The sequence below is a fragment of the Protomyctophum parallelum genome (assembly GCF_964188405.1).
Source record: "Protomyctophum parallelum genome assembly, chromosome: 8".
NCBI classification, from domain to species: domain Eukaryota; kingdom Metazoa; phylum Chordata; class Actinopteri; order Myctophiformes; family Myctophidae; genus Protomyctophum; species Protomyctophum parallelum.
In genome coordinates this window covers 49,167,610-49,239,307 of record NC_139703.1, presented here as the reverse complement: position 1 = coordinate 49,239,307, position 71,698 = coordinate 49,167,610, and the positions used below count along the sequence as shown (strand labels likewise).

Below are 71,698 nucleotides of genomic sequence, written 5' to 3'. Positions count from 1 at the left end.
GAAAATGAATATCGGCAAACGGGTATGGACTAGTAGTAAATCTAGTAATATAGTCCATACCCGTTTGGGATATGACATATATCCAATGTATATGCCTCGGTCCCAGGCTTACTTATCTACTTATCTCTCCCCCATTCTCTCGCTCCCCTCTTTCCTCTCTCTCCCCAGATCTTCTCCATGTATGGTTATTGGTTATCCATGGTTAGATGAGGTCAGTGTCGTCTGTCGTGATCTTCACATATGGAGATGGTCACAGCCTATATGGTGGTGTGACGTGTCACGAGGCGTGATGTCACGAGGCGTGATGTCACGAGGCGTGACCATATGGAGGCGTGTTGTCACGAGGTATATGGAGGTGTGATGTCACAAGGCATGACCATATATGGAGGTGTGATGTCATGAGGCGTGACCATATATGGAGGCGTGACAACTGACGGACAGGAGATGCAGGTTTTCATAGTAAAAAATTAAAAGTAATAAAAAGTAATAATAATAATAATTCAAACAGTAAAATGTGTAATAATTTAATTATTTTTAATACCGCCCACAACGCTAAGCGTAGGCCTACTGAACAGCACTCTTGCTTTAGCATACTTGTTCCTGTGGAAAAGGAGCTCAGACCTTAAACAGGAGAAACAGGTCATGTGAGTGTAGGTTGTTTACTGGTCATTCTTCTTAAAGCCTGAGGCCTTCACGCGCGATGCCAGTCGTTGTAAATTGAGGAGTGGTTGTTGTTGGTAAGCGTAAGCGTACAATACATTACATCATCATTGTTTTGATGAATTAAACAATGTGGACCCTGTTGTAAACAAGTGTAATGCTTAATTGGGTCGTCCACTCACAGTTAACAGTCTTTGTATTGAGTTTGTGCTTAAAATGTACTGTAAATTCTACAAACTGTTAATAAATATTTCAATCAATCAATCAAAACAACATTTAGTTTAAGAAGTGACTGGATCCAGGAACATTCTCTCCCACCTATCGTCTGAGGAATTATGAAAAGAAAAATAACCTTTGGTCCCTAAAGTAAATATTTGAAGAAGTCAAAGGAATCTCAACAATGTTGAAGATTTGCTGCATGCAGAATTATGAGGGAAAGAAAGAGAGATCTGCCGTGTTGATTCATAAGATGCATAGGGCTATAGCAATAATAATTCATAAGTCATAAATTACCACAATTTTTTTCCAGTTTTCAGTTCAAGCCACCCGCACATTATGCACGCACACACGCACGCACACAGTGATAGTGCCAGTGTAATGGCAATGATACAGTCAGTTATTAAGGGGCCCTAGCCCCTTCTATAAACATATTTTGTCCCCACACGTCTCAAGATTTGCCATTGACAACGAAAGGGGAATTCAGATCAAATGTCTGCTAAATCTTGTCCCCTGCACACATCTCAATATTTGCCATTGACAATGAATGGAGAAATGACGTCAGAATTCCGCTAAATATGACGTAAATTAAACATCAAAACATTAAACACCATTGACATTGAAGGGAAAATGTACGTCATGTGTAAACGAGCAAATCAGCTAACCAATTACAGGCAACTATTCTGAGGCAAGGAAGCAACCGAGGTGCTCAGGAGGTGTGCAGGTATAAATATATTAAAAAGGTGCTCCTGGGATCAATCGGGATAACACATGGATATAGAACAAAGCGGAGATCCGGGCACACTTAATGTTAAAAGGAGGAAAACTTTATTGAACCACAACAACAGGCATTCTGATTGGCCAGTATGAGATGATGCATGATGATGCATCATGATAAGAGTTGATAATTCCGCTAAATATGATGTCAATTAAACATCAAAACATTGAACGCCATTGACATTGAAGGGAAAACTTAAGTCATATGTAAACGAGCAAGAGTACGATGACAAGTTGTCTGGAGACAGTAGCCATGACATCACAGGGGAAAGAAATGTCTTTTTGACCTGACTTCAGCTAGTGTGGTAGGTGCCGGTGGCCTTACTTCAATCATGCGTGTGGGAAAAAAAGTCAACTAAACCAAAACGTCATTCAGCAACTATTTAAAGACAAATCAATCTACTTGAAGTAACTTCAAGTAGATTGGCTGTCAGCGCTGCTGAACCGGACCGGTCTGCTGTGTAGAACAGGGGATTCCTCCTCAAGAAACCAACCCTTGACCCCTCAGATGTCAAGAACTACAGACCGGTATCACTCCTTTCATTTATTTCTAAAACCATTGAACGTGTTGTCTCCAACCAGCTCTCTCTCCATCTCTCACAGAACAACCTGCTGGATCCCAACCAGTCCGGATTCAAGAAAGCCCACTCCACAGAGACTGCCCTGCTGGCAGTCACAGAAGCACTACATGTTGCCCAAGCTGCTTCCCACTCTGCAGTACTGATTCTCCTAGACCTATCGGCAGCATTTGACACAGTGAACCACCAGCTGCTCCTAGACACCTTAGCGGATCTAGGCATCGGTGGAACGGCACTAAAGTGGTTCTCCTCCTACCTCACCGACCGGACCTACCAGGTTTCCTGGAAAGGTCTGTTATCATCCCCCCCAACCCTCCAAACTGGGGTTCCACAGGGATCTGTACTTGGTCCCCTCCTTTTCTCACTGTACACTAAATCCCTTGGCACTATCATCTCTGCTCACAATATATCCTATCACTGCTACGCCGATGACACACAACTGTTTCTATCCTTCCCCCCCTCTGCCACTCAGGTGGAAGAGCGCATCACTGCATGCCTGGCTGACATCTCACAGTGGATGTCCTCCAACCACCTCAAGCTGAACCCAGACAAGACTGAGCTTCTCTTCTTCCCAGCTAAGTCCTGCCCTATGCGGGAGCTAACTATTTCCGTAGACAACGCCCTGGTAACGTCTGTCCCAACAGCCAGGAATCTTGGTGTTGTCCTGGACAGTCAGCTCTCTTTCAAAACTCACATCACAGCTGTCACTCGATCCTGTAGGTTCACACTCTATAACATACGACGAATTAGACCGTTCCTCACCCAGGAATCAGCCCAGCTCCTAATCCAGACAACAGTCTTGTCAAAACTCAACTATTGTAACTCCCTCCTTACTGGCCTACCAGCATGCGCACTTAAGCCTCTCCAGCTGATCCAAAATGCCGCAGCTCGCTTGGTCTTTAACCAGCCAAAATTCTCACATGTCTCCCCCCTGCTCCGCTCCCTCCACTGGCTCCCGGTCGCTGCGCGCACAGAATATAAAACTCTGATGCTGGCATTCAAAGCAACCAAAGGTATGGCTCCCCCATATCTTGCAAGTATGATTGAACCCTACAAACCCTCCCGCGCACTCAGATCAGCCAACGCAGGGAAGCTGGAAGTACCCTCACTAAAAACGCCGGGACAACGCTCCACACGTCCCAGACTCTTCTCCCTTCTGGCTCCAAAACTGTGGAATGCACTTCCCATTGCAGTCAGAACCAATCTTCCGCCGTAGTCTGAAAACCCACCTTTTCAGACTCCATCATGGCCCATAGCACTTACCCTACCCCCTTAGATAGCATTTCCGTAGACTTAGATAGCATTTGATACAGACTTATAGCATGTTATGTAGACAGCACTATAATTGCATTGTATATAGTCATAGCACGCCATAGTACATATGTATAGCATAGTAGTATATATGTATGGTTTCATTATATAGATATTCCACTGTTACTTTCTTAGCTTACGCATGTTTCATGATAAATGCTTTTATGTGATGTATTCCCATGCTTTTGTTCTTGCTTAATGTAAGTCGCTCTGGATTAAGAGCGTCTGCTAAATGCCTAAATTGTAAATTGTAATTGGATTCCCAGAAGATACCTGGACTGAGACTGTGCTGTCGATCGATTCGCTAACAACGGCCATCATCTTCCTTGATTGGCCAAACCCAAGTCATCGGATTTGGCTTTGTGGATTTGTCAAACATTGCGAGTTATTTGTGGCACTGAACCAATAGAAGCAGTAGAACACACATTATTTTACAGAGCAAGAATTAAACGACAGCGTTAGAAATGTTCTGCTGGACGCTGCATCTGTGTGGACTGTGGAGGACCATGGATGACTAATGACATCTACAAGTTGGACACGAGCACAATGGTCTGGTATTTAATTAACACCAGAGGAACTAAAACACCTGGTTCAGATGATCACTCTGCCACCATCATCGGGACAAAGATGTTTGTATTTGGCGGCTATCGGGATCAGGATGAGTACTACGACACCATCAGTGTGTTTGACACAGAGATCAACCAATGGATGAACACGTCTTCTGTACAGCTTCTTCCAGAAGAACGCTGGGATCATTCAGCCTTGAACTACAATGGAGAGTTGTACATAGTTGGAGGCTACAACGGTAACCAGTACTTCAATGATGTGTGGAAATTCAGTCCAGAGACCTTCCCCTGGAAGAAGGACTGTCTAAGATGGATGAGCCGTCCTGTTGCGTTGGGGTGGGAGATCATGTCATTGCCTTTGGAACACGCAACACTAGCCTGGTTAATAAACCAGACCGGGCCCAGGCCGTAGCGTAACGGTCTGGGCACCGGACTGGTAATCCAGTCGCAGTGTGCCGCGGGTTCGACTCCCGGACCCGACACGGCCTTTACTGCATGTCTTCCCCCATCTCTCTCCCGTTTCCTGTCAGCCTACTGTCTCTCCCTTCAAAAAAATCAATAAAAGGCGTAAGCCGCAAAAAAAAATAATAAAAATAAAAATAAACCAGACCGAATCAGCCGTTGGCAAAAATAAATTGCCTGCCGGCGGATTTCGGTCTGGAGAGGCTCAATTGTACGCCCATTTCCTACACCAGAGAATGTGGGCGGCCAATCGGGACACACGGTATGCAATATGGGCGGGCTTTGGTACAGTGACTTTCAATGCTTGAGACCTTTGACTGACAGTAGCTCTGACCAATTGCGTCAAAGAGAAAATGTTTCCCTGGAAATGAAATCCAAGCTGAGCCTCCCCAGACTAATATCCCGCGGTCCGTGCGATATTAGTCTGTTTTTTTAACCAGGCTAACGCAACACAGCCGGTGAGCTGAACATCTTGGACTTAAATCCAAGTCTGAAGACGTTATTCAGCATGGTCTGAAAGCAGGCGGGACTCACACATGATGTGGTGGGAACTGGCAGCCATGACTACCGACAGCCAATAGGAACTGGCAGCCATGACTACCAACAGCCAATCGGTATAGTGGCAGCCATGACTGCCAACAGCAACAGAGAAGGAAAAGCAGGGTCGGCTAAATCAGGGGTTTTCTACTCTTGTTCATGAGTCAAGACACATGTGTAAATATGGTCCATGGCTTTTGGCCAAAAGAGGCATGAGTTATGCTTAAAGTTTTCATTTTCAAGGCTAGGCCTATAATGCCAATTGGAGTATTTCAGTGCTATTTTGGCATGATCCTCTGCATTTATGTATTAGGGGCAGAAGAAGATATTTCATAAAACTGCAATATCCATTGGCTCATAAAAGCTTAATTCTTTCTATACAGCTTTTCGTCCCGTCACATCTCACATTTGCCATTAATTGCCATTGACATCTAAGGTGTCCCCCAAGGCTCAATTCTTGGTCCTCCATATACATATTTTCCATATACATGCTCCCCTTAGGCCAAAGAATCCGTAAGCACAACATCCATTTCCACTGATACACAGATGATACTCAAATGTACATGCCACTCAACACCTCCACCCCAACTGTCTATCGTCCCTTAATGCCTGCCTAGCTGCAGCTTCAAAGCTGGATGTCTTCAAACTTCCTACAACTTAAACACTAACAAGTCCGAGATTCTCCTGTTTGGCCCTCCTCTCACCTCCAGAACCCACCTACAAAACTGTCTCGACTCCTTGTCAGCAAATGTCACACCAGCAGCCAAAGATCTGGGTGTACTACTGGACTCTGACCTCTGTCTTGAGGCCCAGATTAAATCCGTGGTTCGCACTTGTTTTTTCATTTACGCAACATCTATAGAATCCGACCAGTCCTTTCCACCCCTAACCTCCATAAAGTTGTCAATGCACTCATTTCAGGGATAGTGCTGCTAATGAGAGAGCGAGAGAGAGACAGAGAGAGACAGAGACAGAGAGAGGTGGGGGAGGGGGGATTGCACCACTCAGTTCACATGGGTGTGATTTTTATATTGTTAAAGCACTTTGTGACACTGTCAAAAAGGTGCTATATAAATAAAGTTTATTATTATTATAATAATGAAAGGAGAATTTACGTCATATGTGTCATATGTGGCAACACAAACATTAAATGCCATTGACAATGCTCGTCATCACATCAATCACATAAATGCAGTTGTCATCTTTCATGATTGTGAGAGTGTCGAGCGGCCAAGGCAACAAATGAACAGAGACCAGTCCAAGGCACCTTCAATAAGGCTTTATTTCTCCGTTGTTTCTCAATCACTTTGACAGTCATATACAAGACAACCTGTCATATCTCGGGTTAAAGACAACTGCCTGCCTTTTATAGGGCAGTCCATTAACTGGTTAGCACCTACCATTCCCCAGGTACCAATAACAATATTCCCCACTCAATGCCATTTTATATAAACTTACTCCATGTATATGCACCCTCAATACCTATTCAGTTAGTAGTTAGCATAGAAATATATACACAACACATACAGGATTACATTCATTATAGTCCATCTCAATCCCCCCTGCTGTCCATTTCCCACTTGGTCCCTCCCGGAACTATAAAAAGGGTGCCTATACCCGGAGGGAACTCATTTGCCCGAACACCACCCTGAGAGGAGGATGAGAGTAAACAGAGTAAGTTTAGACATCAGAGATTTACATTCCTTCTTCACAAGTCTTCTCATTATACTGGTCAATTAGAAAGTATGCTGTCCTCTTTATTCCTAAACTAATGTGCCTTATATCTGTTCATTTGTAGGTGTATGAGGAGATCCGCCACTTCGACGAATCACCGACAACTCAGTGTCCCCCCTGTATAACCTTGAGCTGTCCCCCCTTTACTTCAATAAATGCATTTGTTACAATTTGTGTCCTTATTTACATTATACCATACATGTAGAATTGTGTTAGAATCTGCATTAGGTATAGTAACGGCGTCCGCCGTTACAATGATCATGGTGAAAAGATGATTTTTTTTAAACAAAAAAATATCGCATGGATGCACCCATGGGACGTATCCTCAGTGATGTATCCCAAGGTCATCGGGGTTTCGGGTCTTGCAACATCATACCTCTCACTCAGGTGACCCATCCGGGGTGATCAAGTCCCGACTTACGTCCCAGTTGCTACCCACGATCAGTCCCACTAGGAAAGACAGTCCACCGCTCCCGAACAACTCTGCCGGGAGGTCTGGCGCGTGGAAGGACTAGGCTCTGTGGGTTGACTCCTGTCCGGGCCTCTCCTACGTCTCACCAGGTCCACTCCTGCTCTCAACAGGTGCAGCCAGGACCTGTGCGTTGCACCAGACTCCCAGCACCAGACACTTCATTCAGAAGCGGCGGATTATTGTGCCACAATGGTTCCGCAGGCTCCACCGGCAAGGGAAACGGTGGTGCTGCAGGCTCCGCTTGCTGCTTGAATGGCCCTCCTAAAGGCCTTACGGTGGGTGGGCTGTTGGGCGGCTGGGCCTCCTCCTCACGGAAGACACAGTCTGGGGCGCCAACCCATACTGCTCCCGGGTGCCGTCTACATTCCGGCTGCCAACCATCTCTCGGGTGGTCACGACTCACCAGTCTATACCTGGTTGTCAGTTAACTTGTCTATTCCTTTGAGTCACTATAAATAGAACAACTATCATATAAACGTACAGTGATAGTTACAGTGTAATGGCCTGTATTGCCATGCCATGACTGAAATGGAGACAGGGCCTCCATCACACTCTTTTGGAGAGTCCAAAAATCGGTACGTTAGAATATCAAGATATCATTATTTTCCTGTTTTCAGGTCATGTAAGCGTGGCTACTGAGTATATTGAGCATCTGAAGACACACACTTATAGCTACATGTCTGACATGGATGTATTTTGATGGAGCCAAATAAATCCCCATTAACACAACAGCTTGCTCCATTATTGCTGCCAACTTGGAGATTGCCCAAACCAAACCACAGGACAAGGATCACTTCACACATGAGTTTCTAAAGTTAAAGCCCATACATTTTACTACTACCAAACATTTTATATGCATTAATGAGTCAGCATTGCTCATGTCACATGTCTTAGTTCCTGAAAGGCTCAGAATGCTTTCAATCTCATGTTCAAAACTCAGACAAAACCTGACATAAACAAGCTGGTATTACAATTTACAATTTAGGCATTTAGCAGACGCTCTTAATCCAGAGCGACTTACATTTAAGCAAGAACAAAAGCATGGGAATACATCACATAAAAGCATTTATCATGAAGCATGCGTAAGCTAAGAAAGTAACAGTGGAATATCTATATAATGAAACTATACATACACTATACATATAAACTATACATATTTACTACTATGCTATACATATGTACTATGGCGTGCTATGACTACATACAATACAATTATAGTGCTGTCTACATAACATGCTATAAGTCTGTGTCAAATGCTATCTAAGCCAACAGAAATGCTATCTAAGGCATTTGTATGCAGGGCAAGACAGTAAACTGTCCATGCGTGCATGGGTTTTTAGAGTATCACCCTAATTATTGACTGGTCTGTGTACTTTTCAGCCACACACCGTCTGCAAAAATGTATGTGCGCTTATTGTGGCATGGAGTGGAATGTTTATTGTGAAAATGCCCCTCCTTTTTGAACCATGGGAGGGGAGGGGAGAGGAGAGGAGAGGAGAGGAGAGGAGAGGAGAGGAGAGGAGAGGAGAGGAGAGGAGAGGAGAGGAGAGGAGAGGAGAGGAGAGGAGAGGAGAGGAGAGGAGAGGAGAGGAGAGGAGAGGAGAGGAGAGGAGAGGAGAGGAGAGGAGAGGAGAGGAGAGGAGAGGAGAGGAGAGGAGAGGAGAGGAGAGGAGAGGAGAGGAGGGGGGTGGGTGGGTGAGGAGTAGGACACCCAGCAAGCATTGTGCTGACTGTTGGATCAATGCAGGGCTAAGTGAAGGGCTGATGAGACTGCAATATGTCTCCTATGCATTTTGATAAACAGAACATGGCAAAAAAAATGAATGTATAGTATACACATACAGATTTGCCTTAATTGCCTATATTTGTTTTTTTAAATTAACAGATTAATGTAGCATGCAAATAAATGTCTGTAATAAAGTTGAGCTTTAGAACATTCATGGGGGTCTTGATATAATAATGTCCAAATAATGACAGGTTGTGCAATGCTGTACTGGATTTGTATTTGTATTTGTCTGAAAACCCACCTTTTTAGACTCCATCATGGCCCATAGCACTTACCCTATACCCCCTTAGATAGCATTTCTGTTGACTTAGATAGCATCTGATACAGACTTATAGCATGTTATGTAGACAGCACTATACTTGCATTGTATAATAGTCATAGCACGCCATAGTACATATGTATAGCATAGTAGTATATATATATAGTTTATATGTATAGTCTCATAATATAGATATTCCACTGTTACTTTCTTAGCTTACGCATGTTTCATGATAAATGCTTTTTTGTGATGTATTCCCATGCTTTTTGTTCTTGCTTATTGTAAGTCGCTCTGGATTAAGAGCGTCTGCTAAATGCCTAAATTGTAAATTGTATTAAAGTAGGCTAAAATACGTTATGCATATGCATGTTCAACATTATATGACCCCCTTACATTGCTTACAGGTCTAGCATAATTCACTCCCAGCAGGGGTTCAGAGAAAGGGTGTTGGGTGGAGGAAGAGGATGTACTGTATGCATGGCTCCGGATGAGGCCCCTCACTCTTTCCCTCCATATCTGTCTCTCTTTACTGTGTTTACATTACAGACACACCCCTGACCTTCACCCTAGCTAGCCCCCTCCTAGCCTCCTCCCACTCCCACAACGTTCTGGCAGTTTCCCTCCAGGCTGAGGCTCCTCAGCCAGCCTCCAGTCCATCTCCCACCGCTTTCCCAGATTCCCACTTGCAAGTTGCCAGAGAGCGAGAGAGAGAGAGAGAGAGCTGTGGCGTATCCGCACGGATAATCCACAACAAATAATAACATAAATTAATACGAGGTGCAAGCAAGATAATCGACTATACATGTACTCATTACCTTCATGTGTAAAACCAAGTGCAAAGACAACGTTTAATATGTGGTGTAATTAGTTTATCCACTAAACTAAAGTGCAGTACGCTACCTCACATTAAATGAATGAATGTATGTTACACGTAAACGCTATATGGAGCAGAGCAGGCTGCATCGGCATTCCATTCGGCATGCAGCAGCAGCAGCATCGCTGTCTACTAGCCTACCACTGTACTGCAGAACAGACACACCCCTCAAATACACACGCCTCATTGCACACATTTTGCATTGCGATACACTCTCATTCTCTATCATAAAAACGCATCAAATACAAACACCATTTCAACCGCGCGATGTCGATTATGAGGAGATATTAAACTAAACCGTTGCGCGCAGGCCTGTTTAAAAAATAAAGACATTTAAAACGCAGCCTCGAAAGAAAGCCTGGCGTTTATGAATAAACACGGTGTGTAATGTGTGTGTGTGTGTGTGTACGTGACGTGTGCATTATTGGAAAATGTGAAACAGCCACAATGTAACTCTGCTGCCTTTGCGATCTCTCCCCCCACAGTCAGATGATCCACGAATCAGACCTCAAGAGTGAAACAATGTTGCTTTAAACCTCACGCGGTCAAAGTTGTTTACCTCTTCGTTACCTCTGACGTCATGACACACCCCTGTTTTGGGGGGGAGGGCTCGTGGCAGAGGGAGCCGCTCCACATGTTACGAGCAGCGGACTGGACCAAACACTGGCGGCCATGGAGCAAATGTCACCAACCACAGCGCGGCATCCACGTCGAGCTCGCCTCTCATTGGCCGGCCGGAGGGGCTGGAGGGGGGGGGGGGGAAATCCCCCCTTTCCCGTAGAGGTCCGCGGGGGGGCGGGGCATAACAAAAAAAGTAATGGCCATCTATTTAGGGTCTGGAGAAGGACTGTTTTCCCGTCGAACTATCGTAAATCCGAAGCGTTTCCCACTTAATTCCATGCATGCGTTTTAAGTGCGGCGTTCCGTGGGTCGTTGGCTTAATTAACGCCGCCGCGTTCGTGTGATTTCAAACGGCGCGTGTACGTGTTGGTCCGAAAAACGGTTAATACAACGGCGCCATAAACTTGGCAACCGCGTTTTGGGGTTAAAAAGCAGCCAGCTAGCCACGCTAGCTATCAAAAGCTCGTGAGTGGAGCCAACGTTGTGGAAGCCTCGGAAAGGGCGTGCGACGTTCCATCAAGTCCCTTCACGTTCCCCGCAGAAAGAAAGAAGAAGACACTCTTCTCTCCTCTGATTCCTATCGTATAGCTTATCATCTGAAAGTCAACATGGAGGAGAAATACTTTGCAAGAGGCTGACGACGACAAAGGGATTAAGAAACGACTCGGTCTTGATGGGAAAAGTTGAACTGAGGTATGAAACTCGCATGCACAGAAGGAATGCGAAAGTCAAGGCTTGAGTGGTCTTTCCGCTGTAGACAATGAGCCTATATGTATTACTAATACTATGTTATTACTATGTTTATTATGTTTACTATGCTATATCTATATTACTAATTTACTATGTTATATATAACATATATATATATGCACACACGCATGCTATACATATGCACTTTGTAGATGAAACTTGTTATAACGTTATGCAACTGCATGTTAAGTTGCAGGCTAAGGCCCAGTGAGTGACTTGCGACATGCCATTTTGTATTGAACAGGATTATCTACTTGGGCTAAACTGAAGAAAGGGTTTCGAGTCTTACCTTATTGTACAAGGGCATGCAAAAAGCTCAGGTAAGTCTGTGGCATTGTTATTGTTTGTTCATTTGTTTATAATCATTTGGAATATGCATGACGAATAGTGTGACCTATTTTCATGCAAAGTAAAGCCCTTTATTGTGTGTGGTGGTTGTCCATTTTGGCTTTGTGAAGTAAAATAAACATATGATATATATTCATGTGGCATAGTACTTTGTCACTTTAAAAACAGCATTTAATTCAAAATACTGGTTTGTTTATGCATATTTTTCCTTCCAGCTATATCAGCTTGGATATTTTTCAATAGCTTATCTATTCTGTAACATCATTTCATTGGATTACAAATTTGTACTGGAATACCGATTTAAAAAATGATGTGATATTCCCTAATTAATCAACGAGAAGCCAACTGCTCCAAGCAGACAGTTTAACACTGTTGTCATGTAACGTACACTTGTGTGGTTTGCCTCTACAAGTCCATGTAATAGGATTATCAGGACCTGGATAGGGTTCTAAAAGTAGGCTACTTTCACACATACACAAACACGCACACTTTCCCTAAGAAAGTGGTGACTGACTTTGCTGGTTCCCGACTCCCAGAGGAGTGAGCTGTCAGTTGGATGATGGATGTACCATTTTAAGATGCAACAATGGACATGTCTTCATTCATGTCCATTGTTTAATCCGTCGCCTTGTCCTTCACGTTGGCTGCCCCCCCAAATACTATATAAAAAAACTATAAAATGGAAAGAACTATAAGCAGCTTGCTAGTTGGTTAAGGAAATAGTAACCCACTTTTTCTAGTGGGATTCATATTATGGCACCAGGGTTGGATGTATGTATCCTGGATACCTATCCATTCCCTCAGGTAGGAAACACCACAGTGGACTATCTGGAAGTGTGTGTGTGTGTGTGTGCACGACTGGCTCTTTTGCCTCATAAAAAAAACAGGGAAAAAAATGAATAATTAGCTAATGAGTTTCCCTCCAAATTCTCCTTCCTTCTTTCAGTTGCTCAGCCTGATTTATAGATCATATACATTTTGATGAATTGTAAATTATGTGAAAATGAACAACAGAAGTAGCATGAGCTATGAGTTAACCTCTGCCCCAAATCCCCCCCCCCCCCCTCCCTCCCCCCCTCCAAAAAAAACACAACACTCTGCAAGCCACAGCTTTCTCTAATCTACTACCATAGTATCCAGTGAACTAAATAATAGAGCTGAGCCAAGACCTGCTACGAAGGACATGGTATGGACCTACGTCCATTCTGTATTGACTGCAACAATGGCAGCTTGTTTATGGAGCTGTGCAGTGGTGATGGTACAGTCCATTAGGTCTCCTATACAGTAAAGCACCCCTCCTCCTTTCGTGACTACAGTAATTGGTCGCTTCCTCTCATATGTAACCCTATAGAGAGAAAGAGGCCGCTGTACTTAACAGTGTGAGCCACAGGCAAACTTGGACTGTATGTCCATGTGTTTGGACACTGGTTCGTATGTGTGTGTTCATGTTCCCTTTCTGTTTAGACTAATCAAGTGTTTAAGGTTTCTCCATTCTTACAGCGAACACGTCGACGTCATAGTTGATGCCTGTGCCACACACATCACAACAAGTTATGTTTTGAGGGGAAGTCTTACTTAGGGATGATCTTGGAGATAAATATGGCAGTTGATGCAAAGAGAAGTATTTTTTTAATAATAGGAGCCTGATGATATAAACATAAAGGTGCAGGATGGTTACATAATATTCTTATCAGTTTGCAGAAGTAATTTCTTTCATCGACAAGGAGAGTGTAGCATTTTCTCTTTTGTTTTTTGTTCTTGACATTATGCAACTCTGACACTGGCTAACTGCATTTACACCCCTCCTCACCCACCACATGACCGTCCATTCCTTTTCTAGTTGTGTGTGTGTGTGTGTGTGTGTGTGTTGCATGCGTGTGCACATGAAACTCCCATTCTCTGTCGTATTCTGAATAGACATGGATGGGACGTGTGTGTGTGTGTGTGTGTGTTTGAGTGGGCCTCTCCCTGCCTCGTCTCTTTCCCCTCTCCAGAGTCCAGCAAGGGGCCCAGTGTAAGGGGGCAGGCAGGCTGCCGTCATTGCCTCTCTCTCCTTTCGTAGGCCCGGCCTGGCAGTGGGGCCTGGGCAAGGGGAGGGAACCGTGGAGAGACCATAGGTTTGGACACGGGACATAGCAGCCCCCCCACCACCCCCTACCCTCAACCCCAGTTTAGCCCATCCTGTGTGGGGCACAGGTCACCTTGTCATGTGCTATCCCTCTCTGATCATAGGGAAGCACACGAGATAGATAGGAAGATGGAGAGAGAGAGAGAGAGAGGCTAATGAAGGGACCGTTTTAGCAGTGCTGCAGATTAACGTTGTATGCATGCATGCCCTTACAATCTGTAATCATGAAATTCTCTAGATGTACCTTATTTTTTATTTATTTATTTACTGGATACTGGATACGTCTACCATCATTATGTCGTGTTGTGCTTGCCTCATTGCTTGATCCTATAGCCCCCCCTTGCCATTCCTAGATATCTTTCAGGACTAGCATATCCCCATCCTAGCCACAATTCTCTCCATGAACCAACCGGGTCAATCAAGGTCTGATTTGATCTATGTCTCCTCTGTACTCATAGTGACCCAGCTAGAGGTATGCAGTAAAACACACACACACACACACACTATATATAAATATATATTTATATACACATCCTGCAAATTTTGGCAGCGCCGATCGATTTCTGAGTCATTTGCGGGATTGCGTCATGTGATGTAGGAGAGGGGATTCTCATTGGAGCGGCCGGAGAGAGACCCCCCCCCCCCCCCCCCCCCAGAAACACACACAGAGCACACACACAGCACACACACTTCTTTCCCACTCAGGCGCTCCACATAGGCATTTCTCTTTTTTCTCTTCTCCAGCGTTGTTGTACGTCTGGATGTGATTCCGGCTCTGACTCTTGTGTGTTGGGATGTGGTCTGTAAGCTCATTGCTGACATTCTTGGGACGTGACGCCAAAGGTTTTTTTTCTCCCTTTTTCTTTCCCCCCTCTCTCTTCTGCATGTCTGTACGCAGTTAAAAATGATCACTCCCTGAAATACCGTCTGGGCCCTCATCATCCCCACTCCTTTATCTCTCGTGCCATGCATAATAACCTTATACCCTCCTTCTAACTTAATCAGGTTTGTTGGATGGATGGTGGGCGTATTTTCTATACTCTCGCTCCATACTGACATGCATGGACGTCGATCTAAACACGTGGGCTACCCTCCAAGACGTTTGCACAGCCTGTGTGCACATTTTGTCTCTGCTTTTATTTGCAACAAGTTGGCTTACAAGTGAGACCGGTGGCCAGTTTGCCGTCTTAGTAATAATCACGGTGCAGTCGCAAGTGTAAAGGGAGCCAGGAGAGGACTGAAGGAGCTTCCATATGAGCAGTATTGGAACGTTGCCACGGTCTGTCTTGGCATTCTTCCCCGGCAAGAAGCTTTCACAACACTACAAACTTGCTGCAGATAACGGGAGCCCCACAAGGGGTACACCGACTCATGGATTTCTCTATGCTAATAAATACATGGCAATAGTCTGCAGCGTCGTTAACAGAGTACTAACTGTGTTAATGTACCACAACATTTACCACATATTCACACCATATGGTGTAGGCTTTGGAGGTATTAACCCACATGGCATCTAATATCAACTAATGATGGAATGGTGCAAATTAGTGCTCACTTTGACATGGGGGTGCAGATGGTGGAAACGGTTTACACAGCTTTGCATGACAACAACACTTTTGTGGTATCCATCCGATCAGTCAAATCTTGGTGGGATATCCTGTATTGTAAGGGGGTAACTAACTAGGACGTTTTTAAATAATGTGGAATAGGTTAGTAATTCTTAAACTACAGAGCTGGGGTCAGTCTGCAATATGACACGAAGAGTCATTTCTCAAAATAACCACAATGATTTAGTTAAGCTGGACCAAGAACTCCACACTGACAGTCCTGTAAACGGTTGTTAAACTGTTTGCGATTTAATGTTAGGATGTTCTTACAAATTTTCTTCTGTTTTCAAATCTGACCTGGGCACATGCTCTTATGACACTGAGGCCTGTGTTATGAGACACACGCATGTCATTTTAACGGTTTAAATGAATAAATCAAGAGGAGGAAAGGATGAGTCATAGTACAGTCAGATGGATACTTTGTTTGCTAGTTAAAAAGGAAAAAGTGAAAACTCCCCAGTCTCTCCAAGTAACTATGGTAAAAAAGCGGGGGTAAAGTTTTGATTTTGCAGCTTTCGCCACCCACTTAAAATGACAAGCTGTAGTCTGTTTTGCGGCGTAGCACATAATTATAGCGCGCCTCATCTCTTGCTCATACTCATCTGCCGCTCGCTGCTGCTTCGCTCGCTTTATTGTCAGAACTCCAGCCCTTCGGTCTCGGCTTCTGTTCCTTCCTTCTCTCCCAAAACTCTTTTTGCTCACTTAACAGCCATTTGATTGGCCTGCCATTTCACTTCACAACACTCAAGGTTTGGTTCTGGGTAGTGCTGCATTTCTCAGCACCAACCGCGGCCCATACAGGACCGGATCATATAGATAAAGAAAGAGAAAGTTTTACAGCATATTAGGCTGCAATATTCATATTTATAATCATATTCATATTAAAATCATATACATTCGACATTCGAAATTCATTCGAATACATGTGGTGTTTTAAAAGGAATATTATAATAATATAATAATAATAATTATATAATAATATAAAAGAAATTGCCAATTCTGGCAGCACTAGTTCTGGGAAGGGAGGATGGCGGTTCGGGAAGCTATCATGTTCCTTCAGACAGGAATCAGTCATTTTCATCACATCAGATAGATGAGTTTTGTAGCAAAGAGGAGTATTATTGCCAGTCAGAGATGCTTGCATAACAGTCAATGCTCTTTGACCTTTGACCTGATGACTCGTGGTTTTGAGTTGGGGGGAGTGGCGGTCCTCACGTGTCACCTCCGACCTCCACCCCGTCCCGTGGCCTGGATCAACCAGCTTCCTGTTCACACAATCACCGGATTGGCTGGGACTGGAAAGAAAAGACCTACATCACACTCCAAACAACACCGCGCATACATTCAGACTCACACCTTATCTAAACAACTATTATCTGTTAGCTGATTCTTTGAAGGCAAACAGTTGAAACCAGAGAGCGCAGTACAGTGGCCATCCTAATGTTTCAGTTGGGTTCCATTTTGGTAACGACCTCTAATAATACAAAAAACTACTATTTCCCTGCTGATGGACCTCAAGACGAGTAGCTGTCAGAGACTCGTTTATTTTTAGTGTGTAATTGAGCTGGGGTCCCACCGCAAGCAAGGGTATTTTTAGATAGTCTGTTGGAATATGAACAACAGAAAACAGACTGTTTGTCTTGATGGCTCCTCTGTGGGTCCCGGCCGGCGGCCCGCAGAGCTCACTCCTCTGTGGGTCCCGGCCGGCGGCCCGCACTGCTCACTCCTCTCCCTGGTCCCCCTCCAACGACCCAGTGGGGCACACTGGGGCTTTTGTGACACAGAATGTCACTGTGACAAAGAGGTCACCCCCCACACCCACCCACCCACACACACACACATACACACAACACACACTCACACACCCCCAATACCACACACACCCACACACACACACACAAACACACACACACACACACACACACACACACACACACACACACACACACACACTCACACACCCCCAATACCACACACACACACACACACACACACACACACACAACACACACCCCCCATCTATCTTTATATCTCTATCCCTTCCTTTCTATCCATCCAACACCACACACACACACACACACACACACACACACACACACACACACACACACACACACACACACACACACACACACACACACACACAAAATCCAAATCCCTGCCACCACCCTGTTTCTGGCCAGCATCTCTCTCTCTGTTGTCCCTCTGTCTTTCTCCTACGCCACTCTCTCGCTTATCCTCCTTCTGTCTCGCTGCTTTCTCTTTGTACTCTACTTTTCAGAGTTTTCTCTCTCTCACTCTCTCTCTGCTTCTCTTTCTCTCCCTTCTGTCTTTGTTTGATTTATCCCCATCTCTTCTCTCATTTCTCTCTACCTCAGCTCTTTCTCTCCCTCCCTTTCTCCTTGTTTCTCTTCCCCTTCTCTCTCTCTCTCTCTCTCTCTCTCTCTCATTCACTCTACTCTGTATTCTCACTCCTCTGGTGGGTGGGTGCTTCCTCTCTCTCTCTCTCTCTCTCTCTCTCTCTCTCTCTCTCTCTCTCTCTCTCTGTTACTCCTGTCTTTCTCTCATTCACTCTACTCTGTATTCTCACTCCTCTGGTGGGTGGGTGCTTCCTCTCTCTCTCTCTCTCTCGTGGGCTGGAGCTTCCTCTCTGGCCAACAGCGAGAGGCCATTCAGAGGGCAGTTGTGGAGGCCGAATTATCTGTGTAGTGATGTGTAATTGAAACGGTAGCAGCCTAACAACACATTCACCATGTGACTTACCGGTACTCTCCACCCAGCAAGGTGAGAGTAAGGTGAACTTTTCAAAAGCATCGTTGCTAACTTGCTACTGCAAACTATGTACTTGTATTATGTGTTTTGATTAATAAATGCACATAATTTATTTTGTGTAGTGCTTTAACCCATTCTGAACCCGGGCACCCATTTTGGTGTCAGCATCATGTTATGCTTTAGCTATTTAAAAATAGCAGATCTACAAGCTCATATCGCGCCACCGAGTGGCGCGATACGAGCTTGTAGGTCTGCTATTTTTTTTTTAATCGAAGAACGACTGACATTTTTTAGAATCTGATCTCAGATCAGAATGGGTTCATCAGACCAGTGTGTGTCCAGTGGAAAACCTCGTATGAATCTGATCTCAGGTCAGAATGGGTTAAAGTAAAGCAATACACAAAGACCTGTTGTCAAACTAACCACAACAAAGTCATGAAATCACTATTACACATCCTAACCGCTGTTACCACTGCAAAAAGCGGACATGTTTAGTAGACTTTGGTCAAGGCAATGGATTCAAAGTGTTCACCGCTGCCTGTCTTTATGGTGTTTTACATAACTCTGGCAAAACACCGTACACATGGTGTAAGAACAGTTGATGTTGTTGGATGTTTCATCCTCAGTAGGGATGCACCGATCCGATACTCGTATCGGAGATCGGCGCCGATCCAGGCAAAAATTCTAGATCGGGTATCGGTGGCAAATCCATTGCACTTTGAGCTGCATTTCATGTCATGAAAGGTGCTATACAAATAAAGTTTTATTATTATTATTATTAAATGGGCCGATCCATTATCCGATCCGATAATGATGTGTAATTACAGTATGAAAACAACTCTACCTCCTCTGTGACACAGCAGTGTAGTATTGACAGTATAACATGTGGAATGCAGCCAGGCTAGCCTGCTCACACATTAACCTGGTCTAATTGTTGCACAGTTATTTAATAAATAATTCAGTGCATTTATATCTGTGTTTGTTACATTTTGTTTTACAAAGTTGGGAAAGTAAGGTTTAAGTCAAGCCTTGATGTTGCCTTACACAAAATAATGACTCCAGACTCCACACAGTGAGGCATACAGCTTAATAGGTTATTACGTTTCTTTGTGGGGGGTATCGGATCGGTACTCTGTATCGGCAGATACTGGACCCCCATGTATTGAAATCGGTATCGAATGCCAAAAAGCCGGATCGGTGCATCCCTAGTAAGAACAGTTGATGTTGTTGGATGTTTCATCCTCGGTTGGTTTTAGGTGAGCTACCCCCTGTTTACATCAACAACATGCTCAGTGGTACTTTACTGACTCACTAAAGAGATTACATGATCGTCCATCGTCCTTTCCCTCTGCCCCGCTTTTCCTTCTAGCTCCTTGGCCTAGATTTAAGCTACGATCCACAGAGACCTTTCGTTAGTGTGTCAGATCCTGTCACTGACGTCTAATAAGAGTGCTAATAATCATGCCATGCATCGCTTAGTGCCTTAGTCCAACGGGCCGTTTCCACAGGACCTTGTGCACGGTATCTTGAGTATTTAGTTTGTCGCTACCGTGGTCGTAAATGTATTTGGTTCTCTAACTTCATTAAATGGAATCCTCTCTTCATTTGGCAGCTAATTGCATGCTTTTTTCTTTTGTTGTTGCTGTGAATTCTTATTCTGAGCTGACCTTTAGTTGTACAGGAATACACGGAGGCTTTCATTATGAAGGCAGATGAAATGAGTTGTAAGCAAGGTGTTCAGGCTATAATGTGATCAGTTGCATTGACTGACTGAAACTGCCTCTTGCTGCATTGCAGCAAATACAGTATTTCCTGCTGTTTTTCTGAGAGGTATGAAGAGGCTATATTCTGGTAAAAAGCTTAAAATCGACCAGTGTCAGATTCTTCACATTATGAACTGTTGTGAGCATTCTTGACAAATTCTATTAAAAGGCAGTTGGATGAGACCCAAATCCACACCCCGTTCGTTATCCGTAGAGATGCAGAAGTCAAGCCTGTAAGTGAATCTGAAACCACAGTGTTATGGTTGTGTCCTCCCGCCTCATGCTGCCATCATAACGCATGCAGGAGGAGTGGTGGTGGTGTAAATAATAGTCTGCATCATTAGCACAATAGCGGCTATGATTGATTGATGCTGCCTAAAACCCCACACACATTATCTGCATATGAAGCCAGCGAGAGTAATGCAATGAGAGCCTCTAGAGCCCCTACGCTCCCTCTTACAGTTTGCATGCCAGGCACTGGAATGGGTACAGATCTGGTCTTAATAACCCAATTAATTATTTAGAGTCTGTTTTACTATTGTACATTTAGTGTAATGGCCCTGCCATGGCTCAGTGGAATCACAGATCATTGACTTTTTCTGATCAGTCAATGATTTTAAAAAGGCAAAACCATGTTTTCCTCATCTGTTTTTTCAACAAAGTAGCCTATAAACGGCTATTATGACTAAATGGTCTACTTGCAACTGTAGAGAAATCCTATGCTGTTGTGCCAATGTCCTACTGCATTTATCATGCAAAATGATATTCCATGCTGGTAAGCGTATATGCAGTCTCAATTCTTCTTTTTATTATTTAATGTATTAAACAAAGCCGTAGACAGCTGGTCCAATGTCAGATAATGGATGTGTTCTATTTGTTGAACATGTACCACAGTAAAACTCAAGGATCCAGTTAAAGGTATATTCAGTGATTTCACTCAAAAAACCGTAGGTTTCGTTTTTGGCTGTGGGACCCAGCCTTTCGTCCAATCAGGATAGAGAGTCAAAAACGAAACCTATGGTTTTTTGACCCCCCAGGGGTTAACTGGGGACAGGGAGGAACTCCTTATATGGCCAGCACACTCTATAGTAGGGAGGATTATCACAACAAAACAAAAAAATAAGTGATATTTGAATTAAGTGAAATCACTGAATATACCTTTAACCCATTCTGACCGGGCACCCCTTTTGGTGTTGGCATCATGTTATGCTTTAGCTATTGAAAAATAGCAGATCTACAAGCTCATATCGCGCCACCGAGTGGCGCGATACGAGCTTGTAGGTCTGCTATTTTTTGAAAAATCGAAGAACGACTGACATTTTTAGAATCTGATCTCAGGTCAGAATGGGTTCGTCAGACCAGCGTGTGTCCAGTGGAAACCTCGTATGAATCTGATCTCAGGTCAGAATGGGTTTTAAATTGACACAAAGTATTTTTCTGTGCCCTTCCCAGAATCTCAGTGCAGGCCTGGAGGGCCTCCTTGCAGCACTGTTTGTGAGTCTTTGTTGTGTTACGCAGAATCTGTTTACTAAGAACCATTGACCCTAAGAAGCTGCTACCTGGGGCTGGACACAGGAAACTTGGTAGACAAAAAACCCCTGACTGAAACAAAACTGTATTTCCACTCAATCGTCCTGTTTGTATTGAGAATGTCCTGTTTTGGAGAATTTGCAATTATGTTGGTGCTTAATACAAGCTCCAAATAGTGCCACAGTCTTGCCCAGTAGGCTAATTTAGGCTATATTTGCAGTATGCTGCATGGATTGGTTGAAATCTGAACCCTGGGCCCATTAATATTACATCACCGGTGTGGAAAGTGCTATCTTATAGTAAATAGCGTGCATGGCCTTATCTTAATGTGGCTACTGATAAGCCCTATCTTATTGTCATCCAGCCTATACCTCTAAGTTGATGTGGATTTATTTTTGTACACAAAAAGTCCAGCTCATTAATGTTTGATTTATGGTCTTTTATTCGGCAGTTATTCAAGGTTGCTGGTGCACTGCCCTAAAGTGGCCCCTCAGTGGCCCATTTAGTGTGTAGTCATTCTACAGGACCTTTGACTCTGCCTGTGTACTTTACCTCTGCGCGAGGGATGTGTAGGTGGGCTGGTGACTCAAGGAAAGGTGAGCTTGGGTTTGCATGAACAGAGGTTGAAAACCCACGACATGCATGCATGGAAACAATCTGGGAAAACAAGAGAGCACAGGACACACCCATGCCCATTCTGTCACAAGAGGCTATAGCTGGTCACCATAACAAAGTGTAGCTGGTGGTGGATACACAGCTTACATAAACTTACGCCTCTCAGTGGCGAGTGGCGGCCACAATTCATGTCTTAACGAGTGCTATTAAAATGTTGTGTGTAGCTGTCAAGTCTGTGCTACGGTGTTGATTCAAACTGCCACGTCCGTGTCACAGTAAATGACTATCATTCTTTGTGTCTGCACTGCGAAAGGACGAGTGTTCATTTAACTCTGAGAATGTACAAAATGGACCCTGTTGTGGTTCTCTGCGATGACTCGAGCTGTCTCTCTTCATCAAGAGTCCAGAGCAGATCGCACCAGGAGCTCATTGATGTGGCTGAGTATTGAAGAAGCCGGCCCTGTCCATATTCTGTTTAGCGAAATTATCTTCAAACCAGCCATCCGCTGACTGTTTCCCCCCACAAATATTTGCTCCTCTCTGATTCCAGTTTTGAGGCAGACTGTCCTGCTATTGCATTCTGCAAAACATGGTCTTTGGGTCCTTTCATGGACCTTTCCTTGTACTATTAATATTGTGTTTTTTTTTGTTTGAATAATTTGTTTTCTTCATAATTATACTGTAAGTCTAAAGCTTTTATTAAAGTGTATTTTTCAATTTAATTCAATAACCCCTATGAATTAGAAATTAATCCTGTGTAAAATAAAGTCGTCGTTAGTACTTTGTAACATGACCAGTAGATGTCTAAAGATGCTATAGGGGGAGTGGCTTTCTGGTGCCACTGAAAAGTCGGCCATTCATTTTTCCCCATTGAGATTTACAAAAGTATTATTATTAAAGGTATATTCAGTGATTTCACTCAAAAAACCTTTCGTTTCGTTTCGTTTTTGGCTGTGGGACCCAGCCTTTCGTCCAATCAGGATAGAGAGTCAAAAACGAAACCTAAGGTTTTTTGACCCCCAGGGGTTAACTGGGGACAGGGAGGAACTCCTTATATGGCCAGCACACTCTATAGTAGGGAGGATTATCACAACAAAACAAAAAAATAAGTGATATTTGAATTAAGTGAAATCACTGAATATACCTTTAATTACGTCACCACCAACATCAGTATATACTGTATATACATCCAAGCATACGCATAAAAAAAGCCAGCACGACCACAATACTTGCATGCTCTGCTTGCACAAGTAATTATTTTAAGCCTAGAATCAATTTTTTTGAGACCACCGCTACTGTAGTCAAGTTTGAAAAAAAAGGACGAAGAAAGGCGCAACAGTTTTCTCAGTGCTTCAAGCCATCCAAGATCCTGGTGAGTCATGACCATAAATACTTTGATTCTGTGAAAAAAAAGTTTGAATAATTAATTATATGATAATATACCACATTTAATAAATACCCTTTGTTTAGCGGTTTTCATTTTTCTTTCTTCACAGAATCAAAGTTGTAATGGTCATGATTCACCAGGATCCTGGAAGGCTTGATTCTAGCCTTAAAATAATTGATATAAATATTTGTGTAAATCTCTACGGGGAAAAATGAAGTCGGTCCAGAAAACCACGGCCACTGCTATGCTCTATTGGCATACGCCTTAGGGCGAGACGACCTCGCCCGCGTGACCGTGACGACCTCGCCTGGGTGACCGTGACGACCTCGCCCGGGTGACCGTGACAGCCTTAGGGCGAGACGACCTCGCCCGGGTCACCGTGACAGCGGATTTAGTTTCGAGGTCCTTTTCGAAGACCCTCTCGAAAACAAGATTCCCAATTCCAATCCTCTTTTAGAGGTTTAAGTGTCTGCTTCGTGGATCAAGCAAAAGTTTGGTTACTGGTCTGTCCAGTGTGCTGGTTTTGGTTTTGACCCGTGCAGAACGCACTAATCCTTTCCTGTCGGGATATGTCTCCAAAACTCTTCCCAGCAGCCAGGAACCACGTGGTGCTGTCGCGTCCGCCATCAGCACTATGTCTCCAGGGACAAGACTTCTCCTCTCCTTGCTCCACTTCTGTCGCTCTTGTAGCAACTGGGTTGTACTGCAATTGGAAATAAAGAATTTCAATATATAGTATAATATACAGCAGACTGCTGGGCGAGTGCTGGCGCTTTGGCATGGGGGGGGTCAGATCAACATATGGAATGAATTCTGTACTGGCCATATATGAAGCGTGTCTTGAGTGTACAGGGTTTGATGAGGTCAGATCAACATATGGAATGTCAGAACAGGTCAGCTCCATATATGGAGATCTAAGGGTGCCAGCGGGGGCAGTGTCTTGAGTGTACAGGGTTTGATGAGGGCCCAGGTAGGGCCGGGCCTTAATTTTCGGGCCTATTGAGAACTCTAGTTTCCCCGGCTGCTGGGCACGGCTGCACCAATAACTTTGGGGCAGGCCCGTCTATAGTTTAAATGGACAGGTATGTCAAAAGGGAGACATCGAAGAGGAAGGATGGATGGGGAAGGATCAACATATGGAATGTCAGAACAGGTCAGCTCCATATGGAGATCTAAGGGTTTGAGGTCAGATGTAGAGTTGCTGGCCAATATTGATGACGCCACACACCAGAGATCTCCATATATGGGCATTCCCATATATGGGCTTGGAACGATGCAAGTTGGAAATGAATGCCCCGCCCAGATATTATGCGTTGGAGCCCTCTACAGCTGTGCCCGTTGGGCACTGGCCTACTTGGAACGATGCAAGTTGGAAATGCATGCCCCCACCCAGATATTATGTCTGTCTCCCTTTTATGCCCATATATGGAGTTCTTTGTAAGGCATGCCCAAATAGGGAGTATATGCAGCCAGCTTGTGGAGTTCGGGCAGAGGCCTTTTTGGGGCGGTTCTGGACAACCGTGGGTCCGACCGACTCGACACCGTCGACTCGTCGAGCACTGCACCCCCTGCTGTGGTGTGGAACGTGTGTGTCGAATTTGAAGTCGGTGGGGCTGAGGTTCTCGAGTTACGTGGATTACACACACGGACATACAGACAGACAGACTTGTTGCATTTATAGATGGATAGATAAGATGTGCCTGTAACCCATTCTGACCGGGCACCCATTTTGGTGTTAGCATCATGTTATGCTTTATCTATTGAAAAATAGCAGATCTACAAGCTCATATCGCACCACCGAGTGGCGCGATACGAGCTTGTAGGTCTGCTATTTTTGAAAAAAATCGAAGAACGACTGACATTTTTAGAATCTGATCTCAGGTCAGAATGGGTTAATCAGACCAGTGTGTGTCCAGTGGAAACCTGGTATGAATCTGATCTCAGGTCAGAATGGGTTAATGACATGCCCAAAATAGGGACGCCATGTTATGTCAAATTATGTCGGCTACATCATTAAAAAAAAAAAGGCAAATCATGGCCGATTAACATTGGTCCGGTTGTATTACAGTATCGCACTAATGTAGTGCAGCCATTTTAAGTGCCTGCTTGTTTCAGTGACTAGAGTTGCTGTATTTTTCCCTTCAACATTATGGAACACATTGGATTCTGGTTTGGCGATTGATTGCCTTGACCAGTCAAGACATTTCCTATTTTATGCCCTGAGAAACTCCTTGTTGATCACAACGGGGTTCCACCATGCCTCAAGCCGAGATTAGGCTGGTGACTGACTGGTCCGGTGCATCTCCGGAGCGGGACGTCGCAGTCCTGCCCCCTTTCACAACGAGGGCACCAGGAAATAATAATTCCCCATTCATTTTTCCCATTAGATGTTTCAAATAGTATTTAATTAAACTAAAGACATTTAAGCCTCGGACAAAGCCAACAGCCGAGTTGACAAATAATCACACTTTTGTTTTCTGAAAGGGGGCGGGAGTGACTGCGATAGCCTGGTTAATAAACCAGACTAATATCGCACGGACCGCGGGATATTAGTCTGGGGAGGCTCAGCTTGGATTTCATTTCCAGGGAAACATTTTCTCTTTGACGCAATTGGTCAGAGCTACTGTCAGTCAAAGGTCTCAAGCATTGAAAGTCACTGTACCAAAGCCCGCCCATATTGCATACCGATTGGCCGCCCACATTCTCTGGTGTAGGAATTGGGCGTACAATTGAGCCTCTCCAGACCGAAATCCGCTGGCAGGCAATTTATTTTTGCCAACGGCTGATTCGGTCTGGTTTATTAACCAGGCTATGACTGCGATGCTATATATATATCTACCGGTATTATAGAACTGGAAGGCACTGCTGCAGTGCCTGTTGATGTTTAGTTAATATCCTATGAAGAAACACTGTCCAATGAGTTTGGAGACCTTTATTGGCTGCCTTTGTTGCAGTGTTGCCTTAGCCATAGCACACCCACTGCTAGAGTAGGTGTTGCCTTAGCCATAGCACACCCACTGCTGGAGTAGGTGTACAGATTAGATGATGGATGTATTTGTTTCCTCACTCTTTCCTCATGCCATTGCCCTGGCAAGAATTAATATAGGACTGCTGACTGATCTAACGGCATTTTTGCGAAACTCGAAAGACGACATCGAATCATGTGGATATGGGACTACAATAATATCAAACTAAATGTTATCGTTCATAACAAAAATAAATCGATAATTTAATAAAATTATCGATTAATAAACTTCACCTATTTTTGACATGAGGAGGCAAAAAAGTTTCACAAATTTTCAAAAACCTTTCACAAATACTAGATCTACAAGCTCTGTTATCTTCACTATTTTTTTACATGACACCCATCGTGCGACCAAGTATAAAATAAGGCATAGCTGGTCAGTCAATGTGTTGATATAGAAACAATTTCTCGATTATTCGTTTAATAATTCTTTTGTAGAATAAACACTGTAGAAGTAAATTATCGATGGCTCCAATGTGGATCTAGGACTTTCTGTGACCAGCCTGTGACATCAGCCTGATCAGAGCCCCAGTGGACTACAAATATAAAATGAAAGTATATATAACCTATAACCTATAAACATATACAGTACATCTCCATGGCCTACTGGCAGAATCTGGCAAAGAAATCCAGACATTCCACACTAGACCCTCTTATAGACGGCTAGCCTGCTACAAAGGACATGTAACCTACATACTGTATCCTGTTTTTGTTACACCTTGCTGTGTAGCCTCCAGTTTAGATTGTGAAGGTTTTCTGTGCGTGAGAGTCTTACCGGACTCCTGGAGTGTGTTTCTGAGGATTTCTCTTCAGTATGATGAGGATTCTTATTTCTTGGCTCATCAGCTGTACAGTGTCAGTGTGTGGTATGTCTCTGTTTTGATTCTTATTTTTCAACCTCAATGGCGTCCTTGACCCTTATCGGCATAACCTTTGGGGCTTATAAACAAAGCTAGAAAATGGCAGCTCTGTTTTTTATCTGTGCTAATGAAGGCAATGCAATACAACTATAAGCTATCCCATAATTATAAAGAGTATTATAGGACACTGCAACCAAATATTATGGACGGTAACCTATCTGTGGTATAAAACTGACCAGGTCTGCCGAATCAAGTGTACCTACATTTAATGTTTAATGGCTTTTCTTTTTGTTTTGTATCCTTTATGTTCACAATGCTAGAATTACACAAGGCTAAATTACAAGCCTCACCCAGAACGAACACACAGTGCAGAGTTTTACTTTTATGCCTTATGCACAGAGATTTCAGAGTTTTTGATGCCAGTGCTTTTGGCATTCATAATCAGATGCAAATGATGGAGCAGTCTGTCAACACGTTTTAAATAATTCAGCCCGGCCCCATACCTCATTGGCTGTGATTTGTGTGTTTGTGGAGATTGATATTGGTGTTGTTGCGCTCCGTTTTCCCATCCTTTTGTGCTTCTTTCTCTCCACTGTGGACGGAAAGAGAAGAAGGGAGAAGGGGGCTTTGTGCCGAGGACAGTGATTGTTTGTTTATCCCATTCTGACCTGAGATCAGATTCATACGAGGTTTCCACTGGGACACACACTGGTCTGATGAACCCATTCTGACCTGAGATCAGATTCTAAAAATGTCAGTCGTTCTTCGATTTTTCAAAAATAGCAGACCTACAAGCTCGTATCGCGCCACTCGGTGGCGCGATATGAGCTTGTAGATCTGCTATTTTTAAATAGCTAAAGCATAACGTGATGCTGACACCAAAATGGGTGCCCGGTCAGAATGGGTTATGAGGATGCTAGCCTTGCGGTGACTGGATTTTTTCTTACTTCACTCTCTGGTAGGGCTGTTAAGTGTAATAGATACTTGGTGTGCTATATAATCAAATGTAACACAGACCTTGCATTTTAACCCATTCTGACCTGAGATCAGATTCATACGAGGTTTCCACTCTAAAAATGTCAGTCGTTCTTCGATTTTTCAAAAAATAGCAGACCTACAAGCTCGTATCGCGCCACTCGGTGGCGCGATATGAGCTTGTAGATCTGCTATTTTTCAATAGCTAAAGCATAACATGATGCTGACACCAAAATGGGTGCCCGGTCAGAATGGGTTAAAGTGGAATATATATTATATATTTTATTTTCTTTCTTTCTTTTCACTTGTCTCGTATGGCACTATAGGGGTAGTTCCTACTAGGCTCTCAGGACAAAACGATTGAATTGAGTTCACCGCTAGGGGAGAACAGAGCAGACTTAAATCTGGACACAAGCTTGGGTTGAATTGGAAACAAGGCTGCAAAATGTGTTGTCTTTCTCTGTATTACGCCTTTCATAAATCTGTGCAAGATGCAAACAATGGACTGGAATGCAGAGCATAATATTGGGTCGGTCCTATTGTGCGAATAACAACTTTGATATTTTTTTTACTTTTGAGATCGTAATTGGTAACTTCTCCCCCAATATGTAACAAAGGACAGATCAAATTTCCCCTAAGATTGTAATATTCCTTTAAAATTACTCCAAATGTTTTGACTTGCCATTCAAATGTTTTCTTTTTTGGGGGTGGGGAATAATGAACAGTTTCTGTAAACGGGAGTCAATTTCATCCACTTCTTTGCTTCTCTCTCCTGCTCCTGTTTGTTTTTCCATCTCTCTCTCTCTCTCTCTCTCTCTCTCTCTCTCTCTCTCTCTCCCTCTGTGTAGTGATGGAGACTACGGCTGTGAGCACCTCCACTCTGGCCCCTGATGAGTTTGACAGAAACGTGCCGCGGATCTGCGGCGTGTGTGGTGACAAAGCCACCGGCTTCCACTTCAATGCCATGACCTGCGAAGGCTGCAAGGGGTTCTTCAGGTACACAAACACTGACATGCGTCGTCGCCGCCACTCGTGAACATGGCCCATGGGTTCTCCTCCTCACACATGGGTCCAGTTAGCATGCGCACCCCTCATAAAGACAGGAGACAAAAGGACAACACATACCCTCACGGAAACATGTGCGCCTTAAGCACACACACGGGCATGAACACACATACCTAATGACTACCCGCCCACTCACTCATGCACACCACTCAAATGTAATTGCCACCCACGGTTATGTAACAAAATGCACAAAGACGTTCACTAATGTTTGCGCAAAGGCATGATATACACAACATGTATTGCATGCAAATGAGTGAGAGCGTATAGAAATAACTCAATTGGATGCTTCTGTAGTCATTCAGGCACACTGGCCTTCTCCATTTGAGCTCCAAGGACCCCCAGCATGATCTAAATATGATGTGTGTGTGTGTGTGAGAAGGGGACAGAGGGAGTGGGTTTGTGTCCGTCAGTCCGTCCGTCTCCTTGCATCTGTTCCTCTTGGCAACACTGATGTTTAAAGCGGAGGATAAAAAAGACGGATGTTTAATGATCTCCTTCCTCATCTCTCAGCTGCCCTCAGTATGAACCTTGGTCATACGCAGGCGGCTCGTGTGTGTGTGTGTGTGTGTGTGTGTGTGTGGGCCCCCCATATCTCTGTGCCTCGCCTGCATATAGATGTATGTTATGTGTGTGTGAATTATCTGTTGTAACACGAGTGAATTATTCCACTTTGTGTTGGCTCTTGGCCGCGGCCCTTGTCTTTTCTCCCGTACAGTCTGGCACACCGCCATGTTTGTGCTTTTTCGCTCTGCTCTGGAGTTGAAGGGCAGAAGTTGTTTATCTACTTCCAGTGTGATTACATATTTGTGTGCTGTGAGTGTCGCCACCGGTGCCACAATCTCACACCTGTTAACGCTGGAGACACCACACAGAGATTATCCCTCAGAAGTCCTATAGATATTTGTGTGTCGTGTACGCAAAAAACTCAGACTTATGGCTTTAACAATTGGAATGCTAATCCATCCATCTTTTGCTTTCCTCATGCTGCATCCCCCCCCTCCCTTTTTTCTATTCCCTCCCTTGAAGGCACCATGTGAAACTAAAAACCTGCTTCCCCCCCAACCCTCCATCCCTCCACCGACATCATTTCCTGTTATAGAAAGTACTTGATTTACGTATGTACTGTATATACAGACGAAAATATATTCATGGAAGATCCAATGCGTTTCTCTCTTGGTCTCTAGGCGTAGTATGAAGCGGAAAGCCAGCTTCACCTGTCCCTTCAACGGTAGCTGCACCATCACTAAGGACAACAGACGTCACTGCCAGGCCTGTCGACTCAAGCGATGCGTGGACATCGGCATGATGAAAGAGTGTAAGTGTGGTAGATATTCGGCATGATGAAAGAGTGTAAGTGTGGTAGATATTCGGCATGATGAAAGAGTGTAAGTGTGGTAGATATTCGGCATGATGAAAGAGTGTAAGTGTGGTAGATATTCGGCATGATGAAAGAGTGTAAGTGTGGTAGATATTCGGCATGATGAAAGAGTGTAAGTGTGGTAGATATTCGGCATGATGAAAGAGTGTAAGTGTGGTAGATATTCGGCATGATGAAAGAGTGTAAGTGTGGTAGATATTCGGCATGATGAAAGAGTGTAAGTGTGGTAGATATTCGGCATGATGAAAGAGTGTAAGTGTGGTAGATATTCGGCATGATGAAAGAGTGTAAGTGTGGTAGATATTCGGCATGATGAAAGAGTGTAAGTGTGGTAGATATTCGGCATGATGAAAGAGTGTAAGTGTGGTAGATATTCGGCATGATGAAAGAGTGTAAGTGTGGTAGATATTCGGCATGATGAAAGAGTGTAAGTGTGGTAGATATTCGGCATGATGAAAGAGTGTAAGTGTGGTAGATATTCGGCATGATGAAAGAGTGTAAGTGTGGTAGATATTCCATCCACGTGGTCTGCTGTTCTGTCAATCACTATCCTATCCTGTTCTCATTTTTCTAAATATTGGTGGGGAATGTTGGTTGGAATGTTGGTTGACTTTACCAGTGCAGGTGCTTTACAAAAGCTATTTTCTTTCCTGGAATAGTACTTTGTCATAACCAAAGCATAAGTTCTTCACATTGACCCCTTTTCCACCGGTTGGTTCCCAATGGGAACTGGTTCAGTTCTTTTTGGTTTTTAGTCCATGAGCCAGAGCTCCAAAATGGGTGGGCAAACTATACCCTATATTAAATTGTTTATAGGATCAATACAAGTAAATTAATACATGATAACCCTTCCACAGTAGTAGCTTTTTCATATTTCTTATTATTTTGCATATTTTTCTACATAATGCCTCATTTGCATATTTAAAAATGTAAAATTTGTAATACAATAAATCATTGCCTTCATGTAAGTACTCAATTGGGGAAGGTTCACGGTGATAACAATCTAATATAGGTATGGTTTTGCCCACTCAATTCATAATTAACGTTCCAATTTTGGAGCTCTGGCTCATGGACTAAAAACCAAAAAGAACTGAACCGGTTCCCATTGGGAACCAACTGGTGGAAAAGGGGCCATTGTGCACCATCCTTATTTCTTTCTTCTTTGGGGGGTGGGATTGAGAAATACAAGTTCTTCATCTTCTAGCAATGAAGACACTGCTAAAAAAAAATTATTTGTATACCTTTGCCATTAGACAACTGCATAAACTCACAGCTCTTTGTGTTTTTTAACCCATTCTGACCTGAGATCAGATTCATACGAGGTTTCCGCCGGACACACACTGGTCTGATGAACCCATTCTGACCTGAGATCAGATTTAAAAGATGTCAGTCGCTCTTCGATTTTTCAAAAATAGCAGACCTACAAGCTCGTATCGCGCCACTCGGTGGCGCGATATGAGCTTGTAGATCTGCTATTTTTCAATAGCTAAAGCATAACGTGATGCTGACACCAAAATGGGTGCCCGTTCAGAATGGGTTAAAATGCTTTGGGATGAATAGTATATTTTTTTTACTGAACTGCTGATTACATTTATCTAGCCCTCCTGTCCTCCTTGTAAACATTATGTAATATTTAGATTCGGGTCGAGTAACTTTAGGTCTTTACCCCCATTAGAATGTTTACAGGTTTACAGTGTGTTTGAACTAGCGCCCCCCCCCCCCGCGTGTACAGTAAGTATACTCCCGAGATCTAAAGTTGAAACACCTGCTGTTATGTACAATCCATCCTGGGCCTCTATCGCTATCTACGGACCTCTGTTTGTTTTCACTTTCTGTAAATAGCAGGTAAAGCGTTCTTGTGTTCCCCCCTAAAATCCGGATATTGTCCACGAGGGCCCCGGGGTGGTCTTTGAAGCAAAGAGACCGCTCGTTCCCCTCCATATTGTTCCCAGAGTCTTTCTGTGAATTCCAGGGGAGTGACGGCACACAGACGCTCAGATTCACTGTATGTGAACAGGAGCCAGCGGAATGTGCTTCTGTTACCACTGCTGTTGCAAAAAAACAGCAGCATGTTGTAAAGACAGAGCTATTCTCTCTCTCTCTCTCTCTCTCTCTCTCTCGCTGAGCTAATTCAGTGGCTAGAACAACAAGGAGAGAACAGAACAGAGACAATGCTTCCCGTTGTTAAGCACCAGCAGGGGTCTCTATATGGACCCCCCCCCCCCCCCCCCCATCTCCTGAGAATAACAAGCCCTCCTGAATGGACATGGCCTTCATAATTACACTACAACACAAAGCATGCACCACACCGGTGTAAACTCAACCTCTGTGTTGATATCATAATAATAATAATACATTTGATTTGTATAGTGCTTTTCATAATTCGCAGACAGTCGCAGACAGTAAAATCACATCTGATAATGACAATGCCTAAATAGGTAAATATGGGAAAGGCTGAAAGGTAGCAAAACTATTACAGGGTGTATTTGAAGAAGGAGAATATAGTTAGTAGTCCCGGTAATCCCGCTAATCAAATATTCGTATTGCGGCACTGGATACGTCATTTTTTTTTTTTTTTTTGGCTTACGCCTTTTATTGATTTTTTAAGGGACAGATAGTAGGCTGACAGGAAACGGGAGAGAGATGGGGGGATGACATGCGGTAAAGGCCGTGTCGGGTTCGGGAGTCGAACCTGCGGCACACCGCGACTGGATCACCAGTCCGGTGCCCAGACCGTTACGCCACGGCCTGGGCCCATTTTTACTTTATTGATAGATGTACAGTAGATAGACAGGAAACGGGGAGAGAGATGGGGGGGGGGGGGGAGGAGACACATAGTAATGTTCGTCGGGATCAGGACTCGAACCCATGACACACTGCCATGCTGGATTACCAGCCAACCGCTATGCTTGTGTACATAATTCTGTGCTTGCACCTGATTGGCTACCTCTACCTTTTCCTATAGGCTGAAGGGACAATTGGTTAGCAATTGGTTATGTGATTATTTAGTGACATCATGACCTACAAAACGACTGCATGGATATCGTTCCCTCTCCCCATGCCGATTAGTTTATCAAGTGAGGACATTCTTTGCAAAGTTGACAGTTGAGATTGTTAATGTTGGAAGTTATGTGAATTAAAACAAGAACATACCATGTTCATGTGCTTATCAACATAATATTGTCATTATCTATATTACTCAGAAAAAAAACCAATGTAAATATTGGTGGATAACTTGATGATATGACGTGAGGTGACGAAAAAGGCACTTCAAAAGAATGTATTATTGCTGCATTGCTGCATTAACCCATTCTGACCGGGAACCATTTTGGTGTCTGCATCATGTTATGCTTTAAGCTATTGAAAAATAGCAGATCTACAAGCTCATATCGCGCCACCGAGTGGCGCGATACGAGCTTGTAGGTCTGCTATTTTTTTTAAATCGAAGACACTTTTAGAATCTGATCTCAGGTCAGAATGGGTTAATAATGAAACTGTCAGGATGTAATAGACATTTTTAGAATCTGATCTCAGGTCAGAATGGGTTAAGAGGCGCCTAAATTATGTGCTGTTGCAACTAAATGAAAGAGTTGGGCGCTATAATAGATCCCCTGTTGCCCACGTCACGTTGTGAGCTTGTGCATCTGCTATATTCGCAGAACTTTAGCCCTCGAATTGGGACGCTAGGGTTCATGTGGCTAAACCACGCCGTTCTCCCTCTCTGACCCCCACAGTCATCCTGACCGATGAAGAGGTACAGAGGAAGAAGGACTTGATCCAGCGACGGAAGGACGAGGAGGCGCAGCGCGAAGCCCAGAGGGAGGCCCGGAGGCCCCGGCTGTCGGACGAACAGAGCCAGGTCATCGCCACGCTGGTGGAGGCCCACCACAAGACCTACGACGAGTCCTACTCCGACTTCACGCGCTTCAGGGTGAGCCAAAGGAAACCAAATATACTAGTATACTCATATCGTCGGAGCGGAAAGCAAAACTGTTGCTTTTCAGGGAATGGGGGGGAAAAAAAGGCTGTGTTCCATTGCATCCAATGTAGTTATTTTTCAATCACAAGCTCTTGTTGACACTCCCGAGCGAGAGAAAGTGCTTTAAAGGACAGGTTTTTCTCTTTTAGAGATGTTACTTTTCAAAGAGCTCAAAGTGCTATACAGTCAATCGTTCATTCATTAAAAAATTGGTGAAGCGGCGAACAGTCAACGCCGGCGTCCTCACTTCCCACATTCACACACCAATATTGGCGAGCTCACACCGACCGACTCATTGGAGGCAGTGTAGGGTTCAGTGTCTTGCCCAAGGACACTTGACATGTGACATGTAGACAGGATGAGGAGCCGGGATTCGAACCGCCGACCCAGGGATCATTAGACGACCTGCTCTACCCCCTCAGCCCCAGCCGACCCAGTAAGAATGCTCAGAGAGATTGAGGGCATTTGGAGTCGAGCCTGCTTCCAGTTCCTTGATCCAAACGATGTCCTCCACACCACCTTTGTTAGAATCCAGTGTGTTCGTCTTTAGTTTTTCTTTGGGACACTATGCCCCGTTTGATGCCATGGCACTCATTTATTTTCCTTCGTGAATGATAAATACGGCAAGATTCCATGTCAAACGACTTAAGTCAAGTGTGCCCATTGTCAACTATCTAGTGAGAGTCCATAGGAATAAATGCCATGTGGTCTTTCTCGTTTGTGTGTGTGTTTGTGTGTGTTTGTGTGTTTGTGTGTGTGTGTGTGTGTGTGTGTGTGTGTGTGTGTGTGTGTGTGTAGCCTCCAGTACGTGACGGCCCAGTGACACGCAGTGCCAGCAGAGCAGCCTCTCTCCATTCTCTGTCAGATGCTTCTTCTGACTCCTTCAGCCACTCTCCAGGTAAACCAGACGCTTCCTCAGGGCTTCCTCCAAAACGATGGCATACCATTATATGCTGACTTTTACGTGCCAAGTCAGCATGCCCTTTTATGCGCCAGTGTCATGCCCTGAAAGTAGCAGATATACAAGCTCACGAATACCAGAACGCTCTCCTCAAAACAGTCGCTTGAGGAATACAACCGGCATATTATTATACACCTGATATTCCTAAACGTAACTTCGGTTAACTAAACCTTAACCTTATTAAAACGGTGCCAAAACCTAGCCCCATTCCTAAAGTTAACCCCAGTAAAACTTATTTACTTATTTCTAACCTTATTCTCAATAAAAAACAAATACAAGCATGCAAGAACCCTCCCACCGAGCGGTTGGTGTGAGGTCGGCTAAAAGATATGGAGCGAGCGTGTTTTAAGGCGAGCATTCCAGTTAACAAGCTCACAACGCGTTATTCAAAATCAACGCGTATCGCAATACTTATAGTATCGTGGCCTCTGTATCGTGATGCGCATCGATAGTGAGGTTGTTGGCAATACCCAGCCCTAACTCAGCCTGTTTCTATCTGAACATGTTTCTGTCTGAAGAGCCCTAACTCAGCCTGTTTCTATCTGAACATGTTTCTATCTGAAGAGCCCTAACTCAGCCTGTTTCTATCTGAACATGTTTCTGTCTGAAGAGCCCTAACTCAGCCTGTTTCTATCTGAACATGTTTCTATCTGTAGAGCCCTAACTCAGCCTGTTTCTATCTGAACATGTTTCTATCTGTAGAGCCCTAACTCAGCCTGTTTCTATCTGAACATGTTTCTATCTGAAGAGCCCTAACTCAGCCTGTTTCTATCTGAACATGTTTCTATCTGTAGAGCCCTAACTCAGCCTGTTTCTATCTGAACATGTTTCTATCTGTAGAGCCCTAACTCAGCCTGTTTCTATCTGAACATGTTTCTGTCTGAAGAGCCCTAACTCAGCCTGTTTCTATCTGAACATGTTTCTATCTGAAGAGCCCTAACTCAGCCTGTTTCTATCTGAACATGTTTCTATCTGTAGAGCCCTAACTCAGCCTGTTTCTATCTGAACATGTTTCTATCTGTAGAGCCCTAACTCAGCCTGTTTCTATCTGAACATGTTTCTATCTGAAGAGCCCTAACTCAGCCTGTTTCTATCTGAACATGTTTCTATCTGAAGAGCCCTAACTCAGCCTGTTTCTATCTGAACATGTTTCTATCTGTAGAGCCCTAACTCAGCCTGTTTCTATCTGAACATGTTTCTATCTGTAGAGCCCTAACTCAGCCTGTTTCTATCTGAACATGTTTCTGTCTGTAGAGCCCTAACTCAGCCTGTTTCTATCTGAACATGTTTCTATCTGAAGAGCCCTAACTCAGCCTGTTTCTATCTGAACATGTTTCTATCTGTAGAGCCCTAACTCAGCCTGTTTCTATCTGAACATGTTTCTATCTGTAGAGCCCTAACTCAGCCTGTTTCTATCTGAACATGTTTCTATGTGTAGAGCCCTAACTCAGCCTGTCTCTATCTGAACATGTTTCTATCTGAAGAGCCCTAACTCAGCCTGTTTCTATCTGAACATGTTTCTATCTGAAGAGCCCTAACTCAGCCTGTTTCTATCTGAACATGTTTCTATCTGAAGAGCCCTAACTCAGCCTGTTTCTATCTGAACATGTTTCTATCTGAAGAGCCCTAACTCAGCCTGTTTCTATCTGAACATGTTTCTATCTGAAGTACGGACTTGCAAGTTCGCCTTTGGTTGTTTTTGTCCCGCTATTTCTATTTTGGTGAGACATGCTGTTTTCAGATGGCAATAACTCTAAAACACGTGGAATAATTATTTTCCACTGTGAACGCAGCACACGTGTCCGCACGTGTCCGACCGGGGGAGCAAAAGGCAAACAAAAATAAACTATACGCAAGATATACCTTCAAGATATAACGGAAAAGTCTGACGGGGAACACAAGTACAGACAAGTATGCATATTGAGAAATGGCCTCAGGGCTTTACTTTGAATATGGATCTGTGACGTTGCTTTACTGAGAACTCTGTGGAATTCCTCTGAAACCCCTGCGGACAATTGCACACCAAACGGTAAACATCAGGCCATTAATACTCACTAATAAGAAAAACACAGGCAAGGGCACTGCTGCATGGCCAACAGCCAAGCACAATCAATAGAGACAACTCCCACCTCCCAGCCACCCTGCTGTCCTTCTGGTGATAAACAAATTATTATGGCTGTCATCTGACTTCTTGTGTTCTCTACGTATCTCTTCCCCAAACAAAGACCCTCATTCTGTCCCCTCCCTCTCTTAGCCCATTTTGGGCGGGCACCCCTTTTGGTGTTAGCATCATGTTATGCTTTAGCTATTGAAAAATAGCAGATCTACAAGCTCGTAGCGCGCCACCGAGTGGCGCTACAAGCTTGTAGGTCTGCTATTTTTGAGAAATCAAAGAACGACTGACATAGAAACATTAGCTTTTTCAGAAAACTGTCAGGATGTAGAAGACATTTTTAGAATCTGATCTCGGGTCAGAATGGGCTAGTGAAGTTTGTGTCCAGCTTGTCATGTTGCATGTTAACTCTCTGATCTCAGGTCAGAATGGGCTAGTGAAGTTTGTGTCCAGCTTGTCATGTTGCATGTTAACTCTCTGATCTCAGGTCAGAATGGGCCAGTGAAGTTTGTGTCCAGCTGGTCATGTTGCATGTTAACTCTCTCCTCCTCCAGAGTCTGTAGACACCAAACTGATGAACTTCAACAACATGCTGATGATGTACCAGGATCAGGGTGGAAGCCCAGACTCCAGTGAAGAGGATGGCTCTCGTCTCTCCATGCTGCCCCATTTGGCCGACCTGGTCTCCTACAGCATCCAGAAGGTCATTGGTTTTGCCAAAATGATCCCTGGCTTCAGGTATATATCTATCAACTGTATACCTGCGTAGTTGTTTAGCGTGTAGTCGGTGCCTTGCCCTGGAATTGCAAGTTGGGGCCCCGCATTAAATGTGGGAGCACAATATCCGCCCAGCGGCGTCACTAGACGTCAGTAGGCCCCCCCACACAGGCTGGTCACCGCGATGTTTGGTCAACTCAACTGTCACTGCATGTATGCATTTATGATGTTATTTTACCGACGGTCCGTGGGCCCCAAATGCTTCTGGGCCCGACACAATTGCGTTGTCTGCGTCATGCTATAGTTACGCCCCCAAGGATTTGTAACTCTGAAGAAAGGGTTATTGCCGAATGTCTGTTGGCCGATGGTTACAGAACAATGAGTTTTGAGTGGTTGGTGGTTATTGCCGAATGTCTGTTGGCCGATGGTTACAGAACAAAGGTTTTTGAGTGGTTGGTGGTTATTGCCGAATGTCTGTTGGCCGATGGTTACAGAACAAAGATTTTTGAGTGGTTGGTGGTTATTGCCGAATGTCTGTTGGCCGATGGTTTCAGAACAATGATTTTTGAGTGGTTGGTGGTTATTGCCGAATGTCTGTTGGCCGATGGTTACAGAACAAAGAGTTTTGAGTGGTTGGTGGTTATTGCCGAATGTCTGTTGGCCGATGGTTACAGAACAAAGATTTTTACTTATTAAAAGATAATAATGCTATCCTTAGAACACATGAGCTTTTCTCACTTAAAATTATCTAGATACTGTACACTGTCTACTGTAACTCTTTGCTGACTGTACACCTGCCAGCGGGATATAGAAATAATAGATATATATTTAAGAATATGGAAAGGTCTGTATGTGTATGCCTGATTTGACCCATTATGCAATGGAGCAAACCCCCTCAACCCCCCCCAAGACAAATATGTACTTTTAATAATACAAAGAATAATCGATATTGGCCCATTTCTCAATAATGACATACATAATTTGATAGTTGATTCATTTATTTATCTTCATTTTATTCATGTCTCGAGCTGACTTTTTACCTAAATGTTTGTGTGTCGGAGACTTTGTACACTTGTTTTTCTATCTGATGAATCAATAGTATGCCACAGTAAATGGCCTATGGTCTAAAGGCCAGAGATTAGCTGACACATATGGAAATGTTTCAAGCATGAACATACCGTGTGGTATGTTTGCTAACTGAACTGAGTGCAAGATTATACTAGTATGAAGTTTGGCCTTCAATACACAGTATATATCTTCCCCTTGGGCCAAACAATTACATGCCCGCCCACACTTGTTGTGGTGAACACAGAAGATTCTTTTACACTCTTACGCTCATCCTTCAGGGTAGACAACAAAAGCAGTTTCCCAGTATATTATACTTGAACTGAAGAAAGGTTTATTTTAATGGTTGGAACGGCACAACAATTCCCTGGAAAATGTCTCTTTTGTATTTCCCTAAAAAAACAACGTTATATCCCTGCGGTGAGACACTTGGTCCACACACAAGACATTATTTATGACAGTTGAGGCAGATATCCTAGAGAAACCAAGAGGAATCTTAGCCGTTTCTTTATCACCTCCCAGACGAGGCCCCCATTGCCGTTTAGTGTGCGTGTCTCTTGAAGTGTGCATGTCTTTTGGAGCGTGTCGACAGAGACCATCGCTCAATGTCTCAGGGGTCACCTTAAAGTCATGGCTATAACGAGCCCAGGCCTGTCTTTCCTGAAAGTTGTCATTTCCACTGGTGGGGAGTGATGGAGGCTGTTGGATTAACTGTGGAATGTTTGTCCACTTATGATCTGCTCCCTAAGTCCGCTGAAACCCACGCAGACCTCCCCAAAAAGCAACTCCTGCCTTCAGCTAGTTCCCTAGGTTTTGTTTTGAGTCAAGATTTTGACATATTTCGATGACATTTGAGAATGGATTTTTGCGTTCCTGCCCCCCAAACAACAAATGTCTCTTGATAAACCTTGGAAGACTCATGCTTGACCTTGAAATTGTGCTCTATTTAACTCGTCGTTAACAAAACCATTCCAGTGAAATATACGGTATGACTTTGTTTTCATGGCAATTGATCAATTTCAGAAACTCAGTTTCTGATTACTGGTGGCTGTGCTCTGCTGTACCCATAAACCCCTGATTGACTCGTTCAGGGATCTGACTGCGGAGGACCAGATTGCCTTGCTCAAGTCCAGCGCCATCGAGGTGATCATGTTACGCTCCAACCAGAGCTTCAACCTGGAAGACATGTCGTGGAGCTGTGGCGCTCCCGACTTCAAATACCAGATCAGTGATGTCACCAAAGGTCAGTCTGCTGACATGACATGATGCCGTCTGCTTTGCGGACATGACGGGAAATGGACTGGCACACCTGCATCATTTCTAGGGCTGTCAAGATTGCAAATTTAAGTTGACAATTAATTGTCTCACACATATAATTGCGGATATAATTGCACAAAATCACTTACATGACACATTTAATAATTTTTAAAGATTTTTTGTCTTTTCCAAAAATGTACAAAGTAGAGGAAATAACTTCTGAAACTGCCATTTCTGCTTTCTTTGAAAATGACTTATAGTGTTGAAATTTCCATACATTATTTGGAAATTTCTCAACATTTCAACACTATAAGTAATTTTACCGTGACATGGAAATACTTGCTAATAATGTATTGACTCCAGTCTAGTTTTCTAGCGGAATTGAAACTCTTAAAAGATCTGATAATACCGTAGACTCAGAATGCAGTATTTATAATGAACATTTTATTAACCCATTTTGGGCGGGAACCCCGTTTGGTGTTTTAAACATTATGTTATAATTTAGCTATTGAAAAATAGCAGATCTACGAGCTTGTAGGTCTGCTATTTTTGAAAAATCGTGAAAATATTTATTTCAGAAAACTGGAGGATTTAGAAGATATTTTTTTTTAATTTTGAGGTCAGGCCTAAATGGGTTAACAGTGCTGTGACATCTGCACAACACACACGTTACTCCAGCAAAGCACACCGATAGACTGGTTAGCCCTGCCCTGACAGTCGCTTCGGAATTAGTCACACGCGCATCGAGGCCCTCCAGCATTGTCACATTTTCCCATGCGTAGTTGTATCCTTGCTATGACCTGATATGACCTGAGACTTGTACTGACCTGAGACCAGCTATGACCTGAGACTTGTACTAGTCGTATTCCTTCACTCTGACCAGCTATGACCTGAGACTAGTATCCTTCACTCTGACCAGCTCTGACCTGAGACTAGTATCCTTCACTCTGACCAGCTATGACCTGAGACTAGTATCCTTCACTCTGACCAGCTCTGACCTGAGACTAGTATCCTTCACTCTGACCAGCTCTGACCTGAGACTAGTATCCTTCACTCTGACCAGCTCTGACCTGAGACTAGTATCCTTCACTCTGACCAGCTCTGACCTGAGACTAGTATCCTTCACTCTGACCAGCTATGACCTGAGACTAGTATCCTTCACTCTGACCAGCTATGACCTGAGACTAGTATCCTTCACTCTGACCAGCTAAGACCTGAGACTAGTATCTTTCACTCTGACCAACTATGACCTGAGACTAGTATCCTTCACTCTGACCAGCTCTGACCTGAGACTAGTATCCTTCACTCTGACCAGCTCTGACCTGAGACTAGTATCCTTCACTCTGACCAGCTATGACCTGAGACTAGTATCCTTCACTCTGACCAGCTATGACCTGAGACTAGTATCCTTCACTCTGACCAGCTCTGACCTGAGACTAGTATCCTTCACTCTGACCAGCTCTGACCTGAGACTAGTATCCTTCACTCTGACCAGCTCTGACCTGAGACTAGTATCCTTCACTCTGACCAGCTATGACCTGAGACTAGTATCCTTCACTCTGACCAGCTCTGACCTGAGACTAGTATCCTGTGAAGCAGATGGCTCTGCTTCACAGTTCTCAATGTTCTAGCGAAACAGACTGATCAATGCTTAGCAATATAATTATATGAATTCGCTTCATTAGCTTGTGTGCTGTACAGTAGGCCATAGGCATAACTGGGAAATAAAAACAATAGAAATAAACACAATACAATCCAACACGAGTAAACATCAATCTGGGTTAAAAGCCAAGGCATAAATACATGCACATGTTTGTAACACACCTCTACATTTTTTAAATGGGTATAGTGTTCAAATACATGCACATGTGTGTTACACACACCTCTTACATGGAGCCTGCAGGAAGTGGCCTGCTTCTTTAGATGGGGCTGGACCTCATTAGTGTGTCGACAACGTTAGGTAAGGTTACTCACTCTGGCACGTGTACACACCCACGTGCGTGGATGCAAATGCATGTATTCCTACTGCGGAACCAGTCCGACACATCCGCCATACGCCTCAGGGCATGGCTTTCATTTGGCTTTCAAACAAGACCCCTCTTTTCTGAGAATGTCACTTTTGACCTCCTCACCGCACAAAACAACCCTGCTCCTTTGTGCTCTTACCTCTAAACTAGTTTGAATCCTTTGTCCAAGTTTCCCTCTAGCCAGAAAGCCAGAAATATTTATTCATTTGATTTCAATTCAGTTAGTATAGTTGGTGTCGTTTTATGATTTATCCCATATCAGGGTTCCCATCATTTCTACATGTGTGATGCCGTTTGTAGTTTAACTCTTTGCTAATCCAATAATAGTAATCCAGTATAATAGAATATAGATTAAACCGTTCGATTTAACCTATGTGTGTTTTCTCATCTAAACCCTATACATTTAGGCAGTGTGTCATAATTGAAATGGTTTTAACCCATTCTGACCGGGCACCCATTTTGGTGTCAGCATCATGTTATGCTTTAGCTATTTAAAAATAGCAGATCTACAAGCTCATATCGCGCCACCGAGTGGCGCGATACGAGCTTGTAGGTCTGCTATTTTTGAAGAAATCGAAGAACGACTGACATTTTTTAGAATCTGATCTCAGGTCAGAATGGGTTAATCAGACCAGTGTGTGTCCAGTGGAAACCTCGTATGAATCTGATCTCAGGTCAGAATGGGTTAATTAGCTGTAACAAACCTGAGTGTGTACAGTAAGATATACCATAGCAAACCTCCTGCTTAGAAGAAGCACAGCTAACGGAATATTAAATATTTATCAGCAGGGGGGGATGATAACATTCTTTGAGGTTGATTGTGTCTCCTGGGACATGCTGTGGAGCTGGTAGGGGCTCCCAGCTTCCCACCTATTTGGTGTACTGTGCACACATGCATGTACATACTGTACTGTACTGTACATGTGCATCCACATACATTCACGCCGTGTCATTTTTCCCTCCTACAGCGGGCCACACTCTGGAGCTGCTGGAGCCCCTGGTGAAATTCCAGGTCGGACTGAAAAAGCTCAACCTCCATGAGGAGGAACACGTGCTGCTCATGTCCATCTGCCTCCTCTCCCCAGGTAGGCATGTCTGCATATACGTGCACCCCACCCCACTGCAGCACATACACGCATAAACATACATCACTCCTATGTGTGCATGTTTGAGTGTGGCACATGCATGTAAAGTATGATGCGTGATGGTCTCTTTCGGAAGAGGGTGCTCATGAATTGTTTATGTTTCTGCTTTTTTCCTAGAGGAGCTTATTGACGTTGACTTCCCCCCCCCACTAATGATAAATGACAGCATAGACCGATTTGTTTACAGATCACCTATTTGGTTGATGTGATTTGCAGAATGTACGTCAAGACGAATAAGTGTTATTTGTCTGCTACTTGAGTGGTTTCATGCCTTTTTTTTTTTTTGTGCCTTTCATCCAAGCACACGTTCATGTGAGCGATATACATTTATGTAAGGTTTTGGTGCATATCTCATACATAGAAGGCCATATGCATGTTGATGTGCACGTGCAATGAACCGGATGTTTGCATGTGCCTGCGTATACGAGGCATGTCATTAACAATGCATATACATCCCATATCCTCTCACTGGTCTAAATTTAGCCAACCACTTAACCCATTCTGACCGGGCACCCATTTTGGTGTCGGCATCATGTTATGCTTTAGCTATTTAAAAATAGCAGATCTACAAGCTCATATCGCGCCACCGAGTGGCGCGATACGAGCTTGTAGGTCTGCTATTTTTGAAAAAAAATCAAAGAACGACTGACATTTTTTAGAATCTGATCTCAGGTCAGAATGGGTTCATCAGGACCAGTGTGTGTCCGGCGGAAACCTCGTATGAATCTGATCTCAGGTCAGAATAGGTTAAAACACATTGGATGCCAAGGACGTGTATATACGTCCTATAAAATAAAACCGTGTATACGCGTTCATGGTCAGGGGGGGGGGGGGCACACAACGGGTGCGCCAGTCGACAAAATGTTTTCTGCGCGTTAGATCAAAGGCATGCCAGGCGCATTTGCGCACCAACAACTGCAACGACTCTTTACCAAACCGCTGAACTCCCATTGCCGAAACTAGGGATGCACCGATCCGGCTTTTTGGCATTCGATACCGATTTCGATACATGGGGGACCAGTATCTGCCGATACAGAGTACCGATCCGATACCCCCCACAAAGAAACGTAATAACCTATTAAGCTGTATGGCTCACTGTGTGTAGTCTGGAATCATTATTTTGTGTAAGGCAACATCAAGGCTTGACTTAAACATTACTTTCCCAACTTTGTAAAACAAAATGTAACAAACACAGATATAAATGCACTGAATTATTTATTAAATAACTGTGCAACAATTAGACCAGGTTAATGTGTGAGCAGGCTAGCCTGGCTGCATTCCACATGTTATACTGTCAATACTACACTGCTGTGTCACAGAGGAGGTAGAGTTGTTTTCATACTGTAATTACACATAATTATCGGATCGGATAATGGATCGGCCCATTTGCCACCGATACCCGATCTAGAATTTTAGCCTGGATCGGCGCCGATCTCCGATACGAGTATCGGATCGGTGCATCCCTAGCCGAAACCCTCAAACTGTGTCTCTGCTGTGCAGATCGTCCCGGGGTGCAGGATCACACGCGCATCGAGGCCCTCCAGGACCGCCTGTCGGAGACGCTGCAGGCGTACATCCGACTGCACCACCCCGGGGGGCGCCTGCTCTACGCCAAGATGATCCAGAAGCTGGCTGACCTGCGCAGCCTGAACGAGGAGCACTCCAAGCAGTACCGTTCGCTCTCCTTCCAGCCCGAACACAGCATGCAGCTCACTCCACTGGTGCTGGAGGTGTTCGGCAGCGAGGTCTCCTAGAGGACTCTGTCTGGAGGAGTTCTGACCAAGTAGGAGATGTAGGGAGAGGAGGAGACCTCCAGGGAGTCGACGAGGAGGGAGGGAGGGAGGGAGACGAGGATGTGCTTGGATGGACTGTGGAATGAGGAATCGAGAGGTGTGGAGTTTTGAGAGATTGTGTGTGTGTGTGTGTGTGTGTGTGTGTGTGTGTGTGTGTGTGTGTGTGTGTGTGTGTGTGTGTGTGTGTGTGTGTGTGTGTGTGTGTGTGTGTGTGTGTGTGTGTGTGTGTGTGTGTGTGTGTGTGTGTGTGTGTGTGTGTGTGTGTGTGTGTGTGTGGGGGGGGGTTTATCTTGGTAAGAAGACCTAGGTCAGAAGTCGTTGTCTGTGAGAGCAGGCATATTCAGAAAGCAACCGTAAACAAGGGAACTTCACATAATACAGTTATAATAACCATACATTGAACTTCTGCCTATACAGCTATATTTGACAGTGTTTTTCTTTTTTTCTTTTTTTTGTATCTGTATTTATAACAACAAACCGCTGCTTAATGCGCCTGGAAAGTGTATATGTGCACAGCAAGCATACTCACTTGTTCATTTAGCCATTCAGTTTGAGCTACCTCTTGGTTTTACTAGGTTGATTTGTATTGACATCATATATGAAACAGTACTTAACAGAACAATATAGATACAAATACAATGTTTCAGATTTGGTGCAAACAGTGCCTGCCAGTTAGTTTTATGTCTGCCCATTGGCATCGCTCCAACTGTGTTTGTTTGTGTGTGTGTGTGTGTGTGTGGGGGGGGGGGGGGGGGGGGGGGGTGTGCGCGCGTGCGTGTGTGCGTGTGTGTCGGTCAGTGTACACTACATATGCCTCACACCTTTTTGCCAAAGGTTTGGTCAACTACTTTCTCAAACGCTTCCAATGTGTCCTAAAAATAACCTCACACCAAGGCCTTTTTCCACACATTGCAATCAATCTACGTGCTTGCTAGCCTTCTGACTAGCCTCTAAGAACTTATGAAGGAAATGTCTATACTTGGGTTTTAAAAAGCAGAGTACAGAATCTAGTCTGTAATTTACTGAGATTTTGTTTGGGTTTTGGGGTGGGTGGTTTTGAGGTGAGAATTAGCCACTAAATGTGTTAGCTACTTTTTACATTGCTAACTGTCAATCAAACCAAGCCAGCATACTGGCTGGTTACTCTTCTCTTCTTTGAAATGGATGATTTGCTGTATAGTTAATCGCTACACATGTATCATATCTTTTAAGCACTATTATACCACCTTTTACTCATGCCTATGTATTGATATACAGTATGTACTATCACAGATGTTAAAGGGCTACAATGCCAAATCTAACTGGAATAGTCAATTAAGGCCAATGTAAGCAAAAGGGCCTGTCTTGTATTATAGAGCCACATACCATACCAGGAACTGGCATAGATAAGGATATTATAGCAATGGAAGATTTTGTTTTATATAATGGAAATAGCTTCACCATTAATACAATTCCATGAATTGTAACTTCTGTCTCCTCCTGTTCAGTGAGCAAGTCGGACGGTTAGCTCCAAAAGCTGCTTCAGACCTCAACAGATAGATATCACCCTTCCGTTTCTGACTGGGAAGTGGATTTTTCTAGAATGTCTGGGGGCCTGGCTGTCGTTGTAGTTTTCACCTCCGACACCCCGGCCGGGCCCTCCCGTTCGATGATGTGTGCTGCGCCGCCCTCTAGTGGCTGCATCCCTGTAAATACCAAGGTATATATTATTATATGACCGCAGCTGTAAATAGGGCTATATAGATATTACTAAAGGCTAAAGGAGAAGAAAAAAAAAAGAAAAGAAAAAAATATATATGCAAATATGATATTGATGCTCCTGTTTTATGATTCATTATTGCTCTCTGTTTTGAGACACTATGCTCTTTTTAGTTTTTGTTTGTTTAATATGAGCGAGCTTAACCCTTAAGGGTTAGGCTGTGTCTGACAAGGCCATGCGCTCATGGTCTGTTTAGCGGTGGAGTGGTTATTATTTGGCAACATTTTTCCAAGATTGATTATTGAGAAGGAGGACGCTGTACAAACTGAACATAACCAGTGCTGCTCTATAAATGTAAGCCATATAGATCACCAAGCTAGTTATTAATCTGATGCATTACAATAGACTAAGGATTAAGATGATTCCAGAGCCTTGGGATATGCTGTTTATATAATCTAGTGTACTCGTATACTGTGTATCTCTGGATTTTGGATGATTCGGTTTTAGCTTGTGTACAGTAGTGTGAACTCGTATGCCTTCTCTCTACCTTCTAGCTCTAGCTTCATCAGGCATGATATACAGTAGCTTCTTGAAAGATCCCAGAGCAGTACAATGCTTAGGTGTTGAGGCCAGTAACGTATGTTTGGCTGCATGTGGGAATCAGTGGGATTATATACTGAGTATTTAAGTGACATTGTCATCTCAGTTTCTCGTGCAACCCTTTCCATAGACAATGCCCCAGAGAAACCTGAACTAGCGACCCCCCAACACATACACGCACATGCATACATACATGCACACACACACGCGCACACACACACACACACACACACACACACACACACGCACGCGTGCACACACATTCACACACACTCACAGACTTGTGCCAGACATTTAAATAAAGGCAAACTTTTGTAACCTGACTTTGCCAGATGGGGGCGGTATTGGGTAACCATGTTCCCCAACACCACAACCATCTGGGACCTCTCAGGGAGTTCAGATAACACCGAACCGCTCCCGGTTCGAGCCAATCAGCGTGAGCTAAGGGCGGGATATGTGCGAAACCGGATGTGAAGCTATATAGACACTATGTCAATATGATTGGTTGTGTTTGCACGCCCACACGGTGATAGACAGACGGTCCCATCCAATCATCTACCAAGTATCTTGAAAAAAAGGAACAGCCCCGTCATCGAATTTGCTTCCGCGATCCCAGATCCCAATAAGCTGTGAAACAAATTTGTGTAGCAAGCTTCTTGGATCTGGCAGCGTCAGGTTAAAACTTTTGGGCTTGTCGCCAAGTAAAATTAATAATAGGGAATTATTTTGCAAAGGTGAGATGAAGGTCTTGAACTGTTCCATTCTGGTAGACTGCGCTCATTTGTCAACCTTGTGATTGGCTGAGGCTTGCTTTCTGTACCAATCCTGTGCTGTGACATCATCGCACGGCGATTTTGTGATCTGGTCATAATTGGAAGTCAGTTTAGAGAAAGTGTATTTGTGTGTCTGAACTGAACACAGCATGTTCCACACTGAACACAACTGGCACACTTGTGTGCATCTTTGGCCTAGTGTAGAATTCTACGGCATTAGGCACCTGGCTGTCGGTTAATATGCCTTTGTTCCAGCTTTTGTTATTAATCTGTATGGAATTGAGGTTATTCTGCAAGCTGAATTAACGGTTGAATCAATTGACTGTGATATCAATTGATATTGTCCCATCTTGCACACTTGTGATAACTAGTTTGAGGATAGTTCTGTAGGCACCTAATAGTTGGGATTTGTTTTGTTTTTCATCCTGCAAGTTATGGGAATTATATATACAGTTCTGTATGTGTCCTATAAATTACCATGTTGTGACTGAGATTTAAGGATATTGATAGATTACAGTATTTTAGACAGTACCACTCATATGTACAGTATGTCGGTTTGGTGAGAGGGGTTATTGAATATGACTTTTGAAGTTTGGAAAGTCTCCATGTTGATTTTCTGAATACATACCTCTGTATGTAGATATGGGTTTGATTTAGTGTTGTGTTTTCTTTGAGATAGAGATATATATATAGTGTTGATTTGGATATGTACAATACAGTGGGAGGTTTGGTTATCATACAAGTGCCACACGGAGGAGAGAAGTTCCTCTACAGATGAACAGGGTACAAGGGGAGGGGATTGTTGGGGGACGAAAGCAAAACCAAACGGGAGAACCCATAGAGATGTGTCGTATATTAACCCATTCTGACCTGAGATCAGATTCATACGAGGTTTCCACTGGACAACACACTGGTCTGACGAACCCATTCTGACCTGAGATCAGATTCTAAAAATGTCAGTCGTTCGTCGATTTTTCAAAAATAGCAGACCTACAAGCTCGTATCGCGCCACTCGGTGGCGCGATATGAGCTTGTAGATCTGCTATTTTTAAATAGCTAAAGCATGACGTGACACCAAAATGGGTTAATCCCTTCATTTGAGATAGTATCTTATTATGTTCGATCACGCACTGCAGAACACATGGGGGAGGTTCTGGCTGACATACAAAATGTTAAACTTTACAAACAAATTACGTTACAATAATTTCAAATATATATATTTTTGCACACGATAAATTTAATCCACCTCCCCCTGCATATATGATGCATCCTTAAATTCTCTTCTTTGGTTTTACTACAGCTAAGCTGCTCAGAAACAAAACAATTTAACTTTGCATTGTGTTTGTTGTAGGACAATACTCCAAACTGGAACCAGAATACCTAAGGCAGTGGAAACCTTAACAGCAGAATAGATCAGTGTTTGAGTCTCTTACCATCTGTACAGTCAGTATACTATATACTTCAAATGTACACAATACACACAGCAACAGTGGCTGCAATATACAACTCATGGTACACTTATCACCAGCAAGCTTTACAGTTTCTCATTTAAGTACAAACAGTTTTGAAGTGTATAATGGTTGTACAGAACCGAAACTGCCATTACAAGTCCTGTCTATATACATAAAGCACGTATTGTCATATCATTCTGCAGAAAACAGTAGGCGATCTCTTGTGTGATGGCTCTGATGTCATTCTTCCCAATGGGACAGGGAGTGTAATGGCCTCAACGCATGTAGTTCTTATGAAAAAGGAGTGTCCAGAATGGATGTACACCATAATCTACCTAAAAAGAAAGAAAAGAAAGAAACCTACCTCTTTTACAGTAGCTACCGATTTTGCTTCAGCATTGAGCAGTTGCCTCTGTTTTTACTTTTGTAATATTTGTATTCATGTTGGTATTTATTGCTGTCTAATGAATCATATTTCAATGATTACCTCAGAGATATCTCATTCAGATTGGGAGAGTTTAGTTAATGAAGTCATTCATAGTTTAGTTTTTGTACAGTGTGTGTGTGTGTGTGTGTTTTTTTTCCCCCCTCTGACTAAGCATTGCCTTTTTTAACGCACAAAACACCAGGACTTGTTTCGTTTTTATAATAGTGCCTGCGTTCTGACCACTGGGGTTCAGTCGGGCTACAATGAGGCTGCATTTATTCCAAAAGTGCCACCCTTCTCTCCATTTACCATCTCTTTGTTCAGTCTGTAGGATAGCTATAGCTAGCTGCAAAGCGCATTAAGTTTTCCTTGTTTTCTTTTTGGTTTGGTTTTGCCACATTGCAGGTGGTATCCATTTGTCACGATATAGCTCTCAAGGGCAAACCGAAGAGAAGAACCTTCTGGAGTTAATGCAGTTCCTTTTTTTTTTTTTTTTCGAAACAGGCCTGAACAATTTGGTGGCAGGCGGGAAAGACAAGCTGTGTCTGTGCTTCTCCTGGTACAGTTGGCATGGTATTGGCTCTTAAAGGGACACTTCACCCTTTTTGCAAAAAAATATATGTTAATGACGTTTAGAAGCTTTAGAACACTTTCCTGGGGGTCTTTTTGTGTGTAATATGTGGTTTTAGATATTTTAGATTGTAGCAGTGAGCCTGTTGTCTCTGATGTCATGGACACTGGGCTCACTTCCTTCCTGGACTACATGTTGTCTCAGTAAGACAGCTCTCCCCCTATCCACAAGGAGGAGCAGTGCACCAAAGAATTATGGGAATTGTAGTCCAGGAAGGTAGTGAGACCAGTGTCCATGACATCAGAGACAACAGGCTCACTGCTACAATCTAAAATAACTAAAACCACATATTACACACATAAATACCCCCAGGAAAGTGATCTAAAGCTTCTAAACGTCATTAACATATTTTTTTTGCAAAAAGGGTGAAGTGTCCCTTTAAGTCTGATTTATACATAGATGTGTGCTGGTGTCGCTCACTGAAAATTGAATGCGTTACCGCCCATTGTGAGCTTGTAGATCCGATAATTTTCCTGTGCATGACACCCGTACGTAGCGACGTATAAGTCGGGCTTCAGTACATCATAATGTACTCTCATTTTCCTAGCCTGGTCGTCATCTCTTCCATGCCCTCTTCTCTGTCTTCCCCTCTGCCTCTGTCTGGAAGTCGTCTCACATGCTCTCATCAGACCATTCCCTAGTGATCTTTTAGATTTTCAGGAAAGGGGAGTTAGGAGAGGACAAGGTTCAGTATCCATGTAATGCTGCTTTTTATCTTGAGCATCACCACGCCGTGTTGTTGTTGATAGCTACCCGTTGGCATAGTAAGAGTGTCAGCGTGAAATGGCATGAGAGTCCACAACAAATGATTGTCTTTTTCTTTCTTTCTTTTTCTAAGCGTACAAAACATAGTGAGCGCTTATTGGAGCTAAATCTAAAATATTTATGGAGCAACTACTCACTTAGGTGAATATGAACTTGGAAGATTTTTATTATTTTATTCATGTCAAACTGCTTCAGTTAAACACTGAATAAAGTTGAGCGCTTTGTTTGATCAGTGAATACTAAGAAACAACATGGCCACGTCACGGTGATGTATGCCCTGAGCTGTGTGCCATCGGAATCTTTTTTTTATAAATAAGTGGCGGGTTTCATGAAGCTGGCTTAATAATGGCCGTCGGCTAATTTTAAAATTAAAACATTTTGTCTTCGACATTGGTTGAACTATTTAAAAGATTAGCACTCTTTAATCCACCCTGCATATTGAGCTTTCTTAAAGAATAACTTTGAATTTGACGTCAAATTTTTTGTCTTGGCTCTGAGAACCCAAATCACGTCACATTCAAGGAAAAGCCCTGAAACGACGACAAGCACTAAATGTATTGTTTGTAACACATGCATACTTTTTAGATGAATACACTAGCCATAGACTGCCTGTGTAGGTCAGCACAATATGGCTCCAATATCAAACAGTTAATTCATCTAATTTCTAATGTTATTGCAATGTATGTTTCGTCTCATTTCGTTTCATTTCTTTAAAAGCTCATTCTTTTTTTTTTCTTTTTTTTTTTCTATTACAAATTGGTGTTTATGTAATGTTATTTTTGTCAGATGTTTTGCAAATCAAAAATAAACTGTACATAGTATTGGTTTGTGTTTGTGTTTGTGTGTGTGTGTGTGTGTTTGTTTCTCAGCTGCCATATTGCTTCCTTTGAGTTTGATGCATCCTGTGCCCTAAACACCTTCCAAAGGATTCACTAAACATAGTGGTGGGAAGTAACTCTGTGTCCATAGAAAAGAATACCAGCACTCACTTTATATCCAATGGGCTACGTTTCAGCCCGGTCCGGTCCACAAAAGAAAGCAGCAAATGAAAAAAAATTAACACTCACCTTTTAGTTTCTCTAATAACAACCTAAAACATGAAGCTTGGTTGAAAAAAACTAAAGTTGTCCTTTAAGGTTTCCCCCAACAGCAAACAACTTTAGTTTTTTTCAACCAAGCTTCATGTTTTAGGTTATTAGAGAAACTAAAAGGTGAGTGTTAATTTTCTTTCATTTGCTGCTTTCTTTTGTTTTGGGGATTTTAGCAGTTTTTGACAGGGGGGGCGGGGGCATTCGAGCATGGGGCTAAATATGTATTCTTTTACTAAATGTTATGGCGATTTATTATTTTATTATTTACTATAGTCCTAATAAACCCCAAGAAATGACATCTGGCCACAAAAGATAACAGGATCTATTGAATGTGACAAACTGACATATTGAGCCTATACACACAGTATAAGCCTTCCCCCCAGTAGGCTACCTTCACATTCAGTAGATCCTGTGATCTGCTGTGGCCAGATGTAATTTCCTGGGGTTTATTAGGGCTATAGTAAATAATACAAAGATAAATCACCATAACATTTTGTAAAAAGACATACATATTTAGCCCCATGCTCGAATGCCCCCGCCCCCCTGTACAAAACAGCTAAAATCCCTAAAACGAAAGAAATCAGCAAATGAAAAGAAATTAACACTCACCTTTTACTTTCTCTAATAACAACCTAAAACATGAACCTTGGTTGAAAGAAACTAAAGTTGTCCTTTAAATAAAACAAGAATCCTATTGGATATAAAGGCAAGTGAGCGCTGGTATTCCTTTCTATGGACTGTCTCTACCTGAACCGTGCACCCCATACATTTATTACATTGAGTTACTCAACTGAGTGCTTTCTTCCTTTCTTCTCTTCCAAGTACAAGAAGTACTGTACAATTTTTAGGTACTTTAGTATTTCCAATTTCCAGTTATTTTACTTCTATTCCACTACATCTCAGAGGCAACTATTGTACTTTTACTCTACATTTATTTGAAAGCTTTAGTTACTAGTTACTGTTACTTTGTAGATTTTGATTACTATTACAATACACACATTAACAACTTCAGCCCTATATAATAATAATAAACTTTATTTGTATAGCACCTTTCATACATAAATGCAGCTCAAAGTGCTTCACAGGGCAGGACACAAAAATAGAATACAATAAAACACAAGTAGTTAAAATGATAGAACAATGGCAAAGAACAAAATTGAATATAAGAACATAAAATAAATAAAAACACCACATGCAGCAAATCAGTCAGGACAGGGTAGGAACGTGCATATTAAAACTCAACTAAAAGCAAGAGTGAAGAGGTGAGTCTTGAGTTGAGATTTAAGAATGTCTACAGAGGGTGCGTGTCTGAGCTCGAATGGAAGTTTATTCCAGGCTGTTGGGCCGTAGAAGCAAAAAGCTGCCTCACCATATTTTTTAGTTGCCATTTTTTTTTATACATATACACATTGTGAGCTTCAAGATCTGCTATTTTCAAAAGATTTTGATACATTTGAAAACTTGAAATGGGACATTCTGCATAATGAGTACTTTGTACTTTTGGTGCCGATACATTTTGTACTCAAGTCCATTTTGAATTCCGGACTTTTACTTGCAGCAGCGTATTTCTCTACATTGCGGTATTGATACTTTTACTTAAGTAGAACACGTGAGTATTTTTTCCACCACCACTGAGTAAAAGTAACTGATTTGGTCTGGCTGTGAACGTGTCTTCTCTGTACCAGCCACCAGAGGGCACTGTCTCCCTTTGCATGTTATTTTCCACATTCTGGCCCAATGACCCCAGCGGTAAGTGCACACATAACTTTCTATAACCACACATACGGGACAACTTTCTTTTTTTTGGCTTTCGCCTTTATTTTATATTTTTTATGAATAATAATAATAAAACTTTATTTGTATAGCACCTTTCATGACATGAAATAACAAAATTTGAATAACAAATGAATAATAAAAATAAATAAAAGATCAATTAAAAGCAATGTTGTAGAGGTGGGTCTTGAGCTGAGCTTTAAAAATGTCTACAGAGGCTGCCTGACGAAGGTACAGTGGGAGCTTGTTCCATGCCGACGGCCCGTAGAAGCAAAAAGCTGCTTCCCCGTATTCTTTAGTTGCCATTTCTTTAGGCAAAGCGAGCAGGCCAGCAGTGGAAGACCTTAGGGGGCGGTTTGGGACATATTTAGGCAGGCGGTCATGTAGGAGACCTTTATAGACAAGTAAAATAATTTTAAAATCAATCCTAAAAACAACCTGAAGCCAGTGCAGTGATGCCAAAACTGGAGTAATATGTTCTTGAAGGGATAGACAGTAGGCTGACAGGAAATGGGGAAAGAGATGAGGGGGTGACATGCAGTAAAGGCCGCCTGGATCGGGAGTCGAACCCACGGCATGCTGCCAGACTGGATTACTAACGAAGGTGCCTGGACCGCTGAGCCATGGCCCAGGCCATGGAACAACTTTCTATAAGTGCACACATACGGGACAACGTTCTCTAACCACAGAGATCACTCGGTGTGGATGGATTTGAATCCAAACCATACGTCTCCTAATTCATACATGGGCAGCTGGCGTCTCGGCCCCCACCTTCACTTAATGTGGCCCTCAGGTTAATGTCGGAGTACTACTGCTGCTATATTATTGATTTCAGCTGGTGCAATTCCAAACATGCAAACATGACCCACTTTAGTTATACTTCAGTCTAAATTAGTAGCTTAATGAGTAGTATTAAAAGGTTATTGTCTTTTTGATGTCCAATGTATTTGCACTTAGTTCATAAAGTTAACATATAACTATAATTAAAGGCATTTGAAATTAAATAAAATTTTAACTTTTCTGGATTCCAATTTAAAAACGGCAAAAAATAAATCAGGATTTCAATTCAAATATAGCAAAAATAGCGGATCTACAAGCTTGTAGATCGGCTATTTTTGCTACGATAGTAATATGCATTGTGGCCCTCTGGAGTGAGTGTGGAATTATAGTGGCCCTCTCCATCGTCAAAGTTGCCCATCCCTGTCCTAATTGGTCTCTAATACAGGCCCGGCACCCTGTATTGAATTCCAAATTCTGCACCCTCACTTTTATGTACATACAGCATAGTTTTACTATATAAAAATTAGATGTGCACCCTCGCCATTTTCAAATGCCCCCTCAGTCATTTCATCCTGGAGCCGAGCCTGCTCTAATATGGTATAGTTAATGGCTTGCCAGTTGCATTGCAATTCTGATTTCAGTGTGTGTTCCTGACGTTGGAGGAGATTTCAGGTCATCATTGGGGTAACGATGACCCGAAATCTCCTCCAACGTCTGTACACATCCCCCAGGGCCGGTAAGAATGGAGGGCGAGAGATTGCACGAGAGCCGAAGCACAGGGCGAACAATAAAAGATTATCAGAGAAATCCAGTCATTGTGTGACAGTTAATTGTCAGCACTGGTACAAGAGCATGGCCACTTGTTTTGCCTGCTGATAAGGCTATGCCCGTGCGGTCTGGTGAGCCGTTATACCTCTCTCTCCACGAGGTTAGATGAGGGGACAGGATCTGGTTGCTGCAACATCTCCTAGGTGAGTGGGTTCGCTGCATTATCTCACAGCAGAGGACTTAACAGTACAATGTGTGCTGTTTGTCAGAGAGCCCTCTGGATTCTCAGTCCCTGTCATAATTGGTTGACCACCCGGGACAAAATTCAAACATGCTAATGACAAAGAGGGGTTTGACAGATGTAGGTGTTTTCAGTCATGCTACACGTATGTTGATCCCAACTCCAGCCTTATTTGATTATCTCAGACTATGCCAACTGAATTGGGTTGAGACTAATGACATGATTTGTTTTAAAACGGTTCTGCAGTTCCAATAAAAGGACCTTTTTTTCTGTGTTTATTATTGTAAAATAAATGCTTCAAGCAATAGGCTTTCCTTTTTTTTCCCCTTTCTTGTTTCTTCTTAAACAAATCATCTTTGAACTCTTTCTAGGAGTAAGAACTTGGTGCCAAAGCTCAACCATATTGACAAAAACCCTGAGATTTGGATCCTGAGACGGCTATTGTCTGTTCTTGCTTTATTCCCCACAAGTAACGTGTGATGAAAGAATAATTGCAGAACACAACTGTAAACGGCAACGTGGATCCAGCTCTCCTCCTCTCTGCCTTACACTAGAGACCAGGGGTCACGTCAGGACAGTGAGTTGGCATGGTGCCAGGTCATATAGGCCTGGCTAGGCTTTTTGGGTGAGTCTGGGGCGTGTAGTGGATACCAGATAACGACAAGACTAAAGACTAACTAGCCCATTCTGACCTGAGATCAGATTCATACGAGGTTTTCACTGGACACACACTGGTCTGATTATAACCCATTCTGACCTGAGATCAGATTCTAAAAATGTCAGTCGCTCGTCGATTTTTCAAAAATAGCAGACCTACAAGCTCGTATCGCGCCACCGAGCTTGTAGATCTGCTATTTTTAAATAGCTAAAGCATAACATGATGCTGACACCAAAATGGGTGCCCGGTCAGAATGGGCTAGAGGATGATTCAAGCAAGGGAGTGGACCCTGATGCTTTTATTTATATCTAGAGGGTGTATTAATACTAATCTAAACGGTCATCCACGACTCACAACCCCCTTTACCAAAACCCTGGCAACAAATACAGCATGATGACATTATATTTGAAGTTTAGCTTATAGACAATTGTATTAGTTTAAATAATGGTGTGCACATTAGGTACAAGTGACAGGGAATCTGAAGGACATGATACAGTTTACAAAAGCCGTGCTCAAAGACAACAGGGTTGTGTGCCACCCATGCAGCTCCTTCACTGAAGCAGCATTGTGTGTTTTATTTGAAACATCTAGAATATCATAGGAAACATTTACCAGCTTGATGGAGACAGTCCAACATGAAAACATTAGAAAATGTCCCAAACAGACGGTATACTATCAAGGTAATGCAATGTAATATAAAATAACATTCTGTACAGCCTTCCTTTGCTCAGTGCAGGACATTTTGAGACTATTTGTGAAGTCTTATGCATTTATGTGCTTTTTTTTTTTCAGTGTAAAAGACTAAAGATCGTGCCCCACAGTGTAGTATTAAAGCGCAAATAACATGCATTTTAAAACTGCTTTTAATATTTAATATCATATTGTCTATGTCCCTCAAAGTTATTTCTTTTTTTTTTTTCTTTTTTTTTTTTTAGATATTTTTTTGCGGCTTACGCCTTTTATTGATTTTTTAAGGGACAGATAGTAGGCTGACAGGAAACGGGAGAGAGATGGGGGGATGACATGCGGTAAAGGCCGTGTCGGGTTCGGGAGTCGAACCCGCGGCACACCGCGACTGGATCACCAGTCCGGTGCCCAGACCGTTACGCTACGGCCTGGGCCCTCAAAGTTATTTCTAATGGTTTGATCCTCAATAACCACTCTGATATAACCAGGCCTTCTTTCTGGACTTCGAAAGCAGTTTTAGCTGCAGTACCACAATGTCCTGAGGTGGTTATGCAGATGATTTAATATTTGAGTCATTATAATACTGATGCTAGATAAAACCAGGCTTGTTTCCATTCCATGCCAGCTTGGAAAATCAACAATGGTGGACATTGTAAACAAGTGGAAATGCAAATTTGGAACTGAAGACTGAAGAAGAGGAGGAATTATACAAAGTGGGGTGACATTGATGACATCACGATGAGACCAAAATCAGTTGAGCTGTTCCTGAGAGCAATTTCCATTAAAGCACCAATATGATATGTTAAAGCCTGATTGTTCAAAATTGTTTATTTGTGGGGATAGAAAACACATATGGGAGCACCAAAAACACAAAAGAAATTGAAAATTTGACATGGAGATAACTCAATAGACACATATGACAACAAGGTGACAATTTTGTGCCAATCTTGGAGTGAATTCAAGACTCTTTCAGGAGAGCAAACACCTTGCCATGCCGTGCTATTGTAACAAATAAATTGCTGATAGTCACTTCCCGTGTGTGTGTGTGTGTGTGTGTGTGTGTGTGTGTGTGTGTGTGTGTGTGTGTGTGTGTGTGTGTGTGTGTGTGTGTGTGTGTGTGTGTGTGTGTGTGTGTGTGTGTGTGCGTGCGTGCGTGCGTGTGCGTATGTGTGTGGGTCCGTGCGGATGTCTTCTGTCATGACAGCAACTCCATTTGAGATTCACATTTCAGCAGCCAAACTCCAGCCAAACATATTATTATTATTACATTAACAGGAGCACGGTTTCAGCAAAGGGAAGCTGTCACTTCGGGATGGGTATATCAAATAAGTAAATTGAGACATGCCACGAGCAATTTATTGAGCCAATTACGTGTCATCCACAGTTAATAAAAGGTGCCTTTTAAGAATAATTTAAATTGGCTTAGGCTTACCGTAACCGCATGAACGTGTGTGTGTGTGTGTGTGTGTGTGTGTGTGTGTGTGTGTGTGTGTGTGTGTGTGTGTGTGTATTTGCATAATATTGTAGGCCAAGAATAGAACAGAATAGGAAATACCCATGGGAAAATCACACATAACATAAGTACATTTTACATCCCTTGATAGTCCTAAGAAGACGTCTCAAGATATGGCTTCAAAGTTCTATGTAGAAACGTCTTGAGACATGCATTATGACTCATGGTATGTATATGGGTGTTTCCCTCTGACTATCAGATCGATTGACACGTTGTCCAAAGCAGCTTGTGGGCATACTGATATACTGGGGACTCTCTTTGTTTGTGTGTAACTGTATGTCTTACCAAAATGCCCCTGGCATAATAATAACCCTTTTATTTTTGTTGTGGCCCAGGTAGGAGTGTGACTGTTCGCTTTGGCGTGCATCTGGGCACGGAAGGGTTTTTAACGGTTGTGACTTTCCAGTAATAACAAGGGGTGTGTTGTTCCGCACGTATCTGTGTCTTTGCGCGTGCGTGCGTTTAAGACGAAACAGTTGACTCTATTCAGCATGCACACGCAGTAAGGCGACAAAGTGAAAAATTATGAAATTGGCTTACTAATGTGAAGCTCATGCTATGCATTACCTGTGTGTGTGTGTGTGTGTGTGTGTGTGTGTGTGTGTGTGTGTGTGTGTGTGTGTGTGATGTGCGTGTGTGCGCCCTGATAGCAAGGCGAAAGAGAGGGGATTCTTTTTTTCTCTTCTTGAACTATTGATTCTCTGTCTACTTATCTAGATTGGATGTCAGATGGCCTTTACGCAAGTCATCCAAATAGCATTACGGCTCAACCCACCATGTGGTTTTGGTCCAGAATGTGTGGAACGCATGCATAGCCCATGGATGTTTCTCTGCTCCCAGGCCCTCCATGGGGCAAAATAACATTCTCTCCCCTCACGCTGTTGAAAGGTGGAGACAAGAGAAACATATACAGTAGAGATCAATAAACCTCAGCTTCATCAGAGAATTCAGAAGAGTTTACAGAAAGCTTCCCGGTGCACAGAATGAGGCACGCTATGTGCTGTTAAACTGTATAGTGTTAATATACAGAGAAAGCTGCCCTTGAGGTTCAAGTGTAGTAAGAACTTATGATCGACCATCACAAAATAATGTCTGGTGATCCAGTTGGGCTTAGAGAGAAACGTTGGATGTTCAAACATGGAAAAGAGTGCGATATGGAACCAGGTAAAAATGATGGAATGTTTTTTTATTAACATGTATTTCAAGACATTGTACCAAAGAAAGGACAGTGTTACTTCTGCCCTGCTTCACTTTCCAGGCAAGAGGAAGTGGGCAGAGCTGGAGCGTGTGTGTGTGTGTGTGTGTGTGTGTGTAAGAAAGAGCGTGCGTGCGTGTGTGCGTGCGTGCGTGTGAGTGTGTGTGCGTGTGCATTTGTGTGTGTTTGTAAGGAAGTGTTCTCCTTTTGGAATAAAATGGCTGTGAAATCACATTAACAGCCAAACAGTCGAACATTTACTCTGTATTTTCCCCTTGCCCCATATTTATAAAGTCAGTACAGTAAACACTGTGTTTGGTCAATTTCAGTCATGTGCATCTCAAGACTCGATGTCCCAATGTCATACATGGATTTCAGGTGGAAAATAGTGTGGGGGAGAAGAAAAAAAAAGACATGATGAAAATCATGCTTTTCAACAACATATTATAGTGATGAATAAAGGACATAAATGAATGAATGCATGAAATGAAATGAATTGAAAACCAAATAATTGATTATTAAAAGTAGGGATGTCCCGACTAATTTCATTCTTGATCCGATCCCGATAATGTCCCGACTAATTTCATTCCTGATCCGATCCCGATACCACAATTTCTGTGTTAGCCGATGCCGATACCCAGTGTTGTCCCTGAACTAGCCATGGTTTCTAAAACTATGACACATTTCAAAGATTCCTTTTCAGGCAAACATGTCCACCGTAAGATGAAGGAAAATAGGTTTGAATGGGGTTTCTAGGTGTAAGTATGTAGGACTAGTAGCATGCCAAAGTTATACCATTTCTCATATTTGGTTTCGGACGGCCGTTCGGCCGTTCGGTCGTTTTTCGTGATTTTGGAGGATTTGAAAAAAAGATGAAAAAATCATGAAAAAACGACATACTATAGTCCATGGATTCAGACGACATACTATATAGTATGTCATATTTTCATGATTTTGGGACAATATGTCAGAGGCAGGACTTGAACCTGCGGCCTCCTGACTGCCAGGCAGGCTCTGTACCCAGTGAGCCACTGTGCATGCTGTTTTCAAAAGGCTGAATAGATAATGACAGAAGAGCCAGAGACTTGTTTCCATTGTGGTTCATAAACATTCAAATGTCTAGAGATAAACAACAGCAAAATAAACAAATCTCCTGTTATTTTATTGTTTGTATTTTATTTTTGTATCAATGTTGTTGCTCAAAGGGAACAGCAGACTGCATTGTGGCAGGTAGTAAGTAGATCAGTGACTTAGCACACTGACTGCATGATCTGGAGGTTGTTGGTTCAAACCCCACTCAACTCTTTACTTGCCAAAATCTGCCATTGACCCCCATTCTGAATTTCTTAAATTTAAAAGTACTATATTTCTAAGTAGAACCTAAGTAGGCTAGAATGGGGTTGCTAGGTTTAAGTATGTAGGACTAAGTAGCATGCCAAAGTTTGTGCTATTGCCATAGAGAATGCATTGGGCGTTTAAGTTAAATAACTCAGAAACTACAAAACATTTCAAAGTAAAACGTTCCAGCATGTGTCTCCACAGTAAACTGAATAATAAAAAGTGTGAATGGAGTTTCTAGGTGAATGTGATTTTTGACGTGCCAATGTCTGCCATTGAGCCCCATTGTAAATTTGAAAGCACTATATTTCTAAAACTATGAAACATTTCAAATATTCCTTTTCAGGCAAACATGTCCACCGTAAGATGAACCTAAGTAGGCTAGAATGGGGTTGCTAGGTGTAAGTATGTAGGCTTCTCTGTTGTTAGCAAAACATGCTAATGTTTCTCATCCTCCGCAACACCCATTCTCATACACCGCTATACTTTTAAGTATGTTGCGGTAGAGAGAACGTCATCATTTTGGACCATGGGCTATAGCCCATATCGTACGGCATACTATAGCACGCCATTTTTCATCATTTTTTGAGGATTTGAAAAAAAAGAAAAAAAAAAAAAACATGGGTTATAGCCCATCGTTTTTTGAATTTTTGATTTTTTTTTTATCCTCGTTTTTCATCATTTTTGACCATGGGTTATAGCCCATACCGTACGGCATACTATAGCACGCCGTTTTTCATCATTTTTGAGGATTTGAAAAAAAAGAAAAAAAAGAAAAACATGGGTTATAGCCCATCGTTTTTTGAATTTTAGATTGGGTTTTTTTATCCTCGTTTTTCATCATTTTTGACCATCACACTGAGCAATAGCCGGCTATTAGACGTGCGTCTAAAAATGGGATCTATTTTTAGACGTGTTTTAGACGTCTATTTTTAGACGTTTTTATCCCATTTTTAGACGCTTGTCTATTAGCCCATATCGTACGGCATACTGTAGCACGCAGTTTTTCATCATTTTTGAGGATTTGAAAAAAATGAAAAAAAAAAAAAAAAACATGGGTTATAGCCCATCGTTTTTTGAATATTTGATTTTTTTTTTATCCTCGTTTTTCATCATTTTTGACCATGGGTTATAGCCCATACCGTATGGCATACTATAGCACGCCGTTTTTCATCATTTTTGAGGATTTGAAAAAAAATAAAAAAAATAAAAACATGGGTTATAGCCCATCGTTTTTTGAATTTTAGATTGGGTTTTTTTATCCTCGTTTTTCATCATTTTTGACCATCACACTGAGCAATAGCCGGCTATTAGACGTGCGTCTAAAAATGGGATCTATTTTTAGACGTGTTTTAGACGTCTATTTTTAGACGTTTTTATCCCATTTTTAGACGCTTGTCTATTAGCCCATATCGTACGGCATACTGTAGCACGCAGTTTTTCATCATTTTTGAGGATTTGAAAAAAAAAAAAAAAAAAAAAAAACATGGGTTATAGCCCATCGTTTTTTGAATATTTGATAAAAAAAATATCCTCGTTTTTCATCATTTTTGACCATGGGTTATAGCCCATACCGTACGGCATACTATAGCACGCCGTTTTTCATCACTTTTGAGGATTTGAAAAACAAAAAAAACATGGGTTATAGCCCATCGTTTTTTGAATTTTTGATTTTTTTTTAATCCTCGTTTTTCATCATTTTTGACCATGGGCTATAGCCCATACCGTACGGCATACTATAGCACGCCGTTTTTTATCATTTTTGAGGATAAAAAAAAAAAAAAGGTTATAGCCCATCGTTTTTTGATAAAAAAAAATTAACCTCGTTTTTTAAATTTTTGACCATCCCACTGAGCAATAGCCGGCTATTAGACTAAAAATGGGATAAAAAATGTCTAAAAATAGATGTCTAAAAAACGTCTAAAAATAGACGTCTAAAACACGTCTATTTTTAGATGTTTTTTATCCCATTTTTAGACGCTCGTCTATTAGCCCATATCGTACGGCATACTGTAGCACACTTCAAAAAATAGATGTCTAAAAAACGTCTAAAAATAGACGTCTAAAACACGTCTATTTTTAGACGTGTTTTAGACGTCTATTTTTTGACGTTTTTTATCCCATTTTTAGACGCTCGTCTAATAGCCCATATCGTACGGCATACTGTAGCACGCCGTTTTTCATCATTTTTGAGGATTTGAAAAAAATGAAAAAAAAACATGGGTTATAGCCCATCGTCTTTTGAATTTTTGAAAAAAAAATTTACCTTGTTTTTCATTATTTATGACCATGGAGCCCATGCCGTACGGCATACTATAGCACGCCGTTTTTCATCATTTTTGAGGATTTGAAAAAAAAAACATGGGTTATAGCCCATCGTTTTTTGAATTTTTGATCTTTTTTTTATCCTCGTTTTTCATCATTTTTGACCATCCCACTGAGCAATAGCCGGCTATTAGACGTGCGTCTAAAAATGGGATAAAAAACGTCTAAAAATAGATGTCTAAAAAACTTCTAAAAATAGACGTCTAAAACACGTCTATTTTTAGACGTGTTTTAGCCGGCTATTCTTTTACGTTTTTTATCCCATTTTTAGACGCTCGTCTATTAGCCCATATCGTACGGCATACTGTAGCATGCCGTTTTTCATCATTTTGAGGATTTGAAAAAAAAACAAAAACAAAAAAAACATGGGTTATAGCCCATCGTTTTTTGAAATTTTGAAAAAAAAGAATTATCCTCGTTTTTCATCATTTTTGACCATCCCACTGAGCAATAGCCGGCTATTAGACGTGCGTCTAAAAATGGGATAAAAACGTCTAAAAATATAGATGTCTAAAAGACGTCTATTTTTAGACGTTTTTTATCCCATTTTTAGACGCTCGTCTATTAGCCCATATCGTACGGCATACTGTAGCATGCCGTTTTTCATCATTTTTGAGGATTTGAAAAAAAAAAAACAAAAAAAACATGGGTTATAGCTCATCGTTTTTTGAAATTTTGAAAAAAAGAAATTATCCTCGTTTTTCATCATTTTTGACCATCCCACTGAGCAATAGCCGGCTATTAGACGTGCGTCTAAAAATGGGATAAAAAACGTCTAAAAATAGATGTCTAAAAAACGTCTAAAAATAGACGTCTAAAACACGTCAAGTTTTAGACGTGTTTTAGACGTCTATTTTTTGACGTTTTTTATCCCATTTTTAGACGCTCGTCTATTAGCCCATATCGTACGGCATACTGTAGCATGCCGTTTTTCATCATTTTTGAGGATTTGAAAAAAATGAAAAAAACAAACAAAACATGGGTTATAGCCCATCGTTGTTTTGATTTATTTTTTTTATTTTTTATCCTCGTTTTTCATCATTTTTGACCATGGGCTATAGCCCATACCGTACGGCATACTATAGCATGCCGTTTTTCATCCTTTTTGAGGATTTGAAATTAAAAAAAAACAAAAACAAACATGGGTTATAGCCCATCGTTGTTTTAATTTTTGAAAAAAATGTTATCCTCGTTTTTCATCGTTTTTGAACATGGGCTATAGCCCCTACCGTACGGCATACTATAGCACACAGTTTTTCATCATTTTTGAGGATTTGAAAAAAAATCAAAATTTCAAAAAACATGGGTTATAGCCCATCGTTTTTTTAATTATTGAAAAAAATGTTATCCTTGTTTTTCATCGTTTTTGAACATGGGCTATAGCCCCTACCGTACGGCATACTATAGCACGCCGTTTTTCATCATTTTTGAGGATTTGAAAAAAATTCAAAATTTCAAAAAACATGGGTTATAGCCCATCGTTTTTTGAAAATTTGAAAAAAATGTTATCCTCGTTTTTCCATCGTTTTTGAACATGGGCTATAGCCCCTACCGTACGGCATACTATAGCACGCCGTTTTTCATCATTTTTGAGGATTTGAAAAAAAATCAAAATTTAAAAAAAATGGGTTATAGCCCATCGTTTTTTTAAATTAAAAAAAAAAATGTTATCCTCGTTTTTCATCGTTTTTGAACATGGGCTATAGCCCCTACCGTACGGCATACTATAGCACGCCGTTTTTCATCATTTTTGAGGATTTCAAAAAAATTCAACATTTCAAAAAACATGGGTTATAGCCCATCGTTTTTTGAATTTTTGAAAAAAATGTTATCCTCGTTTTTCATCGTTTTTGAACATGGGCTATAGCCCCTACCGTACGGCATACTATAGCACGCCGTTTTTCATCATTTTTGAGGATTTGAAAAAAATTCAAAATTTCAAAAAACATGGGTTATAGCCCATCGTTTTTAGAATTTTTGAAAAAAATGTTATCCTCGTTTTTCATCGTTTTTGAACATGGGCTATAGCCCCTACCGTACGGCATACTATAGCACGCCGTTTTTCATCATTTTTGAGGATTTGAAAAAAAAATCAAAATTTAAAAAAAATGGGTTATAGCCCATCGTTTTTTGAATTTTTGGTAAAAATGTTATCCTCGTTTTTCATCGTTTTTGAACATGGGCTATAGCCCCTGCCGTACGGCATACTATAGCACGCCGTTTTTCATCATTTTTGAGGATTTGAAAAAATTTCAAAATTTCAAAAAACATGGGTTATAGCCCATCGTTTTTTGAATTAAAAAAAAAATAATGTTATCCTCGTTTTTCATCGTTTTTGAACATGGGCTATAGCCCCTACCGTACGGCATACTATAGCACGCCGTTTTTCATCATTTTTGAGGATTTGAAGAAAAATCAAAATTTCAAAAAACATGGGTTATAGCCCATCGTTTTTTTAATTTTTGAAAAAAATGTTATCCTCATTTTTCATCGTTTTTGAACATGGGCTATAGCCCCTACTGTTAGCACGCCGTTTTTCATCATTTTTGAGGATTTGAAAAAAATTCAAAATTTCAAAAAACATGGGTTATAGCCCATAGTTTTTTGAATTTTTGAAAAAAATGTTATCCTCGTTTTTCATCGTTTTTGAACATGGGCTATAGCCCCTACCGTACGGCATACTATAGCATGCCGTTTTTCATCATTTTTGAGGATTTGAAAAAAAATCAAAATAAAAAAAAACATGGGTTATAGCCCATCGTTTTTTTAATTTTTGAAAAAAATGTTATCCTCGTTTTTCATCGTTTTTGAACATGGGCTATAGCCCCTACCGTACGGCATACTATAGCACGCCGTTTTTCATCATTTTTGAGGATTTGAAAAAAAAATCAAAATTTCAAAAACATGGGTTATAGCCCATCGTTTTTTGAATTAAAAAAAAAATGTTATCCTCGTTTTTCATCGTTTTTGAACATGGGCTATAGCCCCTACCGTACGGCATACTATAGCACGCCGTTTTTCATCATTTTTGAGGATTTGAAAAAAAATCAAAATAAAAAAAAACATGGGTTATAGCCCATCGTTTTTTTAATTATTGAAAAAAATGTTATCCTTGTTTTTCATCGTTTTTGAACATGGGCTATAGCCCCTACCGTACGGCATACTATAGCACGCCGTTTTTCATCATTTTTGAGGATTTGATAAAATAATCAAAATTTCAAAAAACATGGGTTATAGCCCATCGTTTTTTTAATTTTTGAAAAAAATGTTATCCTCATTTTTCATCGTTTTTGAACATGGGCTATAGCCCCTACCGTTAGCACGCCGTTTTTCATCATTTTTGAGGATTTGAAAAAAATTCAAAATTTCAAAAAACATGGGTTATAGCCCATAGTTTTTTGAATTTTTGAAAAAAATGTTATCCTCGTTTTTCATCGTTTTTGAACATGGGCTATAGCCCCTACCGTACGGCATACTATAGCACGCCGTTTTTCATCATTTTTGAGGATTTCAAAAAAATTCAACATTTAAAAAAACATGGGTTATAGCCCATCGTTTTTTTAATTATTGAAAAAAAATTTATCCTTGTTTTTCATCGTTTATCAACATGGGCTATAGCCCCTACCGTACGGCATACTATAGCACGCCGTTTTTCATCATTTTTGAGGATTTGAAAAAAAAATCAAAATAAAAAAAAACATGGGTTATAGCCCATCGTTTTTTTAATTATTGAAAAAAATGTTATCCTTGTTTTTCATCGTTTTTGAACATGGGCTATAGCCCCTACCGTACGGCATACTATAGCACGCCGTTTTTCATCATTTTTGAGGATTTGAAAAAAATTCAAAATTTCAAAAAACATGGGTTATAGCCCATCGTTTTTTGAAAATTTGAAAAAAAATGTTATCCTCGTTTTTCCATCGTTTTTGAACATGGGCTATAGCCCCTACCGTACGGCATACTATAGCACGCCGTTTTTCATCATTTTTGAGGATTTGAAAAAAAATCAAAAAAAAAAAAAAAAGGGTTATAGCCCATCGTTTTTTGAAATTAAAAAAAAAATGTTATACTCGTTTTTCATCGTTTATCAACATGGGCTATAGCCCCTACCGTACGGCATACTATAGCACGCCGTTTTTCATCATTTTTGAGGATTTAAAAAAAAATCACAATTTCAAAAAACATGGGTTATAGCCCATCGTTTTTTTAATTTTTGAAAAAAATGTTATCCTCATTTTTCATCGTTTTTTGAACATGGGCTATAGCCCCTACCGTTAGCACGCCGTTTTTCATCATTTTTGAGGATTTGAAAAAAATTCAAAATTTCAAAAAACATGGGTTATAGCCCATAGTTTTTTGAATTTTTGAAAAAAATGTTATCCTCGTTTTTCATCGTTTTTGAACATGGGCTATAGCCCCTACCGTACGGCATACTATAGCACGCCGTTTTTCATCATTTTTGAGGATTTGAAAAAAAATCAAAATAAAAAAAAACATGGGTTATAGCCCATCGTTTTTTTAATTTTTGAAAAAAATGTTATCCTCGTTTTTCATCGTTTTTGAACATGGGCTATAGCCCCTACCGTACGGCATACTATAGCACGCCGTTTTTCATCATTTTTGAGGATTTGAAAAAAATTCAAAATTTCAAAAAACATGGGTTATAGCCCATCGTTTTTTGAATTTTTGAAAAAAATGTTATCCTAGTTTTTCATCGTTTTTGAACATGGGCTATAGCCCCTACCGTACGGCATACTATAGCACGCCGTTTTTCATCATTTTTGAGGATTTGAAAAAAAATCAAAATAAAAAAAAACATGGGTTATAGCCCATCGTTTTTTTAATTATTGAAAAAAATGTTATCCTTGTTTTTCATCGTTTTTGAACATGGGCTATAGCCCCTACCGTACGGCATACTATAGCACGCCGTTTTTCATCATTTTTGAGGATTTGAAAAAAAATCAAAATAAAAAAAAACATGGGTTATAGCCCATCGTTTTTTTAATTATTGAAAAAAATGTTATCCTTGTTTTTCATCGTTTTTGAACATGGGCTATAGCCCCTACCGTACGGCATACTATAGCACGCCGTTTTTCATCATTTTTGAGGATTTGATAAAATAATCAAAATTTAAAAAAACATGGGTTATAGCCCATCGTTTTTTTAATTTTTGAAAAAAATGTTATCCTCATTTTTCATCGTTTTTGAACATGGGCTATAGCCCCTACCGTTAGCACGCCGTTTTTCATCATTTTTGAGGATTTGAAAAAAATTCAAAATTTCAAAAAACATGGGTTATAGCCCATAGTTTTTTGAATTTTTGAAAAAAATGTTATCCTCGTTTTTCATCGTTTTTGAACATGGGCTATAGCCCCTACCGTACGGCATACTATAGCACGCCGTTTTTCATCATTTTTGAGGATTTGAAAAAAATTCAACATTTAAAAAAACATGGGTTATAGCCCATCGTTTTTTTAATTATTGAAAAAAAAATTATCCTTGTTTTTCATCGTTTATCAACATGGGCTATAGCCCCTACCGTACGGCATACTATAGCACGCCGTTTTTCATCATTTTTGAGGATTTGAAAAAAAATCAAAATAAAAAAAAACATGGGTTATAGCCCATCGTTTTTTTAATTATTGAAAAAAATGTTATCCTTGTTTTTCATCGTTTTTGAACATGGGCTATAGCCCCTACCGTACGGCATACTATAGCACGCCGTTTTTCATCATTTTTGAGGATTTGAAAAAAATTCAAAATTTCAAAAAACATGGGTTATAGCCCATCGTTTTTTGAAAATTTGAAAAAAAATGTTATCCTCGTTTTTCCATCGTTTTTGAACATGGGCTATAGCCCCTACCGTACGGCATACTATAGCACGCCGTTTTTCATCATTTTTGAGGATTTGAAAAAAAATCAAAAAAAAAAAAAAAAGGGTTATAGCCCATCGTTTTTTGAAATTAAAAAAAAAATGTTATACTCGTTTTTCATCGTTTTTGAACATGGGCTATAGCCCCTACCGTACGGCATACTATAGCACGCCGTTTTTCATCATTTTTGAGGATTTGAAAAAAATTCAAAATTTCAAAAAACATGGGTTATAGCCCATAGTTTTTTGAATTTTTGAAAAAAATGTTATCCTCGTTTTTCATCGTTTTTGAACATGGGCTATAGCCCCTACCGTACGGCATACTATAGCACGCCGTTTTTCATCATTTTTGAGGATTTGAAAAAAAATCAAAATAAAAAAAAACATGGGTTATAGCCCATCGTTGTTTTAATTTTTGAAAAAAATGTTATCCTCGTTTTTCATCGTTTTTGAACATGGGCTATAGCCCCTACCGTACGGCATACTATAGCACGCCGTTTTTCATCATTTTTGAGGATTTGAAAAAAATTCAAAATTTCAAAAAACATGGGTTATAGCCCATCGTTTTTTGAATTTTTGAAAAAAATGTTATCCTAGTTTTTCATCGTTTTTGAACATGGGCTATAGCCCCTACCGTACGGCATACTATAGCACGCCGTTTTTCATCATTTTTGAGGATTTGAAAAAAAATCAAAATAAAAAAAAACATGGGTTATAGCCCATCGTTTTTTTAATTATTGAAAAAAATGTTATCCTTGTTTTTCATCGTTTTTGAACATGGGCTATAGCCCCTACCGTACGGCATACTATAGCACGCCGTTTTTCATCATTTTTGAGGATTTGAAAAAAAATCAAAATAAAAAAAAACATGGGTTATAGCCCATCGTTTTTTTAATTATTGAAAAAAATGTTATCCTTGTTTTTCATCGTTTTTGAACATGGGCTATAGCCCCTACCGTACGGCATACTATAGCACGCCGTTTTTCATCATTTTTGAG

The 71,698-nt window shown here is 41.7% G+C and overlaps 1 protein-coding gene across 1 annotated transcript; it reads left to right on the top strand.

Moving 5' to 3' along the window:
- Positions 1 to 11,080: 11,080 nt before the first annotated feature.
- Positions 11,081 to 46,143, top strand: LOC310862862 (vitamin D3 receptor B). Its single transcript, XM_083770969.1, has 10 exons — positions 11,081 to 11,546; positions 11,848 to 11,923; positions 29,462 to 29,609; positions 30,863 to 30,993; positions 34,791 to 34,987; positions 35,834 to 35,933; positions 38,664 to 38,847; positions 40,983 to 41,134; positions 44,144 to 44,260; positions 45,821 to 46,143. The coding sequence occupies exons 3-10, from the start codon at positions 29,464 to 29,466 to the stop codon at positions 46,072 to 46,074; spliced, it is 1,281 nt and encodes a 426-aa protein (XP_083627095.1). The 5' UTR covers positions 11,081 to 11,546; positions 11,848 to 11,923; positions 29,462 to 29,463; the 3' UTR covers positions 46,075 to 46,143.
- Positions 46,144 to 71,698: the final 25,555 nt, after the last annotated feature.

Bases quoted from the DNA above. Each gene is read 5' to 3' on its own strand.
- LOC310862862 (XM_083770969.1), top strand. From the start codon at position 29,464: ATGGAGACTACGGCTGTGAGCACCTCCACTCTGGCCCCTGATGAGTTT. The intron at 29,610-30,862 runs GTACACAAACAC...CTTGGTCTCTAG, and splicing joins GGCTGCAAGGGGTTCTTCAG to GCGTAGTATGAAGCGGAAAG. The intron at 41,135-44,143 runs GTCAGTCTGCTG...TCCCTCCTACAG, and splicing joins GATCAGTGATGTCACCAAAG to CGGGCCACACTCTGGAGCTG.